Raw genomic sequence first — 72,089 nt, 5'->3', positions numbered from 1 at the left:
GTTAAAGGGAGGCTATGCCACTCATCTCCAAAATCCTGCACTTGTTTTGGAGTTGGCCATGTCCCTGTAGTTATGTGGGAATGAAATGGATGATCCGGGTGAACTTTTGCTTTGTCTACATACCACTGCTTGGTCTCATTAAATTTTGAAGAGAGGACTAAATAAGCCAGGTCACTGGCCAAGGCATTTGCATAGTCTTCATCAATATCTTTCGGCATATGGACCTGGTCTGACAAACTCCTCAACCCATCCAAATATTGGACAAAGGGGTGTCCCCAGTGTCTGAAGGAGCCAAAAATGGTGAGGACCAGATTCGGATTGTCCAGCTTGTGGATCAAATTGAAGATTGGTTCAAGAGGGATGCCGTGATTTTTCATGGCCGTGACCGACTGTTTAACATGACGGCTGAATTCAGGGAATTCAGGGATCAAGTGTCGGTACTCATGAGCCAGATCTGCCATTCTGAGAGAGGCAATAGGCTCAATCAACTTCAGAGCATCATATGCTTGATTCCCGACTAATCGTAGACATTTGTCACCCAATCTGTATATTTGATTGAGGGTTTCCCATTCAGATGCCGCGAACATTTTATCCACCCGGTTTACCATAGAGATTAAAGTCTGGAACCGAGCAACATATGTGTCTTTACACATAAGCAAAGTGTTACGGTCCATAATAATTTTATCATCAAGGAAGAAGACGAACCCATGATTGATCAAAATTCTTCCGAAGTTCTTGCTCCTATATACGATTTGATCCGGATGGTCCGGAGAAACACGTTTCGTCCCCGTAATCTTCAAGAGCTCCGTGATCTCTGTACTGTCTATGGCGTTTAAAAACAAGGTAACAATGTGGAGATCTAAAAAGTAAGCACCCCACTTGAGAATGGCAGGATGACATTTGGTCTTGTCTGGGTTACCTATGGTCTTATTTATCCAACCTCTAAAGAATGCCGACACTACAGGATAAGTCGTGTCACTATCAGCCTGGGAGAGACGCATCAAGTCTTTGATAAGTGAGAGGTCAAAATTGTCACTCAAGTTTTTTCTTCCAAACCATTCATGGAACTCGCGAGGGGTTGTAAATAAGCCAAGTTGGCATTTGAGTTTGTCTAAAACTCCCATACGCGATTTCCACAGCTTTAAATTCCAGCTTGGCCTGTAAGGCAGTCCTTTAGAGTACTTGAGAAATTCATTGATTTCATCTTCTATGAGGGGAGAGTTTAAAGAATAATCGACATTCGATAGATATTCCACTCCCGTTTTAGCACTCGGGGGGAGGGATTCAAACTCGTCCAGTTCTGGGGCAACATCCTCATAACTCATCGATGTCGCCAAATCGCATTCGTCATAAAATTCCATTTTGAGCAAGTAACGTTTAAGTACTTTCTGTTTGGCGCTTCCTGGTTCAGCTGGTCGCACTACTGTCGATTGGTTCACACTCTTCTATACTGCTAAAATCGGCGTATTTTATACCCGATTGATCGGCTGACGCAGTTTGTTATTGTCGCTTGTTTTTCACATTTCTGTAAAGCAGGTGGTGGTGACTCATCACCGATACAGTGCACCCGGTGCATGACACACTCGGTGCATCATGGTGCGACCTTGCCTCGTGCGCTTAATATTTCGCAATCCTCGAATATTCTTATGTTTTTAAGTTAATAAGTCCATCTTTTGAATTAATGGATTTTCCATTCGTGACAATATGCGGAGAAGGCTGATATGTGTGTTTTCCTATTGGTTTTCCCCTTCTTGTAAGAAAGATTTGTAGTGTATATAATGCTAATTTGGGATGACAACTAAATAACAGACAAAATTTTTAAAACACCATATCAAATTTATTTGATAAGCCTGGCCCTAATCGGAAGAAGCCCGAACATTTCTTTTTAATACCCTCTCAGGAGCCTTTGACAGAAATATAGATATTTGAATTTCTATGTCTTTTATGGTGACCCCCTCAGAATACAGATGCACTGCTTCTGAATTATAAAAAAATATGATATATATTAGAGTCCTCAATTTTAATTGATCATTAGATACGTACTATTGAGTACTTTTAAAAAAAGCTGGAAGTATGTATGAACTTTTGACAACTTACCAATTAATGCTTGAGCAATTTTTAACCCCTTTAGAGGTTTTTTCTTCTTGTGGCCCACGTAACTGTACATAGACATAAACTCATCCGTACATAATTTTTCCATTCCACGTTTAATTAGCTCCTTATAATTCCGCGATCCCAACATTTTTAGACGCTGTTTCTGAAATGTGTAATAAAAATCGTATATTTTATTAATATGCATGTAACCTACATGTTCGAAAAAGCTGTGTTTTGATACACTTCAAATACAAAAGATACATATAAGAAGCATGCATTTAAAATACTCCCATGCACATACACAATACATATTGTAAAGTTCTCTTTCTTCACTTCTATTAATTAGGAAAATAAAACACTTTGTTATAATATAACACCACTTCACTCTGCTTGGTCTGCTTTACTTCCCGAAACCACATTCAATAATAATCCCAACCAAGCAGTGTGTTTTCTCTGTTTATTTTGTGATTCATCATCATAATACATTCCTTGGGTACCAGTCAGTACGATCAATACATTACAGGTACTGCATAAATTTGATGAAATGGAAGGGACTTAAGTCTAGTTTATATAACAAAATGTAATTTTTGTAATAGTTTTAATATTAGCACCAAGAACAGAATCAATGCTTATGACCAAAGGAGTTTATAAAAAAAATAATTTAAATTTAGTATCAGTAATAATTGAATTCACTTAAAAACCAATTTTTTTTAGGGCTAATACCAAAATTAAATCTTCTTGCCTTTTTCACACCTGTTGTATGGTTAACCTGGCATTGACAGATGAATATTATCACAAAAATGACAGTTTTTAAGGACATGATTTTATTAACTTTTTCATTTTTGTTTTGGGTTCCGGCTTAAAGAAAAAGGATTGCAGCTACAAGCTACAACTTTTTATTTAATATTTACTATTTATGTACTGGCACTTGTCAGTCTATATGTCATGTAATAACCTCCATAAACTTATCATTTATAATCACCTTCAATTTTTACAGTGAGTACTAATACCTACTAATACTTAAACTAAATTTTAAAGTGGGCTTTACTTTTTGCAAAAACACTTGGAACCTTATTTTTATAGGAGGTTTTGGATTCTACAAACAATGCTTAACATATTTCATGGAACATACTCCATACTGATATTCAATTGTTTTCAAAATAATGTCAAATACACTTTTCAAAATTATAGGTCCTACAACTTTTACTTAGAAAAATTGAAAAAAATTAAAATCAGCTGTTCAAAATGAACTCTATGTACTGTTACAATAACCAAGACGGTTTATTATCATTTTACATTTTTTTCAAAAATGTCATCAATAATTTTTGGGGATGTTAATCTGATTTATTGAAAAATTATTGGTGTCAAATTATCAATATTTACAGGACAATTGTGGTACAAGTTGCATGGAACATATTTAGAATTGTTTGTTTCTAGAATCCAAATTATACAATAATAAAGAAGTGTTGCCATTTAAAAGATCAAAAATATTTTAAATACCCAGTTTTTGGGCCCTGTATAATTCCATTTCATATAACACAAGCAGAGGTTAATAAAATTAAAAACATGAGGGTTCAAAAATGTTTGTGAAAAGTTAGTCTTTTTAATTTTATTGAACTTGGGCAGCATGCATGTTACAAAAGCACTGTATGTAGTGTTATCTAAATGCATGTTTGAAGGAACAGTAATAATCTAATTCATATACGTGTCAATTCTTCAGATCAAATGATGTCTACGAAATTACTTAGATGATACAACATTTGCTTATCTAGTACCATGATTTTAAACCAAACATACAGGGTGTTACAAATTCGATGCATTAGCATTGCTATCTCAGAAAGTATAGTTGATAGAGCTTTAGTTAAATGCAGGCAAAGTTGCGCATTTTATTGATAAATAATTTGGTAAAAAAAAAATTCAAAAACGTTTCATTACATCCGGAGATATCCGACAAAAACCGGAAAAGTCAAATTTCTATTTTAATTTTTTTACCACTTTAATCAATGGCACCTTCTGGAGGCACATTTTCTTCAAGAAAATAGTTTTAGTTTTCAGCTCAAACATTACTTTTTTAGATACCAACGTCAACTTCAAATTTTCAAATAGCGACCTCAACTTTTTATTTCATTTTTTAGTAGCCACAGACCTTCTGAAACTAATGATGTGTCACTTGTCAAAAAATATACCTAGTGTACTCGTATTATGTACTTGGTATTTTAAGATTTTTTAAAAAAATAAGCAATTGAATTTGATATGTTGTCATAATTAGTAGATAATTTAGTTTTATATAATTTAATAAATAGGTTCATTGCTCCTTCGAAAAAGAGCGAGAGTTTCTTATGGTACTTTTCATTTATTTAAAAAAAATATGTTTTTCGATAGTTATTTATTTTTCAGATACTCACATGTTTGCATTTGCGGTTGAGTTTTGATGAATCAGCTTAATCATATCAAACTAAATTATTTACTCATTATGATAACATATGAATTTCAAATGCATATTTGAAAAAAACAAATACCTAAGTACACTAGGTATAATTTTTTGACAAGTGTGGCACATCATTATTTTCGGTAGGTTGGTAGCTACTAAAAAAACGAAATCGAAAGTCCCGGTCCGTATTTTAAAATATTAAGTGGATGATGGTATCTAAAAAACGAAACGTTGTAGCTAAATACAAACATTATTTTCTTAAATAGCATAAATTAAGGCCTCCAGAAGGTGCAATTGATTTTCCAAAATAATCAATAATAAAGTGGAAAAAAATAAAATAGAAATTTGATTAGTTGTTTTTGTTGGATATCTCCGGATGTAATAAAAATTAAAAAAAAAAATGTTACCGAATTATTTAGCAGTAAAATGCGCAACTTTGCCTCCATTTAACTAAAGCTCTATCAACTATACTTTCTGAGATAGCAATGCTAATGCATCTAATTTGTAACACCCTGTATTTGTGCAGCTGCAATGTTTTTTTTTAACAATCCAATACTTAAGTTCAATTTTTTTCAGTTCAAATTCTGCTGATTAAGCCATCTTCCATCTGTTGTCGCAAGAAGCCTAGTAATTAATGTTAATACTTCGCTATCCTAATCTATTCCCTATCTTGCACCGTTTCTTAGATATTTCATAAAAGTGGTGGATTTGTCAGCCAAATGGTAGTCTAAACATTTTTTAAATTTTAAAGTCCTGAAAGGTTTGCTGGTGTGATCTTTTGTCCTCAGTTAGACAATACCACATGGTTGAAAAGCCCAGTAATATTTAACTGCTGCTTTTAACTATGCGCAAATAACTATTTTCTACGACCTCTATAGAAAATAAAAGTTTTCTCTCTCATTTGAGAGATGAAAATATCACTTTCACTACCTAGGGAGTAATTAGAGAATTTTAAACTAAAGCCTGTCTGAATATTGTGGACTTTCTTTCGTTTTTTATCTGTTTAATGACTTTTTCAATTTTTTAATTTGCTTGAGCATCTCATCAAAAGGTTGGTGCAAGTGGGTATTCTCGCTCTACACATATTACCTTTAAAATTTTACATTTATTGTAAATTAATTTTGCAATGCGGAAAAGTAACTTTACCGCATCCGGTGCGGAAAAGTACTCTTTCCCGCACTCAAATAAGTGTGTAAAAGTGCATTTACCGCACCTGAGTAGGAAAGGTTTTTTTCATTATTCTTACTAGTCTGAAAACTATCTATTTTTTGGTGGATTCGTTTAAAAAAATGTACCTTTTCCGTGAGGACGCTGGAAAGTGCCAATTTCCCGTGCGCTGTTTTTAACTGGTGGGTTTTCTCGTGCGCTGACAAATACGTGTTTTGCATAAAAATATTTTTTTTTAAAGTCAGTGAATTTCTGACATAACACGTTAAGTTCTGTGCTAGATTACCATTCAATGTATTGTCACGTTTAAGTTGTAAAGCCCTTTTGGCCCAACAAGTTAAACGAGACGTGCGTTTATTACTTTAATAAACGCCTTTACCGATATCTTGTTTCAGAGGTAGAATCAAACCACTTGGTAGAAAAATATAATTTAATAACTAAATAACAGTTAAAACTAATTGACAAAATGGTTGGTTTATCAACTTAGTGAATCGGAATAAAACCTTCAACATAATTCCCAAAAGTAGCACTTTAAACAATACCTTTTACATGCACAAAATATTACAATAATAAATCTATACTTACATTTGTTAAACAATTATGAGGGCAGCTTTCTGGAGGGTTTGGCACTCGCGATTTATTATAGTTTAAGATATGGTTTACTATTTAATTAATTTGTAAACCCCCGGTGCGGGTTGCAGAATTCAGGACGACTACATTCTGTGGCGTGAGCGGAGTCTTCTGGCTAGGTACTGCCTTCTCCGACGTGGTGCACAGCAAAACTGGACTGACTGGAATGAACCCCTCTCTAGGGTACAACTTCCTTCTTATAGCATTCCAAACACTGGTTCCACCAATCAAAAACTCCCAGACCAGGTCTCCTGTAGCCGACAACTCGTGACGACCTTTCGACCCTCGGTACCTGGAAATATTTCGCATATTTCGCAACTCTTTCGCGTCCGGTCACACTCCGGTGCATAGTCTAGCTATTGCATCATAGGTGCAGTTGCACTCTGACCGCATTCCACAATTTTAATGTTTCCGCTCAAGTAATATAAATTCCACATTTTTTAATGTTTCCGATTAAGTGAAATAAATTTGATTTATTTCCTTCCTTAAAACACATTGACATTTCTTATATTCTCGTGGTAATATTATTTTTTTTTTGTTTCAGATATTCTCCCGGTGAAGCGAGAAGCAAAAAAAAAGTCATCCAGGTCAATCTTGGATTTTTTTTTTAATTTAATAATAAACTAAAAACTGGGGCGCGGGTGGTGTGTAATTTTATTTGCGATTTCGATTTGCTGTTATGCCATATGCAGCATTGTTCTATCCACAATATCTGGCCGAATAATTTTCCTTTAATTTCCAACTAAATGCTGATCTATTAGAAATATTGTCATTCCTTTAAATGTCAATAATCTATGCATGGCGAACTGAGTAACTGTGCAGAAGTTGACATTGGGAGTGAACAAGGACCAGCAATCAGTCATTCATATCTATCTAACGTACAATTTATTTTCCAACTGATTAACATCCCACAGCAAATTTAACTTTTTGTGTCTGCTCAGCTCCTATTTATATCGAAGAATTAATGCTAATCACGTGTGTTTTCTAAGAACTATCCATAATGCCCAAACGGCATTTGGACGTCGAGCCAACGTTCGATTACCCGACGCAACGTCAGGTACCGACGTTGGGGCGACGGCATTTCTACTCGTATTTGCACTATTTTGGGGAATACAAATTTGAGTCGATTGTACGTCGGGTCACCACTAATACGGTATATTAACCCTTTCAGTCATGACACTTCTGAAAACATTTTGAAAAAATTTGTCGTTTTGAGGTAAAAATATTAATTTTGACCGTGACGTCATGTCGTCGACGGACAATAGGTCTAAGTGGAAAATTCATATACATATACGTTGAGGACATTTTATTTATTAAAACTCTTATTTGTTATGAAACTAATATTATATAAAAACCCTTAAAGCAGCACAAATGTACTTCACATTTTACACAATAAACATGTGTTTTTGAATAACAGCCTGGCAACTTGCACCGTTTCTAGAATTCAAATATCGAATAAAAAGTTGGTCATTCTATTTAAAAAAACATAAGTTTGGTTCGTTACTCAAATTTGGGACACCCTGTATAATAACTGTTTAGCTAAAAATAAAGTAGACCTAAATATCTTCTAGTTTTGTATTTAACGTTTTTTGCTAAAATCAAAATTATGGAAGTTAAGGGGGTGGTCAAAATTCAATCAATCATCCTGTACATGGTACATACATACAAACATTATGAACCTTACATGTATGTTGCAGGAATGTGTCAGAGTTAATACACTGAACCAACATTTTCATATTCATTACATGTACACATGTATATTTATAGCATATACTGGAACCAAATGATGTACTTGCCAAGACATATACATATGATATACATGGTGGGTGGGTTTTGAATGTGACGTTTACTTCGTTGTTTCACTCATTCAAAACGATGTAACTGTGCTATTGTTGAGTCATATTTTTGTGTATTATTTTTTATTTTTTGTATTATTTTATTTTTTTTTTATTATTTATTTTTTTTTTAGATTATCTGTAAACAAAAATAAGAAAGTAAGTAATCAAAATGTAAACACAAAACCAAATTTACGGTTGTCTAAAGACCATATGGTTTAAAATGCACTCTACTTAAGTAGTGTAAACAACCTATACTCGGTTTATTTTGTCTTGGTAGCGGTTTTGAGGTAGGTCAGGGTAATGCTTGTGTCGTCATACCCATCCTACCTTTAATTAAACAAGAACAATGGTCAAATATCATTTGTTTTCTTTGTGCCACAATAGTCATTATTATATAGATAAAATCTAAATATACAATATATAGATACAAGGTGTCCAGAAAGGGTATCGGGTATTTGTAAGTTCAATAAAACAAGAGTTATTTGTATGCAATAAAAAAGTTTATTGTTTATTATTAGCATATGAATTGGAGAATTATTTGGAAAAGATGATGTTATCCAATAGATGACCGTTACGTTGCTGGCACTCTTCTAAACGGGAACGAAGATTGGCGATAACACGTTGACACATAGCTATCGATATTGCTGCCATTTTTGACCTGATGTTTTGCTTCAACTGGGTTAGATTCGTCGGATTATTTTGATAAACCTTACTTTTAAGGTATCCCCATGCAAAATAGTCGAGCGGGCTAAGGTGGGGGCTTCTGGGCCAGTTGAGGTTACCCCTTCGCGAAATGACTTTATTAGGGAATAATTCGTTAACAACTTCCATTGAGTCATTTGAGGTATGGCAAGTGGCCCCATCTTGCTGGAACCACGTTCTTGAGTTGAAACCTGTAAACTCCTGCAACTCTGGGACCAAAAAATTTCGCAACATATCGCAATAACGGTCACTATTCACATTAATTGCTCGGCCTCGTTGATCTTCATGAAAATAATGGCCAATTATGCCTTTAGCCCACATAGCGGCCCAAACAACGACCTTTGGGCTATGCAGGGGTCGTTCATGCATTCGTATCGGATTCTCCACTGCCCAGTACCGACAATTCTGCCTATTAACATGACCATTCAGTTGAAAATTTGCTTCGTCACTGAACAGTATGTTGTTAAATCGCTGCAGCATTTCGTTTGCAAAATTCAGTCGATTAGCATAGTCCGTATCCTTTAATTCTTGAACCAATTGTATTTTATAGGCTTTTAGATGTAAGTCTTTCTTTAAAATCGAATGTAAAGACGATTTTTTGATGATCAACGCTTGGCTTCGCTTTCGGATGAATAAAGACGGATTTTGACGAACCGACGCCTCAACTTCTTTAATTGTTTCTTCATCGCGAACTGAACGAGGACGACCAGAGTTTTGAATTTTAACTGTCGCAGTGTATTCTCGAACATCCTGATCCATTTCCTAATGCTATCGTCACTTGACGCGTGGCGTGTACGATATTCCACACGATAGAGACGTTGAGCAGTCACTATTGAATCACCATTACGATAATACGCTCGTACGCAAAATGCGCGATGCGTCCCCGAGTACTGTTCCATCGTGACTTCTTTCTTTTACGAGTCGTAGTTGAGCTCATATGTGAAGTAGTTGGAGTTGGAGACTGAATGTTTGATAAGTCTGTGTCGGAAAAATTATTGGGTTCTGTTAGCTCCATGTTTTCTTCAATGTCCTGAAATAAATTATAAGTTATTGTTTTTGTTTTAGTTTCCAAAGAGCGAAAAGGAATGGAAATCAATAGCAAACGATTTTATAGAAAAATGGAACTTTGATACATGTTGTGGTGCGATAGACGGTAAACACATTAATATAAAGAATCCTCATAATAGTAGATCATACTATTATAATTATAAAGGAAAATTTAGCATCGTATTGTTAGCAGTTGTTAATGCAAATTACGAGTTCATAATGGTTCATACAGGTATCAACGGTCGGATTTCCGATGGAGGAGTTTTGCAAGAAACTAAATTTTATGAAAAACTGATAAATGACAAATTACATTTTTCACGTCCTGAAACTCCCTGTGGAACGCAGTCTAGGTTGCCTTATACTTTTGTAGGAGACGAAGCATTTCCGTTACTTGAAAACCTAATGAAGCCATATGCTCAAAAAAACTTAAAAAAGGAAGAAAGGATATTTAAATATAGGTTAAGTCGATCACGTAGAATCGTAGAAAATGCTTTTGGCATAATGGCTAGCCGGTTTCGTATATTTCATACTGATATTGCTATTGACATTGAAAATGTTGATGCTATAGTATTAGCATGTTGTGCCCTTCATAACTTCCTTAGACGTAAAGCATCTACAACTTACTCGCCAAAATCTTCATATGACCAAGAAGATACTGAAACTGGAGAAGTAATACCTGGAGAATGGCGACAAGATCGAAATCCTTTGACATCACTGAAACGTTCTCCAAGAGCAGCTACTGCTTTAGCAAAAAAGATAAGAGATGAATACAAAACATACTTCAATACTAACGGAGCTGTGCCTTTCCAAGAAAAAAGATGTGGCTTGATCCAAACTTAGTGAACAATAGGGTGAAAAGGGGCCCCCCCTTTTATAAAAACAAAATATTAAACCAAACTTGTACATGATTATTTAACAATACATTATATTAATAAATAGCTACATGCTTCTTCTGCTTCTACCTCGTTTTGTGTTTTTTCGGGGCCACTCTCGTCATCTTCAATATTTGAAGTGCCTTTCCGAGGCATTTCAGAATCGGCTATGGCATATCATAATACCATAAGGATGGAACGTAAACTTCATCAGTGCCACTGCCAGACCTCACAGAGTTTATGACTGTTTTTAATTCTCGGCGAAAACTGCATCGCATAGTATGAATTTTTTTAACTACAAAGTCCTTATTTGCGTTTGGAAATTTTTCCTTGCATTTTTTTATCAGTTCTTCGTATGCTTGGTTTTTTATGTTTCTGTTTGAATACTCTTTACCTTTGTATTCCAAAGACAGGTATGCAGATGATAAATGTTTATAAACTCCTCCCAAAATATGCGATCACTTTCCATCATGGAATTTACAAACTCAACCAACAAAACTAACCTTAAAATAACGCGGGTGTATAAATGATAAAAAATTGAAATTTGCCAAAAAATTAAGTTCCTAAAATGATGATCTTTCTCTTGGAAACATAAATGAGCTGTTTAAGTTAGAGATAATGCTAACAAATCTTATTTTCTGATTAACCTAAATAGTTCAGCAATGTTGTATAATAATAACATTTTGTGCGGGGGTATCTTTTCTAGATACATTTTTAACTATGATTGACTTGCTCTAATGATCGTCCGAATTATCGTGTTTGACAAGTACTGTCAAATAATGGCATTTTATAAAACGGGCCATTAACACTCAAAGCCAATAACTAAAGTAAAAATAGTTTTTATTGAATTATTTTGTTATTTATCAAGCAAATCATAAGTTATTATACATCACTAAAACAGAATAAAACGTTCTATTTGGTGGGCTAAAAATCCAATATGGCGCCCATAAGAAAAAAGAAAGCTGATGATGACTGACAAAAAACGAAACGTCGTGTGGCAAATTTGAATCCATCCTCGAATAGCTAGGAAAAAGTGGCAATGAAAAGATGCTTTTAATTTTGGGATATCTCTTCAAATAAGGTTAGAAATAGATAAAAACAAAAGGAAGCACTCGGAAAATAGAAATTTTTAAAACGGCAATTGGTGGAGATTTAAATTGCGCAACTTTGCCCCAATTCAAACTTTCTCGTATTTCTTATGGTTTCTGGGATCCATACTGGGTTACTGGAATTACCCTTTATATTTGATCATCATACAAAGCATACAAATGATATTTACAGAAAGAAAGGGTATTTGTAAAATTAAAAGTATAAATGCTGTACAAAAGAGGTCCCAAGATGCTCCCCTGCGGCACTCTACTCAAAACTGTGTAAGTTTTCAGAGACCTTATCACCTATTTGAACTGTTTGATGTCTATCAACAAGAAAAGATGCGAGAAGAGACAATGCTCTTTCTCCAAACCCTATAAACTTTAAAATTGCAGCAATCATAGTTTTATGATCTATCATGTCGAATGCTCTAGTATAATCGAGCAGTATGAGAACAGTAGCTAAATTTGTATCCTGAGCATCAACAATGTCGTCCAGTATATCAGATAACGCGGTAGTACACGAGTAACTTTTACGAAAATCAGATTGCTTAGGTGGTATTACTTAGGGGTATTACACCACAAGTTGTCACAAACTCAGCTATTTGGTAATACATCGCTTTTTCAAGAATTTTTGAAAATACTGGTAGTATTGATATCGACCTCAAGTCACTCATTTCTGTTGGATTATTTTTCTTTGATAGAAGAATAACCTTGGCGTGTTTCCAATTTTTTGGAAAGTACGATTTCTTTAAACAAGAATTTATACTGTGTGTTAAGAAGGGTAATATTGTGGGACAACAGAAGTTTATAAGGGTGATATTCAAGTCATCTGTTCCAACCGATTTTGATTTAAGTGAAAACAAAACTCAAAGTCGATCTCAACAAAATATTTATTAAGTTCAAAAGGAAAGGAATGACACGCAGTCGTCTCCACAATACTTTATTTCGACCTTCAAAGGGTAAGGCCTACTCTACTAGTTTCGGACATATAAATGGCCATCTTCAGGTGCTAGAAGAATAACTTACTCTACTTATGTGTAACAGATGTTTAAGAAACGAGAAAACCTACCTTATCTAGACAATCAATGCGCCGGCTGTCTTTTTAGAAAGGGAGAGACAGTGACCCCCATATAAAGATTTTGTGAATTTAAAAAGTTGTTTAAAGGGGGGAATAAAGCTATAAAATTTAACACAAGTAATATGAATAAAATAGGTTTAAAATTGAATAATTACCTGATTATGGAGAAAAAAACCTGACACTACATATTTAATCACAAAACTAAAACCTTAAATTAGACCCATTTTTAAGGGCTGGGTTAGACCCTATGGGGAGAGAAAAGATAACTTTAGATTTAATTCACCATCAACGGCAGAGGCGATCAAACAGGAAACAAAATGGAGATGCTAAATTTTTTTGAAAAACCGCAATGATAAGCCGTTAATTCGAAGGCAGGGGGAGCGTTTAAGAGGGGATTACAATAAAATCAATAGCCTAAGTGACGACAGGTAGATAGTTCTACAACCCACAAATCAATCAAAGATTAACAATAAAAAGGTTAAAGCCGCAACCATTCATACAACAAGATTTAAAGTTAAAATTAGACAAACAATGCACCAAACTAGCAAACAGGTGGCAAGTGGACAACGCAATGAGCAAGATGAGGGTAGCTAAGGGCTCCAATAAGGTGGTAAACCCCAGAAAAAGTGCGAACACCGGCCAACACGCTGTTGAGGGAGGGGATGGTGGAAGAGGGGGTGCTGGGTTATTAACCTACCGAAGTACGATATCACGATTAAAGCTTTGGTTTTGTTATATAGCAACTAGCCTAATAATCTGTTAAAATAATTAACGCCGTGTACACGGTGATCATTTATAATGTCCCCCCCCTCTCAACTTTTTTATTTTTCACATTAGAAAAAAAAGAATAGACAAGTTGTACGAGATGATGCCAGCTATTTGCAGAATATATTGTTATTTATACAGGACGTTTCAGAAGGATTATATTTTCAATTTTCTAGAATTATCAAACAATTCTGAACATTTTTTTTATAATATGTCCTATACCGAAATGTAATAATAATAATAATAATAACACCAGTCTTTATTTCGAATTGTGATTAGGATAGAGTACAATGTACATTATCAACTAATACAAAGGAAATAGCGTCATGGTAAACTATGAACTATGTAGTACTTAAAGATACTTATATACATTTTCTGCGATTTTTCCCTAAATACAGATTTCAGAGAATAAGCAATATTTATTTAACAAAATAATCCTCTATAGTGTAGGGTTCTAATTCAATTAGTAAATTTTTTACTTCTTTTTTGAAACTTTTGTCCGTCAATGTTTGTTAAATAGGCGAATACACATATATTTTGCATTCTTCTCAGTGAGTGTTAATCTATGTTTTGGACAGTTTACATCTTTTTGTCTTGTGTTGTATGTATGATTGACTTTGATGTTAAATAGGTTTTGGTTCTTTTTAAGAAAGATGAGACACTCATATATATAAATTGCATAAACTGTCATTATTTTATTTTTTTACATTACATCATTACAACTAAACTCCGTGTGCTGCATATTTTCCAATATATCAGGGACCAACGACAAGAATTTGTCGTTAAATTTATTTGCCATAACACAAGGATCACCCGCTATATCAGTCTCAAGCCAACACTTACATTTATTTTTATTGTCAGAAGATTCTATTTGTTTTTTATAACTATCCGCTTTTGATTTTAATAAAATGTTGTCATATTCCTTTTTTTACAGTGATATACTGAGGTTTAAATCTTATATCATGTCTTAACAGCTGAAGTAGCAAATCTAGTTTTTTCTTGCACTCATTTAATTCATCCGATTTGTATAATGTTTTGCACTTATTTCTGCTTTTATTTGTTACTAATTTCTGAGGAAAACATTGATTAACCAGGATTGTAAATTCCGACAAAAATAAGTTCCAGTGCTCATCGATGGTTTGATAAAATGAACTGAAGACTATTCCCCAGTTTTCACTCTTAAGGAGGTTTACAAATTGTTGTTTGTTTTGTTCAGAAAAGATACGAGTGTAGTAGCTTGTATTAATAGCCTTAGTTGACATCTGGAACGTGACGCATTGGGTAGAATGATCTGATATGTTCGTGTTTATTACAGAACTTTCTATGTAAGGATAATTAACAAATATGTTATCTATGCAACTTTGACTTCGACTCGTTATTCTGGTATTTGCTGTAATTGTATGTTGAAGATTAAAACATTTCATAAGTGATAAAATTCTATGTTTGTTCTTGTTGTCCTTAAGAAATTCAATATTAAAATCAGCAGTGATTATTATCATTTTGTTTATATCAAATATAATGCTCAATGCGCGTTCAAGACAATCAAAAAAAGTTTCTATATTTTCTGCAGGGGGTCTATAAATGCAAATAACAACTACTTCCTTCCCATTAATGTCGCAATCAACTGCGGAGCATTAGAATATTTGAATTCGAATACACAAAACGTAAGAAACGAAATCACAATAAGTACAATGACTGCAACTAAAATATATAAATCTATATGCAGACCTCTACTTGATTATGGACATAATATACTGTGCAACTGACAAGACAAAAAAACACAGGTCACAGAACACATTTCTCTTAGACTCATAACAAAAATTAGACACCCCCAAAACTCGCTACACTACCCATCCCATGAATTTTTGTACGAACGAACAAAAATAATTACGCACAAATGAACAAAACATAAAAAGAACACAAATATTATATTAAGCAGTCTCCCCTAATAAATGATAGCAGCTTGGTAGGGCACGATTTTTTAATTTTGAATAAATGGGAGAATTTTGCCAAACTCTAGCACCATGTGCAGACCCTGGCCATCCTGTTTAGATGTCTATAAATTCCATTTGGGCATTGCATATTCCCTGAAAAGTATAAAGTTTATTTCAAATTCATAGTAACAAGCAAAAATTAAAATTTGCAAAATGTCCAACCTGCAAAATAACTGAATGTACTCCTTTTCGACTATAGAATGAATCAACTACTTGTGGAAAACTTCTTCACAATTCATCAAATTCCTTAACAGTTTTCTCAATATCGAGTCTTTTCGAGATGTTATAAACATTATGTTTTTAAAAATATGGTGTGAGCATGACCAGGGCTAAATTGGAAGCGATCAGCTACTGTTCTGAAACTCTCCTGGTTTGCCAGAAGCCACAATGTCAAAAGAAAACACTGCAGCGGTTTTACAGCAGATCTGCCCATGTTTTTAACTTCTACCAAACCATCCATTTTCTTTAAAAACTCCTAATAGCAAAACAAATTCCTAGTTTATGAATATAATAATAGCCTTTACCTCAACAAGGGTCCTTGTTAGGCAAAAATGAGCTTGAACATCGTCGCCGGAATACGCATCATCACCACTCCTAAATAACTATTAACTTTATCGTGGCGCTTCTGTATTTTATACACAATAATTATTATTTCATCCTCATCAGAGGAGCTTGAATCTTCTTCAAAAATTCATTATAATATTCTCTATAAATTTGGATTCAAACTAAAGGTGCGACAAGTTCACAAATCATAACAATAAAAATCACATGTAAGTAAATACTCAGCAAAAGAGCTATTTGTTTGGAGTAACCACAACATACCTATTTACGTCAATCGATAACCACGCGTATTTCTTTGCATTTGTAGTTATAACAATGACGTCACACGTGACCACAGCGGTAACTTGCTATTGAAGATAGTTAGCTGAATAGGTTACTGTAAATCTGTGATAATCAGATGTAACAATGCTTATTTTGAAATTAAAATACTAATCAAAAGCCAGTGACCTATAAAGCATATTGCAAATTCTGAGACGCTATGCAGGAATACCCAGTATTAATAAATAATGAAGAATTTGCAATAAATGATTCTTCTGAAATAATAGTCTTAACCCTTAAATGCATGATTTTTTTTATTTTTGTAAAATATTGAAAAAACAATATAATAGACATGAGAAAATCATACAAAAACCTAAATGTATTTTTTATTTTTATTTTTTTACATTATGCATTTACAACAAAAAAAACTAACAGTGAAAACTCTTAAAACAGTTATTTTTGTTATTCAGGCACAGCTCAACGCCGCATTTCTCACACTTCGTTCTTGTAAAGCCTTTCCAAATGGGATTCTTGCATCTCATTTTTGAATCCTGAAGAACAGGCCAATGACCGGTTTGATCTGTTCTCACTTCTTTGGGAGGAATATGTTTGGTTGGGCCTCTTTTTCGTTTTGCTGAAATCTCTAGTTCTAGGTTGCTTGGTCTGCCACGTTTGCATGACGATGACTTCAGGTGGCATAACTGATAAGCGATTTCGGCTCGGAACTCAGCTTGATTGAGGAGTTTATCAGATCGTCCTTTTTCACAATGAACTCGTTTATAAAGCAGCCGCGCATTTACCACGCTTGTCAGTTAGGTGGTAAAAAAGTCTCATATACCATTTTCTACTTTTTAGACTTATTTTGTATCTACCCATCAAACTGTCCAACAAATCTACGCCTCCCATGTGCCTGTTATATTCGGTTATAACGTACGGACACTCCACTTCAATATATTTCTTTTGCTTGCGATCAAACCTTTTGATGGACGAAACAGGATTTTTCCCAGCAAATGATGAAAGGAGAGTGACATACTTATTATCTTTCCATATTAGAGACGATATATCTACTCCATCAACTGTGGTTACATATTTATGACTTGTGCCACGAGGAGCTTTCTTGAGTGAGCATTCTGATGGCAGCTTACAGTTTGGCAACCTATTTCTGCGTATAGTACCCAATGAATATATTCCTTGCCTTGCAAGGTAAGTCATGATTGGTAAGGCTGTGTAATAATTGTCATGATATAATTTATAATTTTTTTGTCTTGGTATTATTCGAGCTAGTCGCAACACTATATTTGAGGTTGCACCAAAATTTGGTTCACCTTCATTTAGTTGCTCAAATTTTTCTTGGTCAGTATAAATCTCAAACTCATACGCAAATCCGGACACTCCAGATAAAACAAATAGTTTGAAACCCCACTTGTGAGGTTTCATCGGCATGTACTGTTTCATATAGTGTCGTACTTTGGTGGAGCACATCTGCTCGTCGATACTCAGATGCTCTTCCATAGCAACCGTTGAGAATTTTTTATTGAGATGATCAATGAGAGGCCTTATCTTGAAAAGACTATCATGTCCTGGTTGATCTCGAGGTATGAAAGTTTGATTATTGTTCAAATGTAAAAACTGCCTGATTTTTTCAAATTTGTTCACAGGCATACAGTCTGCTATGTTAGAAAATCTTAGATTTTTACTCCAAAAAGACCTAGTGTTAGGCGTATGAACTAGTGACATATATATCATGATTCCAAGATATTGTTTTATGCCCACTTTTGTAAAAACAGGGGGCCTCTCAGGTTTCTTCTGTACCGCAAGTTTTTCCTGTACAATTTTCTCTAGAAGATCATTTGAAAAAATATAAGCAAAAAAATCAAATGGTGCTTCCAATTCCCCTATATCGGCAGCAAGTCTTGGGTCTCCATTGAAGCGCAACTGGTCATCATTTAGTTGCAGAGATTTTTGTTTCCACAAAATATTCTTATTTGTAGGTATTTTATTTGTGAATTGTTTACCTTGTAAAACAGATAAAGGTAAATTGTCTTCTTCGTCGCTAACTTGCTCTTCTTCAGATTCCATTTCTGTGCGGAGCTTCTCTTCACTAGAATGTTCTTCATCATTCATTGGAAGGGCAAAGTCCGAAATACCAGAAGGACCCTCCCCTGCATCAATTTCATCATCTTCGCTATCATCCAATTCATCATCGCTTTCTAAACCTGTGAAGTTATCCCAGTATTCAATCAGGTCTCTTTCTGACAAGAGTTTATTATTTTTGCTCATCCTAAAATAAATAAAACAACACTTGTAATGTTCACCACCTAATTCATAATGTCGCCAATTGGCATCAAAACAAAATATTTTTTTTGTTCTAAAACGTAAGCACCAACCTAATTACTTATTATCATACCGTGAAATACAAACCTTATAAACTCTAGATTACAATTTTTCCAAGTGGCAAAACTCGCTACAAGAAAATTATAGCATAAATACTATGCCAACGATGGTTGAAAAAGTTTATACGCAACTGGCAATAAACGGTTTGCATATGCCTGACAGCGCCATCTCTATAAAACGAATGGATTTACATACTTATATTGAACGTAGCCAATTGGATACAGCATGCAATGAACCAAAATTTCTTGTCCAGTATGTTGTATGTATTTAATTAGAGGTATGCTGCCAAATGGCAACTAGATGCATTTAAGGGTTAAGTTTTCAGTCGTGTTCCTAATTCAAAATTACTAAATTATTTATTTATACTTCATGCTATTCACTTCACTTTAAAATTTATCAAGTAATTTATATATTGTAGGTACTTTATATTTATTTTTATTTACTTGCTTGGGTTTATAATTTATAACAAATTAAACAAAACGAAACGAAGATTGGTATGGGTTGCTGCAGCTCATTCTTCAGGACAAAATATTTGGCCATAAAGGATCAGCACGGAGAAGAAACTCTTGGCTTCAAAACCTCAGACAATGGTTTGCCTTAACCACTACTGAACTGTTCCGTGCAGCAGCCAATAAAGTCAGAATAGCCATGCTAGTCACCAGCATCCGAGCAATGACTAAGAGAAGGACCAAAAGTGAGCCCCCATGATATTAAAGGACATTTGAACATCCAAAGACTTATTTGTCAATGATGACACCATTCCGGATATTGCAAGATGGGTTCATTAATTAATAGATTTTTTCAAGTTTCAAAACAAGTTAAGAATTCATTATTGTGCTCGATGGAAGCACCCTTCTTTAAACATTTAGTTAGTGATTTAGTTAATTTTGCGGTATTGTTAATAAAACGCCGATAGTAACCCAAAAGTCCTAAGAAACCTTTTCGTTGTTTTGTTGTTTTAGGAATAGGAAAATTCTTTATTGCTTTAATTTTAGCCGGATTTGGTTTTACTCCCGATTGTGTTACCACATGACCTAAGTAAGCAACTTCACGTCTTAAAAACTCGCTTTTATCAAGTTGAATTTTGAAATTTGAGTCTCTTAATCTCTGGAAAACGAGCTTGAGATTTTCTATGTGTTCTTGCAAGGATGTTGAGAATACAATTATATCGTCAAGATACACAAGACACTTTTCATTTTGTATACCACGCAGTATGGTATCCATGATTTGCTGAAAGGTTGCGGGCGCGTTTTTTAACCCGAAGGGCTTTCTCCAAAACTCATAATGCCCATTTTCTTTATTGAACGCGGTTTTTTGAATATCACTTCCATCTCGATCTGATGGAAACCAGACGCAAGACCAATTGTTGAGAAATACTGACATTTGCCAAGCTTGTCTAAAATATCAGTAATTTGTGGTAAGGGATATTTTTTTTCAATCGTTTTTTCATTTAACTTAATCAATAACCACTCGCCATTTGAGCTTTCCGGTAGCATCCAACTTCTTTGGTACCACCCAAATTGGTGATGACCAAGGCGAATCCGAAGGCTTAATGATCTTTTGATCTAACATTTTCTTTATTTGGTTATTGACTTCCTGTCTGTGAGCAAAAGGGTATCGGTATGTTTTTGTGTAAACCGGTAACTCGTCCGTTGTTTTAATAGAGTGTTTAATCTTATAGGTTAGGTTAGGCATTGGGCTTTGCATAATTTTACAATGTGATATTTTTCTTCCGAATTTAGATGATCGAGTCGGAGTTTTGATGTGTCCAATTTAGGTTCTGATGCCATATTATCGTCGAAATTGTTTAAATCTATATTTTCAGTTTTTGAAATATCGAAACTTTCTACTTTAATAGGTTCAGAGAAATCAATTGTCGCTGGTGAAATGCCGCTGTTTAAAACTGTGGTTAACGCATAACCATCTTTTGCAACTGTCAACGATTCTGGAATTTCACAGCTGTTAATTTTTTGGTAAGGAACTATCACATTACCATTTGCAACCGTAGTTTTTATCTTAATTACTTGCTCCATGCGGGGACTTACAGTAATAAAACAATTTACAGAATTTGTTTGATGAAATTGAATTTGGATACTTGCAAAAGGGGTTTTTAAACGTTTTGTATTATAGTTAATGTTGGCTTGCAAATATTTTAAGTTATCTAATCCTAACAAACCGTCGGACGCATGATGAACTTTAAAAAGGACTAGTAGTAGAACTTTAAATCTTGGTAATTTGGTAAATTAAATATTTTTGAAGTCGGCAACAGTGCACTAAACTCGTGGTTTGATTTTTGGAAAACTGTACTTACTACAAACGGGTCGTAAGATATTCGATCAGGATAAATTGCCTTTACTACGTCAGGATTCATGAAAGATCTAGTTGATCCTGAGTCAATGAGTATCTTTAAGTTATGTTCAGGGAATATTATATATGATAACTCGCTGTTAGAATCTAGGTTAAAGGATATAATTTGGGGTTTAGTTGGTGGTGTTATTCAGTGTCGTTGTCGCTTTCGAAAAGTTGGTGAAAATTTCCTTCTTGCTGAAGGGACTGTTGAACAGATTCCTCAGGCATAGTTTATTGAAAAACTTCATTTTCGGTTTGTTCATTGACGGTTCCGTCAAGATAATATGTACTTGGATTTTCATATTGGTTATTAGATTTGTTGATAGATTAGATTGATCGTATGTATGGCATATTCCGGGGAAGGAAGTTTGAAGAGGAAGGACCTAGTCTTGAACCGTAATTAGATCTGTTTGCATTTGAACTAAATGAGTCAAAAAACAATGAGTTTATAAAAATTTCATCTACGTCACTGGAATCCATGCGAAAAAGTGTCCTAATAATGTAACAGTTATATTTAGCTACAATCCAAAATAACGAAATTAAAATGTTATTTTTAAATCAACAAAAATCTGTTTTTTGCACTTAACACAAAAACTAATTTTTCTTACAAAATTTTGAATACAGCATAAACATATCTCAAAAAAAGACATCGAGACTTGGATGTCAGTTTTCTTCTATCTCTTGTTTTTTCGAGATCTCCTATAGAAACATCGAAATTTGCCCACCCCGTACTGTAATCGCTCCGCAATATTTTAATTGAATCAAGAATCTGATAGGCCAGGACCATATAATCAACCCGAAACGCTTTTATGAAATACGATATAAAATCTAACGATCAAGTAGCAAAGTTTTCACATATTCGCCAGTGTTACAAATTTTACCAACAACGAAAAAGTCTATTTATATTTAAATGATCACAATCGACTCAAAATGAAAGTTTGTGTGGCTGCCCGAACATTAAGTCAAACTGTTGCCAGTGCCATTGAGTCCATGATAGCTTCTGGTAGTTCTGGTTGCTCAAGCGGCTTTTTGCCTCCGGAGGCCATGCACACTGCTCAATTTGTACACGACATGTATAACTTGTTTGATTCCCTTAATGAAAACAGTCCTAGAGGTGAAATGGGAAAATCTTATCGAAGATGTCTATCTAAATCTAGGGGTTATGGTACACTAATCTCAGGTTATGGGACGAATTGTTACCAAAAATTAATAGTTATAGCTATTTTATTTTATATACTTGGTAGCTGCACACAATCAAATTGCATGTGCAATCCAAATTATTCCGTGAAGGTCATACAGTTTTGAAAAGCCAAACAATTTATTGGTACGTTTAAAAGTCCCGCCTATTATCAAGCAAAGAAAAGTGGGATCTTTTTTACCGACACTATCGTTAACGCAGATTCAATTAGCCGCCAAGCTAGTCGCCACTGTCGAGTACTGCTAAACTCTGTAACAACCACATATCATGGGATTAACTTCTCTTCTTAGTTTTAGTTATTAGTTTCTCTATGGTTTATAGTAATAGTAAACGACCGGCGGATTACGCGCTCCCTGAGAGTGAAATTCCGGGTCTAACCCGAGGTTAAATAACTATAGTAAACTAAAAACAATGGTGAAGAGTGTAACATGGTGCAATTTTTTTAACTACTAACATTATAACATAACACAACATTATAAAAGCATGTTTTAAGCTAAGTTAACTGTTTTTATTCAAACTAACATTAATACTATAATTGCAATATTAACATTCACTGAAAAATAAAAATCATTGCAGTTTACAGTGTTCTTTTATTTTTAACACAATATAACGATATCATCATTAGCTGATTCAGTAAACTGCATTGCTGAACCTCTAGTGCTAATATGTCTTACGAGTATATGTAGCCTTCTCTAAAAGCATGCTAAGAAATAGTAGTCATATTTTTTAATAAAGTAGTTTGTTGTTAGTTTAAATATTCGTTCTAGAAACCTCTTATATGAGACAACATCTGCATATCAAGTACTATAATTAATTGATCAAACGAACTTACCTGTGTGAAGTTCGATCCTAATTATATCCAGGTCTCGACGAAGTAAATAGATTATTATGTAGTGCCCCCGCAGTACTGTCGACCACACACTGTACAGGCAAAAATCGATATTGACCTTGTACCCCTAACCACCCCGCACAAAGGACTTCATTTTTTTTGAAAGCTGAAAAAATTGTTGCTGAAAGAAAAAGTACTAGGAACTGAGTACTTGGTAGAATGGATTGTGGGTTGGGTGGGGTCTATTTACTTCGTCGAGACCTGGATATAATTAGGATCGAACTTCACACAGGTAAGTTCGTTTGATCCATTAATTATATTTCAGGTCTCTACTCGTAAATAGATTATTATGTAGATGTTTAAAGCAAAGGCAACAATTTTTAATATTAGGAGGGAAAACCAACTCGTGGAGTTAAATGAATGAACTAAACTGTTCGAACTAACTGAACATAACTTTATTTCAACATTGATTAAACTAATCTAGCATGAAAACATCGCTAACTCGCTTAAGATAACATAACCGTAATATGTAATATGAAGAAACCGGTAACGTAAACATAACATAAAAATAAGTACAACTAAGTGTAATTAAGAATAGCAGACGCAAAGTTGGTAGTGCACAAAGGCATGTTATAAAACTTGGCAAAAACTTCTGATTTCTTAGACCAACCCGCAGAGTTTTTAATTGTATCAATAGTTATACATCTGCGTGCTGCTGCTGAGGTAGCAGCATGCCGGGTACCATGCGCAGAAAATATGTCAGTGTTTATTCCATTTTTTCCCAAAACCGTTTTTAACCACCTAGCAATAGATTGGGATGACGCATTTTTATAAGGCTTCCTAAAGGTAATCAGCAAATTTGTTGCTTTAGCGTCCCTTAAGTTTTTTGTTTTTTCCAGGTATACATTTATGATATGAGCGACACAGAGCTCTTTATTTGGAAAATATGGAAATATAAAATTGTGTTGCTTAATGTTTCTTGCAGAGGTTTTAAGTCTTTTTGGAATTTTTATTGACAATTTATCTGCTGCTTTTTCGATGTTACAAGTTTCTATACTTGCAATTGTCTGGAGGCGCTGACCTGTTGCAAGCAATAGTAGCACAGCGAGTTCAGTTTTTGGTAACTTGTTAAGATAGTCTAAGACTACAGAGGGGTCCCAAATGTTCTCATATCTAGGTAAGTTAGGCCGCAGGTTGTAGACACCTTTAAAAAATCTTTTTATTCGAATGTCTGAAAGAACATCGTTCGAAATTATTTGATTTAAGGCCGCTCTGTATGAGTTTAGAGCTCCATAAGAATTGCCTTCCCTAAAACAGTAGGCAAAAAATTCTAAAATATGTTCAGGCGACTTTGTAAACACATTCACTGACTTTATATTGCAGTATCCCCATCACCTCTTCAAAGCAGAGTTGTACTGTTTTAGAGTTGACTCCGTGACAGACGCCATACATATATCCAAACATTCCGAAGGAACGTTTACTCTCAGGAGCGTTTCCCGGATAAAACTCCTGCAACCAGGGTAAGGTGTTGATGGAGAGGATGAGGCAATCTGTTTGGAAAAGAAAGTAGATTTTCACTTGGGGCAAAAGATATACAATTTTCTGTTAAGAGTGATACAAATTTTGGGAATCACGGCTGAGTTTCCCATTTAGGTACCACCACAATCCCTGTGGCCTGTGGATTTTATTCAGTACCCTTAAAATCTGAGAAAATGGAGCGAATGCATAAAACTTTAAAGATAACCAATTTAATGTGAAAGCGTCCACAGCCGCACTTTCATGGTCTTGATGCCATGAAACAAACATTTTACACTTTTTGTTCGTTCGGGAGGCGAATAAATCAATATCTGGCATACCAAACTTTTGGGTAATATCCAAAAAATATTCATCATTTAGTTCAAATTCATTGTCATCTTTAATTTTTCGCGACTCTTCGTCTGCTTCCTTATTCTCTAAGGACTGAAGAAGCCATGACAACTAACTGTTTATTTTCGCACCATTGCCACAGTTTCCTTGTTATGTAATTTAATTTTGCAGATTGAACACTGCCCGTGCGATTTATACAAGCAATGGCAGTTATATTGTCTATTCTGCAGAGAATTGTACAGTTACTGAGATCAGAGGCAAAACATTTAAGACCGAAAAACGCAGCTTCAATTTCGAGGTAATTTATATGAAAAGTGGCTCCTGTGGGGGACCAGTGTCCATGGGTCCTTTGACCTTTGCAGAAAACACCCCACCTGGTAAGTAAAGCAACTGAAAAAATTTCTAAAACAAAGCTTCGAGCTACTAAGGGTTTTCCCAATGACAAGTGGGTTTCCCACCATTGAAAATCCTCGTCTAACCAAGAGGTCAGACTTAGACTAGCATTATAATTCCCCTTATTTAGATGAAGTGCTTTTGTTTTTAAGCTCTCGAAGTTTTTCACGTATATCCAGCTATAAGGTAAAGCTGGACAGCAAGAAATTAGAGAACCAATGAACCTGGCAAACTCTCTGATTTTGCAACTCTTCTTTCTTCCCATAGATTTCAGTAACTGCAATATCTTGTACTGTTTCATTACGGGGAGGGAAATGGTTAATTCTCTTGAATCATAATAGAATCCCAAATAAGTAATAGTTTGTGAAACATTAAGGCAACTCTTCTGAATATTTCCATCATGTGTTAAATGTCCCATATGAGCAGTGCATTTTCACCAGAATGACAGCGATAATTGCATTCTAAAGTGATAATTGCATTTCGATAATTGCACTGTACATATCTATAACGACTGCATTGTTGTAGAGCCTATTGCTAGTACACTAATTGTTGTCCATGCGCATTTTTTTGACTTTTTATAACCAAAAAATGTCAAACGCGATGTCAACAAAAATTAATGAACGGTTTGGAACTTGCTCATTGAGCTCCATTGAGCAATCTATACCAAAACCAGCAGCAAAACCAAAACATTTTCTTTATTCGGGAAATATTCCCCAAAATTACATTCGTGCTTAAAAATGACCTGATAATTCTGCGTTCAAACTTGTTACCTTTGCAAACTGCATTCGGTCATTTTCATATTTTTTTCTAAAACAGCCCTCCACCTTCGGTGTCGGGCTCTTTCGCCAAAAGAATATGGAAATAAACTCATGCAGTTAAGAGATAACAAGTTTTCACGCAACATTATCGGTAATTTTTATGCACTATTTGATCACACCATATTTAAGAGCTCCACAAAGAGAGTATTCAACAAATGTAGATACAAAGGTACTGTTTGTAAAGGTTCTGATTATCCATTTTCTTATAGTATTTACTTTCTTTAAAACAGGTCCTTGTTACTCTACATTTTTATGCTAGTGGTAGTTACCAACTAACAGTTGGTTCCCATATGTACTCTGGAATCAGCCAGAGTGCAGTCAGTGTAGTAATTACTGAGGTGACTGAAGCATTAAACAATCCTAATCTTTTTAATGAATGGATCCGATTTCCTCAGAATTTAGAACAACTAAACACTATTCAACAAAGGTAAAATACTATTTGTGTACTATATTATACAGTGCGTTTTTTTTAACGCGCAACATAGGATTTCACGTGTTCAATTTTTAAGCACATGTCAGACCATGTTATTTTGAATTTACATGTATAAAAATTGACGGGAGGCTGTTTCGTACCCTGAAGCTTAAGTAAGTGTACCAATTCGGCCTAAAAAGTGATTAAAAACTTGCAAAAAATCATCATTATCATTTTTCGAAAAGATTTTATCTTTCCATACTCCCTATATGTACTCCTTTTGATACTGGCACGGCAGGTAGCAGGTAAAATTTGACGTAGAAAGTAAAACAGGATGATCAAAATGCCAATATTAACTTTATATCAAGAAAGTTTATAAATGCATTGTTCAAAGTGACCTCCGTATGAAGCCAAACAGTATCCCAAACAATCATAAAATGCCCTTTTGACGTTCAAAAGATGTCGGGTCGTGATGCACTCAAATATGTCACTCTACCTGCTACCTGCCCTGCCAGTATCAAAAACAACAAAGAACAACAATGCATACAGGGAGTATGAAACGATAAAATCTTTTCGAAAAAAAAAATTTTTTTGCCAGTTTTTAATTACTTTTTAGACCAAATTGGTAAACTTACTTAAGCTTCAGGGTACTAAAAACACAGCCGTCAAGTTTTAGACCTGTAGTTCCAAAATAACATGGTCTAACAGGGGCTTAAAAAGTTAACATGTAAAATCCTATGTTGCGCGTTAAAAAAAAACGCACTGTATACTATACATATGTTTAGGTACTATATTATATACCTATACTATTTATATCATATTTATTTATTTGCATTCATACTTATATACTTATATTTTTCAGATTTTTTAATAAGTATCAATTTCCTAACATCATAGGCTGCATTGATTGCACCCATGTTGCTATCGTCAGACCAGTAGAGAATGAACATATCTATGTCAATCGTAAAACGTATCATTCTATAAATGTTCAACTGGTGAGTTGTATTGGAAATATAAAATGAGCAATAAAAAGTTGGAAAATTTCTTTTAAAATTATTAAATTTTTAGAGAAAGATGCCCAATACATTTGGTTTTTTATATTTTCTTCCATATTTTCAATTAAAAAATTTTCAACTTTTTGGTAATTGTTGTGTAAATCCTTTAATATTATATTACATTACAAGATAAATATTAACCTTTTTGTGGTTTTTATGTGGCGTTAGATTTGTGATGACCAATTAAGGATTCTGAATGTAAACTCCCGCTATCCAGGAAGTGTTCATGATAGTAGAATTTGGCAAGAGTCTAATGTTTATCGCACAATACACGAATTGTATCAACACTTTCCAAATAGATTCTATCTACTCGGTGATTCCGGTTAGTGTTACAAAATAATGATTCATTAAGCACATTTTTTTTTCTCATTTGCTTCAGGTTATCCATTACGTCCTTGGCTTTTAACACCAGTGCAAAATCCAGCTCCAGGTTCACCACAGGAAAGATTTAATAATGCTCATACAAGTATAAGGAGCCTAATTGAAAGATGTAATGGTGTATTGAAGAATCGATTTAGATGCCTTATTAAACATAGAATTCTGCATTACAGGCCACAAAAAGCATCTCAGATTATAAATGCTTGTGTTGTATTACACAATATTTGTATTCAGAACAACATACAATTAATACTAGATGATAATGAAGAAAATATAGATAATAATATAGAATTAGGTGTAGGCTTAAATCAAGCAGTAGTCCAAGGTGATCAAGGAGTTCAAAATAGAGATTTAGCTGCAGGTGCAGCCCTAAGGCAGCACATAATTGACAATTATTTCACGTAGTTTTGTAATAAAATGTTTACTTTTTTGTTATAAAATGTTCTTCAATATATTGAAAATTCAAAGAAAACAACGTAGAATTCATTTGTAAGTTAATATATTATAAAACGAAACAAATACTTATTATAATCAGTACCTTCTTATTGTTCAAAAATATATAAATAATTAACAAAACGCGCAACAAAATAATAAAATTAACATCAACAAATAACAAGCAACACAAAACTACTAGGTGCTTTCTAACACCAATATGCTATATAAGGTCATTCTTTTTTTAACGTCATTTTTATTTCCCTCAATTCCTCGTGAATACCTTTTAAAACATTTAACAATTGTGTTCGATATTCTCTTGTTTCTTTGGCCTGTTCTTCAGCTTTATGTAGCAACTTTTCTGATTGTTTTTGCGCTTCATTAAGTCTACTTATTTTGGTAGAACCCGTTTTTCGAATTTTTCTTTTTATGCCTCTTCTTACTGAATAGTTATGATCTAAACATATGATTTATAATAAATAACAATATTTTAATTAAAATTATTTATATTCCTAAAGCTGCTATTTAGATTGCACCAATACATTGGAAGTTTAAAGGTTTACACAAAAATATGCCCACATCAGTATCCTACCAAATTTTCAAAACTCTCCTATTTATACTTTTTCCAATATCAATCGAGGTCTTTCGTCGTGGGACACCCTGTATAATTATATATTAAAATTTACAATACGTTATATATAACAACATATTGTAATGTGTTGCCTAATTATTTTAATTAACAGTTTTTGGTTTTCTTTTTAATTGTTGATTTTTGATGAAATTAAAATATAAATTTTGCATGACAATATGTATGCAAGATAATGAATAATTTAAAGAAAAATTTACCATTAATTGGAGCTGTTTCTATTCCTGCATCTTCTAATAGTTTTATATCCAGGATACTTTCTTCTTTCTTTTGAAGTAAAAAAGTGGATGGTCCAGGTTGCACTTCAATGATTTCCTCTACTACTTCATCATTAGTGTCTGGTTCCACCTGCATAAACATATTGAAGTTATACTAATTGATCGAGTAATTGATTTACTTATCAAAAGCTTTTTATAAAAATTGAATCTTACATTAGCCGGGTTAAACTGGAAGTCAACAGTGGATTCAGAGACTTCCTGCTGTCCTTCCACACATTCAATAGGCACCAGACCTAATATTTGTTCTTCTAAGTCACTAATTAATTCAATTCTTGGTGGTCCACCACCGGTTCCTGTCATTGCTCTCTTGTTTCGTCCTCTCTTGGAAATGGCATTTTTTTTAAGATCTTGCCAAGTCTACAAAAGAAGACAGCTAATATATTTTATGGCTATATAAGTTATACTTCATAACAATAATATAGATTCATAGCACTGGTAATATTATTATTAGTAGGCATATTGCTAGTGCTGTCTGTAAGTGCTACATTTTAATATTTAAATAAATTTATATTAAATAACTCAACCTTTCTCCATTTTTCCAGTCTTTTCTGGAACCACCTTGAATGTCATTTAAAGTGGCAGTGATTTGCTCCCATAAATTCTGTGATACTTGTCTGGTGAATGTGGCACTAAATAGTCCCTTTCGCAGATCTTCATGTTCCCTCATATATTCAATCAACACTCTTTTTTGTTGATCGGTAACAAAAAACCTATCAGCCATTTTCTTAGTAAAGCTAAAATAAAACACTATTTCTAACCATTTAACAATTCATAAGATTGACATATACATACAAACCAGGAAACACTTAACAAATCATAAAATCACAACATTTTCAAAGGAAAAGAGAATAATAAACTGAATGTTTTGTATATTTACATTTACAATTCTGTCTTCTGTCAGATTTTGCGCATGTCTCTAAGATTCTCACCGTTATATTTCACTTTCACCTAGTGGGGATCATGCGAGATGGATTCCTACCGATTTTTATGCAACCAACAGTACAGAAATTCTCACTTTCACTTTCACGCCTCCCTATAAAATAGCCGTCCAGCTAAAATAATTGTATTTTTGTTACAATAGTCTAATAATTGGTGAAGAAGATTATACACTAAATTCAAGTAAAGGTATATTTTTCAATGGTCATAATGCACACAACGCCTGCTAGCCCAGGTAAGATTACAATGACAATTAGGCAATTTCATACCTAACCTACATAATCTTTGCTGATGCATCACTTGTATACATTACTAAACATTTGTCTAGTCTGACAATTTTTTAAGGGTGGTTCAACTAACAAATTGGGCCTATTTTACAGATCTGTATCCTGTATACGCTGAATACTTCACTAATTTTCTATGTGGATGAGAAAATACAACTTTTATGAAGAAATTGACCTAAGCGAAGAGCAAATTACCCACTAAGAAGATTGCAACAACTTAATCAAGTTGAAGAATGAAATTGTGTGCAGGGGGCTATTTACATTAGAACAGTGAATAAAAAAGCATGTTTTAAGGTCAGTATATTGACTTTATTTAAATTAACATTCAAATGAAAACCAATGCAGTTTTCATTATTGTTTTATGTTTAACAATTATCATTATACACTGCATTGCTCAACTTTGAGTTAATATGTATTATACAGTGTCTTTGTACAGTAGGTACTGCATAAATTTGATGAAATTAAGTCCCTTAAGTCTCGTTTATATAACAAAATTTAATTTTAGTAATAGTATTAATATTAGCACTAAGAATAGAATCAATGCTTATGACCAAAGGAGTTTATAAAAAAAAATAATTCAAATTTAGTATCAGTAATAATTGAATTCACTTAAAAACCAAATTTTTTTAGGGCTTATACCAAAATTAAATCTTCTTGCTTTTTTCACACCTGTTGTATGGTTAACCTTGCATTGACAGATTAATATTATCACAAAAATGATAGTTTTTAAGGACATGATTTTATTAACTTTTTCATTTTTGTTTTGGGTTCCTGCTTAAAGAAAAAGGATTGCAGCTACAAGCTACAACTTTTTATGAAATATTTACTATTTATCTACTGGCACTTGTCAGTCTATATGTCATGTAATAACCTCCATAAACTTATCATTTATAATCACCTTCAATTTTTACAGTGAGTACTAATACCTACTAATACATAAACTAAATTTTAAAGTGGGCTTTACTTTTTGCAAAAACACTTGGAACCTTATTTTTATAGGAGGTTTTGGATTCTACAAACAATGCTTAACATATTTCATGCAACATACTCCATACTGATATTCAATTGTTTTCAAAATAATGTCAAATACACTTTTCAAAATTATAGGTCCTACAACTTTTACTTAGAAAAATTGAAAAAAATTAAAATCAGCTGTTCAAAATGAACTCTATGTACTGTTACAATAACCAAGACGGTTTATTATCTGTTTACATTTTTTTCCATAATGTTACCAATAATTTTTGGGGATGTTAATCTGATTTATTGGAAAATTATTGGTGTCAAATTATCAATATTTCCAATTTCCAGGACAATTGTGGTACAAGTTGTATGGAACATATTTAGAATTGTTTGTTTCTAGAATCCAAATTATACAATAATAAAGAAGTGTTGCCATTTAAAAGATCAAAAATATTTTAAATACCCAGTTTTTGGGCCCTGTATAATTCCATTTCATATTACACAAGCAGAGGTTAATAAAATTAAAAACATGAGGGTTCAAAAATTTGTGTGAAAAGTTAGTCTTTTTAATTTTATTGAACTTAGGCAGCATGCATGTTACAAAAGCACTGTATGTAGTGTTATCTAAATGCATGTTTGAAGGAACAGTAATAATCTAATAATCTAATTCATATACGTGTCAATTCTTCAGATCAAATGATGTCTACGAAATTACTTAGATGATACAACATTTGCTTATCTAGTACCATGATTTTAAACCAAACATACAGGGTGTTACAAATTTGATGCATTAGCATTGCTATCTCAGAAAGTATAGTTGATAGAGCTTTAGTTAAATGGAGGCAAAGTTGCGCATTTTATTGCTAAATAATTTGGTAAAAAAAAAAATTCAAAAAAGTTTCATTACATCCGGACATATCCGACAAAAACCGGAAAAGTCAAATTTCTATTTTATTTTTTTACCACTTTAATCAATGGCACCTTCTGGAGGCACGTTTTTTTCAAGAAAATAGTTGTAGTTTTCAGCTCAAACATTACTTTTTTAGATACCAACGTCAGCTTCAAATTTTCAAATACCGACCTCAACTTTAATTTCATTTTTTAGTAGCCACAGACCTTCTGAAACTAATGATGTATCACACTTGTCAAAAAATATACCTAGTGTACTCGTATTATGTACTTGGTATTTTAAGATTTTTTAAAAAAATAGGCAATTGAATTTGATATGTTGTCATAATGAGTAGATAGTTTTATATAATTTAATAAATAGGTTCATTGCTCCTTCGAAAAAGAGCGAGAGTTTCTTATGGTACTTTTCATTTATTTAAAAAAAAATATGTTTTTTGTTAGTTATTTATTTTTCAGATACTCACATGTTTGAATTCGCGGTTGAGTTTTGATGAATCAGCTTAATCATATCAAACTAAATTATTTACTCATTATGATAACATATGAATTTCAAATGCATATTTGAAAAAAACAAATACTTAAGTACACTAGGTATAATTTTTTGACAAGTGTGGCACATCATTATTTTCGGTAGGTTGGTAGCTACTAAAAAAACGAAATCGAAAGTCCTGGTCCGTATTTTAAAATATTAAGTGGATGATGGTATCTAAAAAACGAAACGTTGTAGCTAAATACAAACATTATTTTCTTAAATAGCATAAATTAATGCCTCCAGAAGGTGCAATTGATTTTCCAAAATAATCAATAATAAAGTGGAAAAAAATAAAATAGAAATTTGATTAGTTGTTTTTGTTGGATATCTCCGGATGTAATGAAAATTTAAACAAAAATTTTTTATTTAGCAGTAAAATGCGCAACTTTGCCTCCATTTAACTAAAGCTCTATCAACTATACTTTCTGAGATAGCAATGCTAATGCATCTAATTTGTAACACCCTGTATTTGTGCAGCTGCAATGTTTTTTTTAACAATCCAATACTTAAGTTCAATTTTTTTCAGTTCGAATTCTGCTGATTAAGCCATCTTCCATCTGTTGTTATGTCAAATAGATTCCCATGCAGCTAAAATAGTTATATTTGTAATTTTAATACAATATTTCAATAATAGTTGAAAATTAGACAATAAAATCAAGTAAATGTATATTTTTTGAAGGACATAGAGCCTGCTGGTCTAAGTAAGATTACAATACCAATTTCAAACTTAACCTAGGTATTTAACCCTGCTGATGCATCATTACTACACATTTTTCCCGTCTGGTATTTTTTAAGTTGTTGTGCTCGGAGTAGGGTGTATATGAATATCCTTGATTGCTTAATAACTCCATTTAATCACAACTTAATAACTAAAGAATTTGTAACAAAGTATTCAGTCAGTCCTTGTAAAAACATGCCAATTCGGAATCATTGCCCCGAAATTGAAATCTTTATTTTTCCCGGATGACATCCATCAATTCCCACACAAGTGCGTTCCGTAGGAACATAACATAAGTATAGTTCAAGTAGCAAATTAGGCCTATCTTACAGATCTGTATCTGGTATATGCTGAATACTTCACTACTTTTTCATATGGGTGAGAAAGCATAACTTTTATAAAGAAAATGACTTAAACAAGGCTCAAATTACCCACCAAGAAGTACTACATTAGAACAGTGCATAAAAGAGCAAGTTTTAATGTTAGTTAACTATTTTTACTGAAATTGACATTGCAGTTTTACGTTAACACAATCATCTTATCAATAATCATCATTATTTACTTTGCTAAATTGCATTATTGAACGTCAAATCAATATGTATTATATTTAGTGTTTCTAATCTAAAAGTATGTTTAAAGTATAGTAATAATGAGGTAGTTTGCAGTGAGTACAAATGATGAACTCAAGACACCGCTTGTATGAGACATCTTCTATCTTATGAGTACTATGATTATAAAGCTAACACCTTTGTGCAGTTGCAGTGTTTTTAAAACCAAGTAAATTCTTCTGAATTTTTAGATAATTTGATTATTCAAGCTATTCCCTTTCTATAAATAATATCTCAGATAGACAGGAATTAACATTAAGGTTGATTTGATTATTTTAAACAGAGCAAACTATTTGGGAAGCTACAAAAAGTATCTTGTAAAACTGTGACAGTCCAAATTTTCTATGTTTTATAATGTAACATCCTGTATATTATTGAATTTTTGAATTTATTGATTGATTGATCAGGAAGACTTGTTACATCTAGCGGGCACCGTTTTGTGATTTGTGTTTCTTATAAGCTATGTGATAATATATATCAGTTTTAATTTAGGCTGGGCAATTTTTTTTAAAACAATAATTAGAAATGTTTTCTTTTTGTTTTGACTATGCAGGGTGGAGCATAAATTTGTGGCAGATAAAATATGGGTATTTTTAAATAGAACCACATTTTTTAATACATTTTAAATTCTACACTTAATTCTTAAACTTTTACTTTATATACAGGGTGTTACAAATTCGATGCATTAGCATTGCTATCTCAGAAACTATTGTGGTAAGAGCTTTAGTTCAATGGAGAAGTTGCGCATTTTATTGCTAAATAATTTGGTAAAAAAAAATTCAAAACATTTTATTACATGCGGAGTAAATTCCAAAATAATCATTAATAAAGTGGTAAAAAACAAATAGAAATTTGACTTTTTCGGTTTTTGTCGGAAATCTCCGGATGTTATAAAAAGTTCATTTAAAATTTTTTTTAGGTATTCAGCTGAAATCGGTTAAAACACGTTGACGTTTTTTATGTTCTTGTCGTAATATTATTTTCTTTGTTTCATATATTCTCCCGGTGAAGCGAGATGCATAAAAAGTCGTACAGGGGAAGGCTGGAATTCTTATTCATTTTACTAATATATTAAAGATTGGGGCGCGGGTTGTGTGTAGTTTTATTTGCTATTTCTATTTGCTGTTATGTCATATGCAACATTTTCTTATCCACAATATGTGGCCGCATAATTTTTATTTAATGTCCGACTAAATGGGGATGTATTACAAGAATTATCATTCCTTTAAATGTCAATCTACGCATGGCGAACTGAGTAACTGTGCAGAAGTTGACATTGGAATTGAACCACACCAGCAATCAGTCATTAATATCTATCAAACGTACAATTTATTTTCCTGACTGATCAACATCCCACAGCAAAATTAACTTTTTGTGTCTGCTCAGCTTCGATTTACATCGAAGAATCAACCTTTTATCAAGTGGGTTTTCTAAGAACGAGCCAGAATGTTTATTATTAGAACTTCAAAAAAAACCGCGTCTTTTAATGTGTATACAAACTTAGAACGCGCTTGAAACACTTTTTTACACTCAAAAGTTTACACATTGTTTTATTTTGTACCTTCCTTGCGATTAATCTCTTTGAGTAAAACTTCTTTTTTTTGCTACTACGCCTTTTTATAAAATTTCAGTTTGAAGTTTATTAGATGTCAAATATTGTATGACGGATTTTTTGAAATCTGTGATCGAGATGGTTTCTTGTTCATTTTGTTTGTACAACATATATGTATGCGTTCGCCATAGAAGTGATCAAAAGTAACTCGAAGGCGACTATCTTATCAGATAGATTCGTTAGCCCTGATATAAATATAATCCCAAACAGCTTCAGGTTTTAGTTTTACCCCTATTGTGCCCCTCACCTCAATCATTTTGTCAGTATGTTTACTTGACAGCATAAAAACATTTATGTTGTCTTTCCAATTTATAAAAATTAGACCCTCCCTACTCTGCTGCGCAAATATTTGACCTTTTTGAAGTTTCTTTAATACAACTGCTTTTGGCAAACCACATCGTTTTTTCCATACCGTACCTACTAAGTGAGTATCTGAATCGATTAATCGCATAGCTAAAGGAATGTTGGTGTACAGGGTGTCCCATTTTCGACACTTTTGTAAGGTACTTATTTTGAAAAATACGGGGTTGCGGTTTTTACGACAGTCTGTTACTTTTTTGTGAAATTTAACATGGCGTCAGCAGAATTGTCATAACCCATTTCGTTGTTAAGATACACGGAAAAATTGAAAATGTTATCATTGTTGAGGTACCCGCCGTATCTCAGGTATCTTTAAACTTTTTGAAGAGGTGAAAACGGTTTCTTATAGATATTTTTGCGTAGAATCCAGTGACGTAGTTTATTTTTCACCTTGTATCACAGCGTAGTACCCTGCTGTGGTGGGTAATTTGATTAAGCACAACAAAAAGTTGTATTTGATTTTTATGGCTTTTTTAGAAAAATTATATAAATTTTTACTTGCTTTTCTCCAATCCTTCCATTCCTTACGTGGCACTGGGACAGAACTCAGAATATCTGTTATTTCACACCATAGTTTTGACACGTCTTTGTAAGACACTCCATTTGAAAGTTTTCCGGTTTGTAAAATTGGGGTTTTCTTTATAAATTCGATCATAATTCACTTTTGTTCTTCCGTCATCGGAGAACTTTTAGTTTTTAAATCTATAAACATAACACATTATAACAATAAATTAACGTAAAAGTAGATTTTCTTACCCATTTGTCAGACTTTAATTTGGTTACCCATCAATAAATTATTAATCACAGCTATACAGGAACAAATGTTACAATAATAATAAATTAAATAACACCGTTCAGGGGGGCAGCCGGCAGGGTCAAGTAAACCCAGCTGATTCCACTTTTTTATCAATATTTATTATTAGATTACCCACTAAACAAAATAACGTCGTTGTTTCAATACAATTTAGTTTCTATGTTTCTTTGTTTCGTTATTTATTTGACACATTTACATATTTTTTAAGTTTAAACGTTCGTTATATGTCCCGCAACTCAACATTCTCCCTGTTACGTTAAAAATGTTCCTTTTTAGTTTTGACTCGGTTACGAATCTGCAACAAACCTGTGTCAACTTACAAACGTACAACCGATTATGAATCGGTTATGTTTGATCTAGGACGTTTTCCTAACGTTTCTTTATAGAACATTTTCGTTTTGGCTACGACATTAAACCGAAACTGTGTCTAACCAGTATCGACACATGCTGGTGTAAAAATCGTTCCAGCATCGTTTCCATTTCTACAGGGTTAGTTTCTATATTGTGACAAGCTGAGGTTGTTTATTATTTATTTTTCAATTTAGAAAAAAAACTTATACAAAATATTTTATACGTGCTGTCAATAAAAAAATAAACGTAGATGGCAAATCAAGAAATTCGCCTGAATATACGTTTTTCCAAACGAACACTCTGCATATATTTTACATAAATAAATTGGCTGCAATTTGTCATTTCAAAAATACATAGGTAAAGCACTGACATTTTCGTCTTTGAAACGGAAGAAATGCAGGAAAGCGGTTTATTTATGTAATAACATTTTCCAGTGTCATTAAAAATGTAGATTTTGTTAATTTCATTGTTCTTGGTGTTTTTGTCAGACAGCATGTATACAAAATACCTATAACTTTCATATAAGAAATTTTATTCTAAACTCAAAAATAAAGGCACCACAGCTTGTCACATTATGAAAAGTAACTCTGCACATGAATAAATAAATCTCCTTTCTGCACTGGCATATACCTATAACAGATCTTAAAGTTTAAAAATAAGTCTTTTATGAAATACCAAACCAACCAAATAAAAGTTACTTTCAGGTAAATAACATTAAGTTAAACGTAAAGTAAAAAGTTTTGATTCATCAAAATCCTTGTCGAGAGCGGTCAACAAAATGGTTTTGCCTTACGAATACGACTTAGTGCCGTAGCAGTAAAGGTATAAAAAATATTATTAAACCACTAATGTTAAATTATTATTTATGGTATAATAAAACATATTCCTGTTAAAACAGATCTTTTAGTATTTCACATTATTTGCATATAAAATGCAGGGAAAAAAATATGTATTTAAAAAATACATCTAAAATAAATTAATGAACAGATTCTAAATAAAAACAAATCTTAACTTTTACTAACTACAAATATACAGGGTGTCCCGTGACTCGACAGACAAAGGGTTCTAAAGAGTTATTCTGATGAACAAAATTATAGCAACCATAGGTCAATTCGTTTTTGTATCAGAGGTATTCAAGAAAATATGAAAAGCCTAATAATGAATAGTAAAAGTTGTTTGTTCCATATCTAATTTTTCCAAAGCAAAAAAGAATTTACCTATATGTATAGTGGCTCTGACCTTTTGTCATCAGAATGACTCATAGAACACCTTGACATGGCAAAGGTATTGTCGGTCGAGTCACGGGACACCCTGTATACATATATTTTATTAATGTATTGCATTAAAAAATTGTGCATTTAAAAATATCAATTTGAAATTTCCATTTCTTATTTATGACTGCTCTGAACGCGATGACATTAATTTAAGTACCTTTTCAATCTCTGGTTCCCATGTCGGAACCAATCCATCATATACGTTTCAATCTCTTTATCAGTGGCTGACTTGAATACGTGCTGTACGGCTTCTGTGAAGTAGATACATAATAAATGTAAAACTTAATACACTTATACAAAAAAAAATTGCCTTTTAATATCCGAACAAATTCAGAGTTTTTTACTCTGAAATTATTTTGTTGGCCTGTCCAAGAACACTGAACCGCCAATTCATTGGTAAAAATTGTCGCTAATCCTCTTCTAGTGAAATCGGCTGCGTTTTTTCCCAATACTTGCAGGAACTTATGCATCTGAAATGTTTACAAGTGATAACATACTGCCACAAACTTTCATTGTAAATTCGATGTTACCTACCATTTGCTTTTTATTCTCTTCCGTTTTTATTATCTCATTTTCTGCTTCTAAAAGGAGAGTTATTGAAGATACAGGTAGTTTTATTGGCAGCGACAACTCCATTATGTTATTTTCTGGAACCTGCTTATTCGAAATTTCTAATGCGTTTAAACGCATTAATACGAATTTTAATGTGTTCTCAATGGTAATTAATTTGTCCATAATTTGAGTGTTGGAAACTTCTACATTTATGACTTCTATATTTTGGTTAACTTGTGAAGTTCCTAAAAAAACATTGAGGTTAAAAATAACCATTATTATAAATCCGTTTGGGTTTGACTTTACAATACATTGTGAAATAAATACTATATAGACAGTTTCATAACTAAGCTGTTAATAATTTTTGACTAAAAAACTTAAACTAACTTATTCTAGTCTTCATACAAAATCATTAAGAGTTTTTTCCTTTTTTCTTTTGCAACTTCTGGTGGCAAATTATTCAAAACAGCGCAGATGTGGTCAGTACATGATTTATTCTCGCTGTGCGGAACCTTCATCTGCTCCGATATAGTTCAGGCAACGGAGAGCAACTCTGTGGCCTCAACAATGGGTTGTTGACTAGATTTTTTCCTTTTTTTTTCTGAAAAAGGGTACAGATTAAGGTCGTCGTCGAAAATATTTAAAAAATACTAATCATTTATTACCAGATCGTGGTGTTTCTACAGGATCTATTATTGGATCATGTGTTGTAACTGTCTCTTCTTCTAAATGTTTGCTAGTGGAAGCCTCAGGCGACAACAGCACCTCCATAGTGTCCCATATGTACCCTGGCGACGATACTGAGGCAATTGATGACGCTGCCGAAAGCGGTCTTGTCATTGACGTAGTTGGGAGTGGGGTAGTCGTATGAGTTCTGTTTGAATGACATACCCATGTAGTGCCATGTACTTAGAGATGAACCAATGGACGTCTCTTCTAGTAATACCATCATAAACAAAGCCATAAATCAACAAAATCAAAATCGCAATTTTACGAGTCAAGAATTGTTTAATCAATCGGTTACAAGTCTAAAAGATCAAACCGAAGAAAATTTTGAACCTTTTGTTGAAAATTCATATCTTGAAGAAGGAAATGCTTATATTACAGTTAACAATCAATTTGATGAAGTAAATCAATCAAATGATGATTTTTATTGTCAAAATTATCAATTCGAACAACCAGGAAACTTTGATGAGTCAAATTTTCAGATTTCTCATTCCAACAATCCCCCAATATAGTAGTTAACGTGAACAACTATGTTAATCCTGATTTACCAACAATATTTTTACACGAAATTAATTCTTACTTTCTTATCGACACTGGAAGTGGAAAAAGTTTTATAAAACCCGAATTATCATATGAAATGTATCCACATTCAATATCAAATGAACCTTTTGCTGTTCGATCAGCTCACGCTAAGTCAATTCACAATAAAGTTGCTGAAATTCCAATTTTTCTATCTTTCAATTCCCCAGGAGATCATAAGTTTTATCTCTTTGATTTTTCGCCGGAATACGATGGCCTTTTAGGAATTGATTTTTTCAATCCGATAAAAATTCAAATTTTTTAACCTTTCGATGTATAAACCATTAATGAAACTGAAATAAATTTTTTCGAAAAAATGGAAACAGACACAGAAATTAACAGACACTTTGACAATGCACAAAAACAAAATTTAAAAAAATTGAGACTCTCACACTGTAAAAAAGAAGAATACAAAGCTATTAGAGATCTTTGTTATGAATTTAGACACATTTTCTATTGTGAAAAAATTCCATTAACATTTACAAATCAAATCAAACACAAAATTAATTTGACTGACGAAACTCCACTTTTTACAAAAACTTATCGTTATCCCGCCGTACATCAGCAGGAAGTCCGTTCTCATATAACTAAAATGTTAAATGATGGAATAATACAACATTCAAATTCACCATGGACTAGCCCCATTTGGGTAGTACCAAAGAAAATGGACGCATCTGGTAAAAGAAACTGGCGCATAGTTATCGATTATAGCAAATTGCTGGCCTTGATAGGGAACGGACGTGCTAGTGCGAGCGAATCAAAACAATTTTTTTTACTGACATCGGCTTAGCTATAGAAAGGAATTCTAACTATTTGAACACGGCACGTGCAAAAATAGCATGTACCCTGGGAGTTCGCAGTCCGAGTCGGATTTGTTCTCCTGGCTTTACAAAGCCGAAAACTAAAAAAAGGGGGAGGAAACCAAACTCTACCCCCTCATCGTCAAACCCTACAACCCCTACTCAGGACCTTAAAAGACCGGCTTTAGAAAAACCTGCAACACGAGCTACAACCAACAGGGAAAAAACCTCCACTCAAACTTCACCCTCTCCTTCATCAATTGTTACGACCAACCACCAATTTAGGAACCCAACATTTAAATTGACGTTTTACGTCACCTCACCACCAACTTTAACGAGAGTGCAACTTGCCGTCAAATGGGAAGAAATCAACCAATCTAACAAGGACATTATCATAAAACAAGAGTCGAATTTCCTTATTAAAACCAACGATGAGGAAACAACAACCAAATCTCTTGAGGTTCTCAAACAACGTGGCATGATAACATCGTTCAAAGTCCAAAAAAGCAACAATACGTCATCACCAACAACAACTACCAACCGGAACATCACACCATCGTATTCTGCGGTCGCCACGGGTGTCGATCTTGACATTACCGACGAGATGTTTTCTGACCACCTGAAGAGTATTTACCCTCAAATAAGATTCTGTAAAAGAATCATATCGAGACAAAGAAGGGCGCCCACGCTTATAATACGACTGATAACTGGAGACCATTCAACATACGAGCGTCTGATGGCAAACAGGTTTGTGCACTTTCTGGGGCGCATCTTCAGGATAATAGAAATCAAACCGCCACCACTTATTCCTGCTCCATGGAGCAAATGTAACGCTTACGACCACCGTTCGGAGGATTGCAGGAAGCCTTTGAAGTGCAACAGATGCCAGGGCACTCATTCAACGAGTGCGTGCACTTCTCCTCTACCAGTCAAGTGTGCAACCTGCAACTCGGACGATCATGCTGCCTGGAGCATGAAGTGTCCCAAACGACCCACTGCTCCCATTGAAGGTATTCCGAACGTGAAGGTGAAATGTCTTAATAAGAGGACAGCTGAAGTGTCCAATTCAGTTACGGCACACAGCCGAGTTCATACACCTATTACAACGCACGACCACATAATAAACAAATACAAACACCAACTAAACAAGAGAGAGAACAATAACAGAGAAGAACTAATCAAGAAACTGCGTAAGCGGTTTATTATACATTAGTATGTATACATACATTAGTACATTATTGTTAAGTTAGTTCAGTACCAGAATTTATTTATTTTTTTCTCTCGCATGTACCATGGGCAGAAAGGCCACGCGGCCGATAGCCCTTTTTACTGTACCTTGTACTGTGAGATAAATATTATATACAGGGTGTCCCACGACGAAAGACATCGATTGATGTTGGAAAAAGTATAAATGGGAGAGTTTTGAAAATTTGGCAGGATACTGATATGGGCATGCCCAATCCAACTAAAATATTTTCAAGATGGTTGCACTCCGTTTATACCGGAAGTTGATCACAACTTTCTTATTTTAAATTGAACACCCTATATATTATTACATATTTGGATTCCTCACAAAATTCTGACCAACTTTTGTATAGAATGCCCTATGCCTATCTCTAGCCGTTTTCGAAATATTTGATGTTTTTCCAAAAAAGTGACAGTTGCAACGCTCAACATATTTTTGTACTATGTTAAAACCGTATTTCATTTTGCAATGAAACTTTGGGTTATTGTAAATAAAGGATCGTTTTATTAAACTGAGGGTGCGTAATGACTCATTTGTATACAGGGTCGTCAAAAAAAAATCATAAACTTGCAACTAAAAAAAATGAAAAATCTCAAGTTTTTTAAATAGAAACCCACATTTTTTATGACGAAATCATTTTGAGCATTAAAAATTACTATAAGTTTCAATTTACTTGCCTATACCTAAATCCAACCCATTTCGTTTTATTTGAGAATAAACATTTTTTTATTAGGCTGCACGGTTGGGATTAGCTGGTACTCTAGTTGGTCATGCTTTTGACACACATGATTGGTTTTGTCCCGTATTCTTAAAATTTTCAATTATTTGCTTGACAGCTTTTGGTGATGGCTTTGGTTTTTCTGGATAACGAGCGGCAAATACCTCACATGTTCTACTCACAACTTTATCACATTCTCCGTAAATAATAAACAGATTTAAGTAATCTTGGTTGGAATAACGTAACCGCTACGGCAATTTGCAGTTGTCAAAACACTCAAAACTAGTGTTATTAACATGCCCTGCAGGTCTCCAATATCACCGTGTGTCAAAAGCATGACCAACTAGAACACCACATAATAAAAAAATGTTTATTCTCAAATAAAACGAAATGGGTTGGATTTAGGTATAGGCAAGTAAATTGAAACATATAGTAATTTTTAATGCTCAAAATGATTCCGTCATAAAAAATGTGGGTTTCTATTTAAAAAACTTGAGATTTTTCACTTTTTTTAGTGGCAAGTTTATGATTTTTTTTGACGACCCTGTATACAAATGAGTCATTACGCACCCTCAGTTTAATAAAACGATCCTTTATTTACAATAACCCAAAGTTTCATTTCAAAATGAAATACGGTTTTAACATAGTACAAAAATGTGTTGAACGTTGCAACTGTCACTTTTTTGGAAAAACATCAAATATTTCGAAAACGGCTAGAGATAGGCATAGGGCATTCTATACAAAAGTTGGTCAGAATTTTGTGAGGAATCCAAATATGTATTAATATATAGGGTGTTCTATTTAAAATAAGAAAGTTGTGATCGACTTCCGGTATAAACGGAAGTCGATCACAACCAAAGCAAGATCAAGCAAGACAACCATCTTGAAAATATTTTAGTTGGATTGGGCATGCCCACATCAGAATCCTGCAAAATTTTCAAAACTCTCCTATTTATACTTCTTCCAATATCAATCGATGTCTTTCGTCGTGGGACACCCTGTATATGTTGTACAAACAAAATGAACAAAAAACCATCTCGATCACAGATTTCAAAAAATCCGTCATACAATATTTGACATCTAATAAACTTCAAACTGAAATTTTATAAAAAGGCGTAGTAGCAAAGAAAAGAAGTTTTACTCAAAGAGATTAATAGCAAGGAAGGTACAAAATAAAACAAATGTACAATTTGCTGACATGTTATCTAGGTCAAGCTTAAAAGAAACTGAATTTGATAAGGATATGTTTGATATGGTACATTTAGTGTCAAAACATTTACCAATAAGTGAGGAAAGGAAATCTGAACTTCGACTAGAGACCAATAAAGACCCAACTCTGTCAAAAATAGTTGATTTTTATTTTAATGGTTGGCCAAACAAAACAAATAATATCATCTCTCAACAATGTAAGTCATTCTATAACCTTAAAGAGTCAATTTATGTAGAAGCCGGTATCGTGTTTCTTGATGAAAAAATTATTATTCCTGAGAGCCTTAAACAACCAATGATTAAACTTTTACATAAAGGACACATAGGCATAAGTAAAACTATCAATAAAGCTAGGAAACTGTTTTATTGGCCGGAAATGTCACAAGATGTAGAGAAAAAATGTAGAACTTGTGAAAAGTTTATGTCCAGTAATTATAGAGAACCTTTATTACCACACTCTATTCCAAAGTATAGGTTTAACAAAGTTGGCACTGACATTTTGGAATATGGAGCAAACCCATACTTAGTTGTCGTTGACTATTTTTCACACTGGATTGAACTGTACAAATTGAAAGACAAAACGTCTAAATCAGTTGTAGATGCTTTCCAAGATATTTTTACAAAATTTGGATATCCTTCTTATATTATAGCAGATAATTTACCATTTTTATCGAGGAAATGTCATAGTTATTACTCCAATAAAGACATTACTGTTTTAACATGTACTCCACATTATCATCAGAGTAATGGTCTGGCGGAGAAAGCAGTGAGTATTTGCAAACAAATCCTTAGAAAGTCATTTGAAGAATGTACTGACTATAGAGAATCAATTATGGAATACAATAACTCAATCTTAATATCTTTGGGTGCTTCACCAGCACAAATATTACAAAGTAGAAATTTGAAAACAGAACTTCCAATAATGGGTTCAAACTTAGAACCAAGAATAATCAGGGACATTTTTAACAAGTTATGTGTCAAAAAACAGAATATGACATTACAATATAACAAGACAGCTCGTAAAAAAACCACCATCTTTGAAAAAGGGGATAAAGTAGTGATTAAAAGTGCAAAAGACCGAATTTGGCATAAAGGTATCGTTATTGAAAAGTGTAAAGAGCCTAGGTCATATTGGATAAAAAAAGAGAGTAATGGAAAAATTGTTAAGCGAAACTCCTTTCAAATGAAACATTCACAAACAAGTAATAAGGAATTTTCATTGGACCCTCGATTGTATCCAATTGACGAAACTCAGTTCTCCCATACTCCTACGACTAGTGACTTTAATAACTTATCATTAAATAACGAACTAAATGGTAGCACATTAAATAACGACACTGAAACAGTATATAATTCAGATGGAAATGAATTGATGTCAACTCATAACAGAGTATCGCGTTCAAGGATACCAGTTCCAGATGGATCAAATTCATTTACTTTCATTAGTGCAACACGTTCTGGTAGGGTAGTTAGACAACCCCATAGACTTAATCTTTAAGGGGAAGGTGTTCGATGTTCAGAGTGTAATCCTGAACATACTATGACAGATGTCAATAAGGTTAGGTTAGTTTTATATTATTATTAGACATAAGACAAGTTGATGTTCACGCTCACCATAAAATGTTACATTGATGATTAAATTAATATACATTAAAAATATGTACTTTCATTTGAATTCAACATAAAACACTGACAAAATGATCGAGGTGAGGGGCACAATAGGGGTAAAACTAAAACCTGAAGCTGTTTGGGTTTATATCAGGGCTAACGAATCTGTCGATCTATCTGATAAGATAGTCGCCTTCGAGTTACTTTTGATCACATCTATGGCGAACGCATTGATATATGTTGTACAAACAAAATGAACAAGAAACCATCTCGATCACAGATTTCAAAAAATCCGTCATACAATATTTGACATCTAATAAACTTCAAACTGAAATTTTATAAAAACGCGTAGTAGCAAAGAAAATAAGTTTTACTCAAAGAGATTAATCGCAAAGAAGGTACAAAATAAAACAATGTGTAAACTTTTGAGTGTAAAAAAGTGTTTCAAGCGCGTTCTAAGTTTGTATACACATTAAAAGACGCGGTTTTTTTGAAGTTCTAATAATAAACATTCTGGCTCGTTCTTAGAAAACCCACTTGATAAAAGGTTGATTCTTCGATGTAAATCGAAGCTGAGCAGACACAAAAAGTTAATTTTGCTGTAGGATGTTGATCAGTCAGGAAAATAAATTGTACGTTTGATAGATATTATGGTGTGGTTCAATTCCAATGTCAACTTCTGCACAGTTACTCAGTTCGCCATGCGTAGATTGACATTTAAAGGAATGATAATTCTTGTAATACATCCCCATTTAGACGGCCAAATATTGTGGATTGGAAAATGTTGCATATGACATAACAGCAAATCGAAATAGCAAATAAAACTACACACAACCCGCGCCCCAATCTTTAGTATATTAGTAAAATAAATAAGAATTCCAGCGTTCCCCTGTACGACTTTTTATGCATCTCGCTTCACCGGGAGAATATCTGAAACAAAGAAAATAATATTACGACAAGAACATAAAAAACGTCAACGTGTTTTAACCGATTTCAGCTGAATACCTAAAAAAAATTTTAAATGAACTTTTTCTAACATCCGGAGATTTTCGACAAAAACCGAAAAAGTCAAATTTCTATTTGTTTTTTACCACTTTATTAATGATTATTTTGGAATTTACTCCGCATGTAATAAAATGTTTTGAATTTTTTTTTACCAAATTATTTAGCAATATAATGCGCAACTTCTCCATTGAACTAAAGCTCTTACCACAATAGTTTCTGAGATAGCAATGCTAATGCATCGAATTTGTAACACCCTGTATATAAAGTAAAAGTTTAAGAATTAAGTGTAGAATTTAAAATGTATTAAAAAATGTGGTTCTATTTAAAAATACCCATATTTTATCTGCCACAAAATTTATGCTCCACCCTGCATAATCAAAACAAAAAGAAAACATTTCTAATTTTTGTTATAAGAAAAATTGCCCAGCCTAAATTAAAACTGATATATATTATCACATAGCTTATAATAAACACAAATCACAAAACGGTGCACGCTAGATGTAACAAGTCTTCCTGATCAATCAATCAATGAGTAAATTCAAAAGTCAATAATATACAGGATGTTACATTATAAAATATAGAAAATTTGGACTGTCACAGTTTTACAAGATACTTTTTGTAGCTTCCGAAATAGTTTACTCTGAATAAAATAATCAAATCAACCTTAATGTTAATTCCTGTCTATCTGAGATATTATTTATAGAAAGGGAATATCTTGAATAATCAAATTATCTAAAAAATCAAAAGAATTTACTTGGTTTTATTGCCTAATTTTCAACTATTATTGAAATATTGTATTAAAATTACAAATATAACTATTTTAGCTGCATGGGAATCTATTTGACATAACATAAATAATAAAAAAAAAGCAAAATGACAAATTCGAACTTTAGTTGACATAACAACAAAATTGAACTTAAGTATTGGATTGTTAAAAAAAAACATTGCAGCTGCACAAATACAGGGTGTTACAAATTAGATGCATTAGAATTGCTATCTCAGAAAATTTTTGTGAAAAGTTAGTCTTTTTAATTTTATTGAACTTAGGCAGCATGCATGTTACAAAAGCACTGTATGTAGTGTTATCTAAATGCATGTTTGAAGGAACAGTAATAATCTAATTCATATACGTGTCAATTCTTCAGATCAAATGATGTCTACGAAATTACTTAGATGATACAACATTTGCTTATCTAGTACCATGATTTTACACCAAACATACAGGGTGTTACAAATTCGATGCATTAGCATTGCTATCTCAGAAAGTATAGTTGATAGAGCTTTAGTTAAATGGAGGCAAAGTTGCGCATTTTACTGCTAAATAATTCGGTAAAATTTTTATTTTTTTTATTTTCATTACATCCGGAGATATCCAACAAAAACAACTAATCAAATTTCTATTTTATTTTTTTCCACTTTATTATTGATTATTTTGGAAAATCAATTGCACCTTCTGGAGGCATTAATTTATGCTATTTAAGAAAATAATGTTTGTATTTAGCTACAACGTTTCGTTTTTTAGATACCATCATCCACTTAATATTTTAAAATACGGACCGGGACTTTCGATTTCATTTTTTTAGTAGCTACCAACCTATCGAAAATAATGATGTGCCACACTTGTCAAAAAATTATACCTAGTGTTCTTAGGTATTTGTTTTTTTCAAATATGCATTTGAAATTCATATGTTATCATAATGAGTAAAGAATTTAGTTTGATATGATTAAGCTGATTCATCAAAACTCAACCGCGAATTCAAACATGTGAGTATCTGAAAAATAAATAACTAACAAAAAACATATTTTTTTTAAATAAATGAAAAGTACCATAAGAAACTCTCGCTCTTTTTCGAAGGAGCAATGAACCTATTTATTAAATTATATAAAACTAAATTATCTACTCATTATGACAACATATCAAATTCAATTGCTTATTTTTTAAAAAAATCTTAAAATACCAAGTACATAATACAAGTACACTAGGTATATTTTTTGACAAGTGTGACACATCATTAGTTTCAGAAGGTCTGTGGCTACTAAAAAAATGAAATAAAAAGTTTAGGTCGGTATTTGAAAATTTGAAGTTGACGTTGGTATCTAAAAAAGTAATGTTTGAGCTGAAAACTAAAACTATTTTCTTGAAGAAAATGTGCCTCCAGAAGGTGCCATTGATTAAAGTGGTAAAAAAATAAAATAGAAATTTGGCTTTTCCGGTTTTTGTCGGATATCTCCGGATGTAATGAAACTTTTTTGAATTTTTTTTTTTACCAAATTATTTAGCAATAAAATGCGCAACTTTGCCTCCACTTAACTAAAGCTCTATCAACTATACTTTCGGAGATAGCAATGCTAATGCACCGAATTTGTAACACCCTGTATGTTTGGTTTAAAATCATGGTACTAGATAAGCAAATGTTGTATCATCTAAGTAATTTCGTAGACATCATTTGATCTGAAGAATTGACACGTATATGAATTAGATTATTACTGTTCCTTCAACCATGCATTTAGATAACACTACATACAGTGCTTTTGTAACATTCATGCTGCCTAAGTTCAATAAAATTAAAAAGACTAACTTTTCACAAAAATTCTCGAACCCCCTCATGTTTTTAATTTTATTAACCGCTGCTTGTGTTATATGAAATGGAATTATACAGGGCCCAAAACTGGGTATTTAAAATATTTTTGATCTTTTAAATGGCAACACTTCTTTATTATTGTATAATTTGGATTCTAGAAACAAACAATTCTAAATATGTTCCATGCAACTTGTACCACAATTGTCCTGTAAATATTGATAATTTGACACCAATAATTTTCCAATAAATCAAATTAACATCCCCAAAAATGATTGATGACATTTTTGAAAAAAATGTAAAAAGATAATAAACCGTCTTGGTTATTGTAACAGTACATAGAGTTCATTTTGAACAGCTGATTTTAATTTTTTTCAATTTTTTTAAGTAAAAGTTGTAGGACCTATAATTTTGAAAAGTGTATTTGACATTTGTTTGAAAACAATTGAATATCAATATGGAGTATGTTGCATGAAATATGTTAAGGATTGTTTGTAGAATCCAAAACCTCCTATAAAAATAAGGTTCCAAGTGTTTTTGCAAAAAGTAAAGCCCACTTTAAAATTTAGTTTAAGTATTAGTAGGTATTAGTACTCACTGTAAAAATTGAAGGTGATTATAAATGATAAGTTTATGGAGGTTATTACATGACATATAGACAGACAAGTGACAGTACATAAATAGTAAATATTTCATAAAAAGTTGTAGCTTGTAGCTGCAATTCTTTTTCTTTAAGCCGGAACCCAAAACAAAAATAAAAAAGATGATAAAATCATGTACCTAAAAACTATAACTTTTGTGATAATATTCATGTCAATGCCAGGTTAACCATACTGCAGGTGCAAAAAAGGCAAAAAGATTTAATTTTAGTATTAGCCATAAGAAAATTTTGGTTTTTAAGTGAATTCAGTTATAACTAATACTAAATTTAAATTATTTTTTTATGAACTACTTTGGTCATAAGCATTGATTCTATTCTTAGTCCTAATATTAATAATATAACTAAAATTTTGCTTTATAAACTAGGCTTAAGTCCCTTCCATTTCATCACATTCAAGACATTGTATAATACATATTAACTCAATGTTGAGCAATGCCGATTACTAAAGTGTACAATGATAATTATTAAACATAAAACAATAATGAAAAATGCATTAGTTTTCAATGTTTTCATTTTAATGTTAATTTAAGTAAAATCAATATACTGACCTTAAAACTTGCTTTTTTATTCACGGTTGTAATGTAAGTAGTTGATCCCATTGCACACCATTTCACTCTTCAACTTGATTGATATGTTGCAATCTTCTTAGTGGGTAATTTGATCTTCCCTTAGGTCAATTTCTTCATAAAAGTTATATTTTCTCATCCACATGGAAAAGTAGTGAAGTATTCAGCATATACAGGATTCAGATCTGTGAAATAGGCCCAATTTGTTAGTTGAACCACCCTTAAAAAATTGTCAGACTAGACAAATTTTTAGTCATTTATACAAGTGATGCATCAGCAAAGATTATATAGGTTAGGTATGAAATTGCCTAATTGTCATTGTAATCTTACCTGGGCTAGCAGGCGTTGTGTGCATTATGACCATTGAAAAATATACATTTACTTGAACTCAGTGTATAATCTTCACCAATTATTAAACTATTGTAATAAAAATACAATTATTTTAGCTGCATGTTAATTTTTTTGACACAACAAAACAAAAGCCAAGTGACAAGTTGGCATTTGACATCACAACAGATCCAAGTTGGCCTATCAGCAGAACTTGTTTTCTCAATGCGATACGCCGGGTGACGTCACAGTGGATGCTCGGGTGCACAATATGCACTTAATACCCAAGGGATTACAGGCGTTGTCCGTGGTTTGGTATTATTTGATAGTCCATCTTCACAGAGTGGAGACATTACATTCTTCTGAGATGGTATTTATAGGAAGGGGTAAGTTCGACTAAACGAAATATTTAAAAATGTATATTTATTAAGTATTGTAGCGAGGCAGTGGAGAGCTGGGGGTCGCTTAGGGGTGCGGAATCGTTCGTAGAGGGTTACTCACTTAGAAAAGCTCAAAAACTAAGGGCTGAACATAAAATAACATTTATTGTAGCCATAAACTAACACAAGTCATCTAGTCTCTTACTAATCTAAAATTCTTCAACCTAACCTAAGTCTTCTCTCTTTGTTTTCTTGGCGTTCGGCCTCTTCTACCGGCAACCAAGATAATAGAGATGTGGGGATTATTTTCGTTACAGTATTGGATTTATTGCTTTAAAAGAACATTGCAGCAGCACAAAGATGTTTTCTTTACAATTATAGACCTTGATAGGCAGATGTTCAGCCGTATGCCGTAAATCCATTGACTTAATATCAATATTGAAATAATTTCAATGAAAATTGACCACTATTTACATTTTTGGTCACATACAGTGCGTCTTTTTTAACGCGCAACATAAGATTTTACGTGTTAAATTTTTAAGCTCATGTTATACCATGTTGTTTTGGAACTACAAGTGTAAAACTTGACGGGTGTGTGTTTAGTACCCTGAGGCTTAAGTAAGTTTACCAATTCGGTCTAAAAAGTGTTTACAAACTAACGAGAAATCATCTTTTTTCGAAAAGATTTTATCTTTCCATGCTCCCTGTATGCATGGTAGGTGCTTGTTGTTTTTGATACTGGCAGAATAGGTAGCAGGTAGAGTGACATATTTATTAATAACGTCAAAAGGGCATTTTATGATCGTTTGGGGTACTGTTTGGTTTCAAACGGAGGTCACTTTGAACAATTTATTTTAAAAAATACTTCTTCTGTACTTAATTCTTGATATAAAGTTAATATTCGCATTTTGACCACCCTGTTTTACTTTCTACACCAAATTTTACCTGCTACCTGCTGTGCCAGTATCAAAAACAACAAGCATTTACCATGCATACAGGGAGCATAGAAAGATAAAATCTTTTCGAAAAAAGATCATTTTTCGTTAGTTTGTAAAAACTTTTTAGACCAAATTGGTAAACTTACTTAAGCTTCAAGGTACGGCTACCAAACGGCTTTTGGTGTTTTTCAGTTTTTTTCCCGGCAACGGTAAGTACTTATTTCAAAATTAGGATAAAGTACCAAACTTAATTTTTAAATCAATTTTAGGTATGTCGAAGAAAGCCTCAAGACAGCAATATATTCAACTTCTAACTGAGCTAGAAAGTTCTGACGTTTTAAAGTGGGGAAAAGGTACCCCAAATTTAAAAAGACAATCTTGGGAACAAGCTGCAAAGGCTATAAATTCTATTGGAGGTACCCAAAAAACTGGTGAACAATGGAAAAAGGTATACCAGGTGTCCAAGAGCACCCTGGACATAGGAGATTAACATGGGAAAATGGTTTTGAATTTTTTGCGCCTGTACGGTTCAATTAATGGAAAAACGCTTTAGATAAAAGTTGTAGAGCACATGTTCGGCTATCAACTCGTAATTTTTTCAATACCGTAGATTTGACCATTAAGACAAAAAACGGATCTAAAATTCGGAAATTTTAAATCTCCCGCCAAGCGGTCATTAAGGAAAGTTTATATCCGGCCGTGCTACCAACCTTTCAAAATCATAACAAATCGCTGTCAGTCATTCTGTAATCAAAACATTCAAAACAAGTTTATTTAGTAATAATTTTGAGTTACTACCCACATAATGCAAAGAAAATACAAATAAATCGTGATAAAAACACTTTATCAGTAGCCACAGTCCAAAAATTTATATATTATATTTGTTATATATTTATTATAACCTCATTTAATGTCTCTACTCAACTTATTTACTTTGTAGCAAAATTCTTTAAGAAAACACTGGTTTTGCTTGCAAATATTTAATGAGGACGACCGAATCACCTATCTCAAGCCTCTTCATAACACTACCACACGATTTAAAGTGATGAAGATGAAAACAGTGGGCAATGAAGCCAGATCTTTGAAGATAAGTTTCCTACTGTACAGGGACAACACCAAAGGGGCCAAATACTTCCTTCAAAAGTGGTGTGATTTAGCTTCAATGTGCTTAACTTCATGGACTATCATCAGCGAGGGTCTTCATCAGTGTTGCAACTAAAACTTAAAATGATTCAGTGTTGATACCTGACTTAAATCTCAAAATTTGATCTGACTGAAATGTGAAGAAACTTAAACTGGCTATAAAACCTCTGAGAAACCCCTTCTAGGAACAGAATATGGATTTACACAGTCAAATTATCAGTCAGGTGACAAAAGTTTTTGTATATGGGTAGGTATTATGAAAAAAACAACTTTTCAATTGAGCTATCTACATGAGCTGTTCTATTCTAGATTTAGGTATTAACATTATAATTGTGTTCTTTTTTCCACACACTCAATTGTTCCAAATAAAACTTTGTACACTGAACATTTGTATTAATTATTTATTCACAGTTCAAGGTACAGTATACATTTTCTTCAAGTGAAAAGCTTGGGTACAATAGGTGGCAAAGAAAACTGGTCTTACCACATAAACAGTGATTGTTCCACAGATTAAGTGTGAGTGTGTGAACCTGTCACCATACAAGCTATGCTAAAAACAACTTTGTCTTACTAACCTAATGTTTGTTTGGATAATAGTGGAGTTCCAAATTAGCAAAGGTAGGTGAAATGTAGTGATTGAAAGTTTCTAAAGAGAAACAATTTGCTTCTAATTCAATACACCATTTCACAGGACATACCTTTCTTTACTAATCAAACGTGAACTCGAGTTACACATTACTTGCAAATAAACTATGTTTGATTAGTAGACATTTTACAAGTATCCTTGTAGGTGAATGATATTCAAGTTAACTAATGGAGCTAATTAAATATCAGTACTTACCTTACCCTGTAGAGATGGGAAAAAACATTGACAATCAGTTATAAAAAATGCCTTTTTATTAACATCATACAATGTAAAACCACTTAAACACTATGGTGTGTTGATAACACTACAAAACAGAAGGATACAATAAAACTATCAGTCACATAGGTCACTAAATTCCACCACTTTTGAGGGAAGTATTTACCCTCTTTTGTGGTCCCTGTATAGTAAAGCAACTTATCTTCAAACATCTGCAGGCCTTCCTAGTCCATTGTTTTTATCACTTTAAATCGTTTGGTAGTGTTATGAAGAGGCTTGAGATAGGTGATTCGGTCATCCTCATTAAATATTTGCAAGCAAAACCAGTATTTTCTTAAAGAATTTTCCTACAAAGTAAATAAGTTTAATAGAGACATTGAATGAGGTTATGAACGCAACTTACCAAATTTTTGGACTGTGGCTACTGATAAAGTATTTTTATCACGATTTATTTGTATTTTCTTCGCATTATGTGGGTAGTAACTCAAAATTATTACTAAATAAACTTGTTTTGAATGTTTTGATTACAGAATGACTGACAACGATTTGTTATGATTTTGAAAGGTTGGTAGCACGACCGGATATAAACTTTCCTTAACGACCGCTTGGCGGGAGATTTAAAATTTCCGAATTTTAGATCCGTTTTTCGTCTTAATGGTCAAATCTACGGTATTGAAAAAATTACAAGTTGATAGCCCAAAATGTGCACTACAACTTTTATCTAAAGCGTTTTTCCATTAAATGAACCGTACAGGCGCAAAAAAATCATAACCGTTTTCCCATGTTAATCTCCTATGTCCAGGGTGCTCTTGGACACATGAGCCGCTTTCCAGACGACCATTTTATGCACATTACCGAGCATATGTGCACCAAACTTTTTCCGATGTGCGTTCCCAGTTCGCATTTTTAGACGTGAGCTTGGTACGCAAACGCCTTCTCCCTTTTCCCCTGGTGCACCACCCGCAATATTTGGGCTTCAAGCACAAGTCATTGTTGTTTGAGGTTAAACACGAAATAATTGTTTTGGTTTCTGCACTTCCGAGTTAAAACATTAAATAATATGGATTGTGGTAATTTGGAAAGTGCCAATAGCCGATTATAATCAGATTATCGCAGGAGGTTAGTTAAAAAGACTTTAATTTTTTTAATTCTCAACTTTTCTTCATCCATAGTTGATTCTTAAAAATCTACCTTAACATCTGTAAATAATTCCACTTAAACTTAAAAAACAGCACTGAAAATTTATAGTTAATTTAAATAGTTTAACGACAAAAGTGACACTGGCACGAATACTTGACGCAGAACCGCAAAAAGACAATTCCAGGCTGCGAGTTCCTGTTTCGAGAATTTGCGCTTTGTCCCAAATTCGCTGGGGACATTCATTTCCATTTTTTTTTGCATTGTATTCTAGTTATTTGCAAAAGTATCGATCAGGAACATCACTCCATTTGTATTTTTTAAATAAAATAATAGCCTATCACTGAAATTGAGGATAAAATCAAAAATATCTGCAAAATTTTTAACACTGTCTTTGTTAATACCAGACTGATATATGGATAATAATAGATTTTATTTGTATAGCATATGCGAGTGGTAGCAGAAGATCGAGCATCAGATCATGAAGATAACCTGAGTCGATCACTTAGTATCCATAACACCAATTCAGCTACAGGTAATCAGTCACTTTCTGTAACACCTAAAAGAAATCCTAAAAAAATATTTAAATTACGTTATTAAATTAATTGGAATTTTACTTATATGATTATAATTTTTAGTCATGAAGAAAAGGAAACGAAAAGTTTTGAACAAAAGTGCAGTGACCAAACAGGTTCATTTAACGTCATCGGCTAGAATATTGTATAAAAGAGCATTACAGCTAACTCGGCAGATGTCAGTTTTAAAATCCCGAAACAAGCAATATAAAAAAAGACTGCAACTAGCAATAAAAGCAAGAAACTCCCTTCCAATTGAAAAATTTTTAGGACAACTAAATACACCTACATATAATTTTCTTTTATCACAAATTAAAAATCAAAACAAGTCAAAAAACGGGAGGCGCTTTTCTACTGATGCGAAAATATTAGCATTGTCGATGATGAAGTCAAGTGGAAAAGGTTATAAATTCTTGTCTAAAATATTTTCTTTGCCCTCAAGAAAAACTCTAACAACTCTATTACGCAAATTTCCTTTGACCGAAGGACTAAATGAACATTTATTGAAACATCTGGAAGGGTCTATAAGAAAAATGAATAAACAACAAAGATGTTGTATTGTCATGTTTGACGAGATGTCGCTGTCAACTGAATTGCATTACGACCCCAAAGAAGACAGAATTTGTGGCCTAACTCAAAATTTTGGAATAGTAGATCATGCAAATGTATTTATGGTGCAGGGAATTTATACAAAATGGAAGCAACCATTATGTTTCACATTTAGCGATGGGCCCATAAAAACATTTGAATTGAAAAACATGATTGTAGATATAATCAAGAATTGTCAAAAAATCGGACTTCATGTGATTGCCACAGTATGTGACCAAGGCGGTTCTAATCAAGCTGCAATTCATAGCTTATTGAAAGATACGCAAGAAAAGTTTAGTCGTCAAAACAAAGAAAACAGACTATTTGGGTTTGAGATTATGGGACAAGAGATTGTTCCACTGTTTGACGTTCCACACATTTTTAAGGGAATCAGAAACAATTTACTTGAAAAAGAGTTACATTTTGAATATCAATCTCGCAAAATGATTGCTAAGTGGGAGCATATAAACTCACTATATGTTTTAGACGCAGGCGCAGATGAACAAATTTGTACAAAATTGACAGACTCGCACGTAAAAATAGGAAAGCTTAATAAAATGAAGGTGTCTTTATGTACTCAAGTATTCAATCACCAAGTTGGATCATTATTAAAAGGAATTGCAAGATGGGGTAAGTGGTTTAAAATATATTTAATATCCTTCTACTTTGAAGGTTATTGTGCTTCTAGGAAAAATACTTTATTGCTATAAATGTTTTTAGGAGACAAGGAGAAAACAGGACTACCGATGGAAGCTGAAGACACAGCACAGTTTTTGTTATTTAAAGGGGCAAGATTCAAAATTTTTAAAATTTTATCATGAATTTCCAGATAAATCTTTAATTGATCCCATTAAGATCAAAGCCTATAAAAAATGGCAGTCTAAACGCAAGTTTAGAAAAACTTAAATACATGTATCGCTCGTTATATTTCAAACATTCCTATTTTTTTTTAAATTACGTAAACAGCGAGTTTTACATATGAAACTAATAAGAAATATATAGCTGATTACTAATTTTTTTATTAATATTATTAACTGAGTGAAGAGAGATGTAGCGGGTAAGGGACAAAGGAATTATAAATGACGATTTACCTACTAACTTTTAAGTTATCGTCTAGCTTTCTAAGCAAATATTATTAAAAGTTTGACGTGTTTAATAATTGTATGTTTATAGTGTCTTCTTATTATTGTAAAGTACACAAGCTCACATCGTGCAGATAGTTTGCTATTGACAGCACCTCTTCAAAGTTCAAATGTACCTAGTATGTATCCATATTATTTATAAATAGCAAAAATAAAAATTTTATACGACTTTCTGAATGTGAGATATAATTTCTTGGTGATTTGTATAACTTTACCTACATTATTTTCCAGAATTTGCTGAGTGTGGAGTGTGCACAAGCGTTTTCAATATAGGGGGAGTTTACTTTCATTGGAACGATTAAGAATAATCGACCCATTATAACACATGTGGTTAAATGAGCCGACTTTCTTACGCTTGAAACGCATCTAATAATAAAGGGTGATTCTTTTAACCTATACGCCTAAATTTAGAGAATGATACCTTATGAAAAATAATGATTAATAATGTGAAAAAAGTTTAGTAAAAGTGAAGTTTTTTTATTTACAGAGACAAATTTGAAAAAAAATACATTACCGTGAATTCAAAATTATAATTGAAAATGCATTATTAACTAATATGATTGATACCAACTGTTCGAAGTTATTTCCATCATTTTCTATAAATTGCTGAATCGATGAGACCTACTCGCACGGCCTAAACCGGGCAAAAACATGTTTACGATAACTGTGAATTGCATTGCAAATTCACTGTATTATCGATTATCTTTATAAATAAAATACGTTTACTAAACTTTTTTCCATGATTACTCATTATTTTTTTATAAGGTATCATTCGCTAAATTTATCCGTATAGATTAAGAATCGCCCTGTATGTAATATTCTAAAAATAACAATACCTTTTTATAACTTCCCCTGTATCGAAATGTATGACAGCCGGTAATATAGAAAACTTTAGTACAAACACTTCAAAAAGTTAGGACCATACCCACTGACAGCTCGTACTAAGGCAGCCGTTAGCTAATCCCTCTGACGACCTGCATCATTAGTCGTGAGGATATAAGGAAGGAGTAATATCGATAGATTGGCTGTTGATTAAGAAGCCCTAGAAACCCACTAATTTAAGTTAAGTGTACGTCTAAGGGTTTAAGTTATATAGTACCCGTTGTTACGTGGACAACTACGTAAGTTGCTGTGATCTTGTAAAGGACTATAGGATAAGTAATTTTAGTTTCCGTGGTGAGTGTTAACTGTTTTTTAAATAACACCTAGCCAATACACTTATATATATTTATATTTACATTTAATAATCTTTTTAAATTAGAAACGTTACAACTGGCGCCCGAGCAGGGACATGAACCCTGGACCCTTGAATGAGGGCATTCGGTAGTATATTCATTTATTTTCGTCCAAAATATTTACAAGATAAAATTGTGCTAAAATATCTGAATAAATACAGGACTTGTTTTATACGCAACTATATACATATTATACATGGGATTCCTACTATTTACAAATTATACTATTTACAGATAGTTTACACATCTTTACATCTTTCTAGGTAGCTTGTGGTTCTTTGACTCGTCTTATGATATATTGGAGGTGGACACTGCTAGACTGCAGCTGATCTTGTTGGCTAGGATTTTTATGGCTTTTTGGGAGCATTTCAGCCGGTCCCTGAGCATGGTCTGGAAAATTTTGTACTCTTCGGTAGCCAAAATCTCCCCATACGCGCCCACCACGCATACAGCGAATCTCACACGGCATCTGTGCATTTCCGCCATCTCTGTTACGAGGTTACGGTCCCTTTCGAGATCGTTTAGCTGGTTGATGTCTGAAATATGATGTAAAGAATTTATTGTGTACCTGGCCTTTTTCAGCTTTTCCTGGCCCCTGATGTTTTGAAGGTGGGAAATGGCGACCTGAAAGACATAGATTTCGTCGGAATTGGTTAAGTGGACCACTATGTCTGGCTTGTTGTGGTACAACGGCTGTCCGGTTAAGATTTTCTTTCCAGCACTGATTTTGACGGTACGCTCGCCAGTCTGGAAAGTCTCGGAACACGTCGCCCTGCCAAACTGAAAATGTTTAAAGCACTTTTTAGGCACTCGCATTTCTTGCATTATGGTTTTCACAATCCAATGAACGACGTAGTCGTGCCTGGTGGTGTATGAGTTGTCCACACAGGCACTGGAAACGTGGTATGCGGTTTCCACGGCGTCACACCCTCGTCGGCATCGTTTTCTGTTTTGTGCCATTGCCAGGGCGTGGAGTTGCTCTTCTGCTGCACTATTCAGCATTCCCCTCCTCCAGGTGTCCAGATATGGAGAAGTGAAGGCCGGGATGGTGAGTTTGTTGCCTTCTTTCAATACTATTCGTCCATAGTGCATATTCCTGGACCACTCATTTCCCAATTTTTCTTGATAATTATTGGTCGCTTCTCTGACGGTTTTTTGACACCTTTCTTTGATGTTTTGGCCATCCTGCACTTCGATGTCATATTTGTCTAGGACCCAGGCCATGTCACTTAAAGGGTTCGTCCACCAACCTTTTTGCAAATCTAGGTACCTGCGTTTGCATTCAACCATATGTTCGTGCTGGTCAAGGTAGATTCCCTTTCTTATGTAACCCAGCTCGGTTTCGTGCTCTAATGATTTGAGGCCCAGTCCCCCTCTTTTTACAGGCATGTATACTGCGGCATTTGACGATGTTTTGCCCTTTACTTTGTGGTCTACCAGCATGGTACGTATCATTGTGTCCAGGTCCCTGCATCTCTTTAGGGTGGTTGCACGTTTTTCATCTGGAGCTATATTTGCTGTGACGTAAACCACTGCTGGAATTATGTTTGTGTTTATTAAATGCATATTTTGTCCGGTGGTCAGTCCTGACTCCAGAATTCGCCTCAGGCCATCCTGTGCCTTTTCTTAAATTTTTTTAAAATTGACTAGGCTATCCTGTTCCAGTTGTTCCAGCCCCAGATATTTGTAGCCGTCCCTTATTTGCGGTAGAAAAGGTGCCTGGTCTCCCGCGTCGTCGATCTGTGCTGTTCTCACGTATTGACCGCATTTGTCCCTATTTAGTACCAGTCCCAGCTCCCCCGCGGCGCTTGTGAGCTGTATTGTGAGTGTTTCCAGCCTTTGCCTGCTTGGTGCGTGACATTTAAAATCATCCATGTATGCTATTACGTGCTGCTTACCTCGGTTTATTTTTGTTACCTGTGAGACGGTTTTTAGGTGGTCAATGACGCCTGCTGTAACCAGTGTAAACAGCAATGGACTCATGGAGTCTCCTTGTAGCACACCTCTTCGGACTGGAACTGGATTAGTCATGGTTTTTCCGACTTGGATTCTCATGGACCACTGTTTTAAAGCTGTTTTGATCGCTATTCTGATGTTTTGGTGGAGGGGTAATACATCGATAAGTCGTTTTAGGTGTTTGTGGTGAACCGAGTCGTATGCTTTCCTGAAATCGTACCAGGCTGAAAAATTGGGTACTCGCCTGTATCTGGCTAAACTGCTTATGCTTTTATCCATTAAAAGTCCATGCGCCGTTCCCCACATTCCACTTTGCGCGAGCTGTTCGGGTGGTAGAGCCCATTTTGGTATTACCTGTTTTATTTTGCTGGCTATGACCGACGTCACTATTTTATAATCGGTATTGAGTAGTGAGATCGGTCTGTAGTTGGCTGGGTCGGTCTTGGTTCCTTTTTTGTATATCAGCGTCACTCTCTTGGCTCTAACGTCGGTCTCTGTAAACTTGATTTTGTTATTTACAATGTCAGTTACATACCTTGTTAGGTAGGTTTTTGCGGCCTTTAGGATCTTGTATATGTATGTGGGGATGCCGTCTTCTCCAGGTGCTTTCCAGGGCGCTGCTTTTTGTAACGCTTGCTCTATTTCTTGCTCAATGTTGTCTTGGTAGAGTGGTCGGGGTGTTGCTGTTTTTCTCGTGTGTTTCCGCAGTTTTTTCAGCCATTTGTTAAAGGTGGGTATTGGTATGTTGTCCTGTTGCTTCTTGTACAGGTTTCTATAATAGTTTTCTGCCTCCTGGTTGCAGTTCGACAGGTTCTCTATGTGTATTCAGGATATCTATTGATGGTCTGTCGTAGAATTTTTTCCTTAGCTGGTTCCTTTCTTCAGCTCTTTTCTGTTCCTCCAGTCTAGCTTCCAGAATGGTTTTTCTCTCCTGTGTCGACTCAATGTACTGTGGCAGGGTCATTTTAAGCTTTCTGATGGTTTGGATTTCCTTCATCAGTTTTTTGGTTGGTTTTTTGCTTCCCAGCTCCCTGATATTATTAGCGTTCTTTAGGTGTATGTCCAGTTTTTTTATTTTGTTCTGAGTGAAAACATATTTCGGTTTTGTTCCAATTTTTGGCATCAATATTTCCCGGATCGGTTTTCCTGCTGCGTATATGGCTGCTTTTATAGCTTTTCGTTTTTCTGCTTCTTTTTTGTTGGATTTTTGTATTTTTGTTATTTCCTCCTCAAGAATTGTATTGATTTTACTTAATTATGTTTTGTTGCTCGGCCTAACTAGGAATTTTTGAATTTTTTTCCTTTTGTCGCCAACTTGGATGAGCAACTTTTGGAAATGTGTTTTTATTTGTAAAAATTCTGCGTCTTGTTCGGTTGGTCGGTCAGATTGATATATTGGTGGTTGTACATTTCCTTCCTCAACCCTTCTTTCCGTTCCGCTCGAACCCGCTTCCGAGTCAGGGCCGGCTTCGCCCTGTTTGATTTCATCTGGTTGGTGCTTTAGATCTTGATTGGGCGTGTCTTCCTTATCCGTCATGTCTTCTTTATCTTGTGATGTTTCCTCTTGTGTGCTTTCTGAGCTGCTTTCGCTGGTACTGTAATTTTTGCGCATATAATATATATCGGGAAAGTTTTCTCTAAGTTTGGTGGCCATGGCTTTTATGGATCTGTTTGGGAAGTCTTGTTGGATGGATGCTAATCTGAGGGTTGATTTTGGCTCTGTTCTGCGGCTGTAGCTTCTTACTAGTCGTTTTGTTTCTTCATCTGCCCAGTTTCCTGTAGGTTTTGCTTTTTCTGCTGGTATTTCTTTTTGATCGCAGCTGCTGACCTTCCAGGTAGTAGTTGTTGAATTTCTAGAATTTCTTCACGGTCCAGTACGCCCCTGTGTTGTTCTATATGGTCAGTTAAGATATTTATTTCATTTGCCTTCCATGTTGCCATTGTGTTAGTATTTTATTGATAAAGTGGGTTTTTTCTTTATTTACAGAATTCGGTGGAATCCGATAAGGCGATGTATCGATGTGCAAAATTGTTCAAATTTGCGGGTTTAAGTTTTATTATTTTAATACATGGTATTTAGTTAACTCACTTTTCTTGGATTTTCCCATGCACTTTGGGGCTGAGACGTCGGTCTTTTGTCTTCTAGTTGGTGTTTTAGCCTTGTTGCGTGGTTTGCCGGTGATTTTCCTCAATTTTTCCGACGAAATTCACCAGGCGTCCACGTACCAACGGGTACTATATAACTTAAACCCTTAGACGTACACTTAACTTAAATTAGTGGGTTTCTAGGGCTTCTTAATCAACAGCCAATCTATCGATATTACTCCTTCCTTATATCCTCACGACTAATGATGCAGGTCGTCAGAGGGATTAGCTAACGGCTGCCTTAGTACGGGTGCTGGATTTTGCCAATCCGGCGTACCTCTTAGTAATGGCGATCGATATCAGGTCCTCTCAAGTATTTAGCCTTAACACCGGCTGGCTAAAATACCCACATCATTTCCCTACATACTTAAAATTAATTAATAAAGTAAATTCAACCTGAAACAGCGACAATGTCCTTTTGTTCAGCCTTCTAATATTCTGCGTAGAAATCACACTTTAAATTACACCCATTGTCGTTCAAACTTCTAGCTTACAAGATCGAATTCACACGTTTTCCGACAAGGCATTTCGGGTTTAGATTATTTTTTGCTTAACTCGTACCGCATACGAAAACATTAGGAAAAAAAATAAAAAAGATTGGTTGGCACCGAGAATCAAACCAGGGCATCATCGATCTGTTCATCAACTTCGGCGTATCCGCCCTGGTTGCTTGAACCTATCGACCACCAACACCTCTTGATAGAGTGTGCACTAAACTGTATCAAACGGCAATTATAGCCGTTGCAACGTTTTGGTTGACATTCGATTTTTGGATACCAGTTTCTCAAAAAAGCTGAACATTGGATGTGTTATTTACACAAACCTTTTTGATAAAATGCCTTGATTAGCTTTATATTTCCAAAAATTTATTTCAATCGGATAAAAACCACACAACAACCAACCGAAAGCTTCCAATGAAGTTCAAATGGAAGAAGGACCTGCATAGCTCAATTTAGTAACTCACCAGCTTCCTCATCCTTATAAATATTACCAGTTGAAGACTGCTTTAAGGCGGAATGATAATCAAAATTAATATTTGGCGGTCGTTTTAAGCAGTAATCATTGTCATCATCAGAACTATCTGAACAACACTGTTTTCTTTTTTGTATCCTTCGTGCATCAGTTAATTCACTATCTGATGCCAAATCTGACGAAATTTCCGCTACTTTTAATTTTCGATTGGCAATCGCATTAGTCATCTGAAAAGTATATTGTATCACTATGTTTCAAGACTACCCTGCTTCAAGACTGATACACTATTAAAACGTATTCAACTTTTTATTATCTGAGCTTATTTAGTATTTTGCAAGCGAGAATTATGTTATTGTGTAAAAATAATGCAAAAAAGTTTTGCCAAAAGACACTTTAGTCACGAGGTTTATAAACTATTTTATGCACTTTAGAATGTGGGAAACTAAAAATAAAAAATCACAAAACTCAGAGTAGATCACTTATCACTTAACGGTACTCTAGTTTTAAGATTGACAGCTCGTATTATTGGTAGTTGTCATTGAATGTTGTTGGCAGGGTGGATTCACTCAAAATTTATTGTGCCCTGTAAGTGTTGCTATTGCACAAATATCTTACTCTCTCTAAAGTGCATAAAATAAATTTTGTACCTACGGTTTTATCGAAAAACTAAATTTCGGGACAAATACTTTCACTTAAAAATCATATTCAAAAATAAGTTTTTTTTATAAATAGCTATTTCAAAAATTAAAACAAATACCATATTTTCGAAAACGCCACGCCCGCGATTTAGAACCATATAGGAAATCTTTCCTAATTTATACGGTTTCGGAAATTCCTTTGCAGTGCAGCCTTATATTGGATAAAAATTTGGAACTAAAAATGTACCTGTTTCATATAAGCATCTACGAACGGAATAAGTTTTCCAGTTCTTTGTATCTGGACTCCTATTGTCAAGTAAAAGTTCGTCAAAGACACTCTGCTGTTTTACCGGCGGCCAATAAACTTCCTTTTTTCGAGGGGTTAACCATCTACCTCTACCTATAGCCAACTCTCCAATACCTTCACCGTCAAATTCTACTAAAACGTACATCTAGATGAAAAAGGGAGTAGTATCAAAAATTTTGGTTCAATTTCAATATTTGCAATTCATATCAATTTACCTCACCTACCACATATTACAAAATAAACATATTCACATTTTAAACTCAAACCAGGTATTAACAGATGTAATTGAATAAACTTGAAGCAGAAAAAAACTGAAAAATAGGCACACCAGCACACCTAACATTAAACTATGATGAAACCATGAAAAAACAACGCCCTAACCAATGATTTCAAAATGGCGTAGTGCAGCGTTTGGCTTGGTCTTTTTAAGATTCATTTCTAGTTTTGTCATGTAAAAACTCCGGGCAAATAAACAGAATTATTTGAATTCATTAAACAGATAAGCATATTTTGTTTGTATTTACCTTGAAGAAAAATATCGAGGAAAAACAAATCACCTAGCATACACCGTACAAACTACAAAGGGAAACGTACGAACAACGAAACAAATTAACAACTCGAATCGCGTGCCACGTAGCACTCTCAGTCTTGCACCGACGCACCGTCGCAGTGGCCCAGGGTTGCCAGATTGGTCGACTCGATTTCCCCAGTCGAAATTATAAAAATCCCCTAAATACTGGCATTTTGAAAAAACATGCCCAGAAACTTTTTTTCCGTATTTTCATAAATGATAATTTGTCATTCCTGCATTTTAATACATATCCGTTACAAAAACATTTTCCGCATATATCTCAAATACTTCAAAACGAGATGCGTTACAAGTAAATCTCCAAGAACTACTAAATATTTAATGCAAATAAAATTTATTTATTTTAGTTTAGGAAAAAATTTTTTCCCACGAAAAATTTCCAAAAAATGCCCCAAACAATGCAAAAAATTCTTTATTTTCCGGCAAACATTCCCTAATCTGACATCCCTGCAGGGGCCCCCGCCCCGTGAACACATAAACAAATTAAATTAACCTTGTAGTCGTTGCATTACTGCCAAATATATTTTCAATTCAGATAAAGTGATCAAAATATTGATACATTTATTTATCAGTTTGTTTGAAGGTGTAACCCTTTATATCTGTATATTGCTTAAACATTGAGATGTGCTTGTAATTTCATAAAATAATCACAAGATCCATACAAAGGCAGAATTTTCGTTAAAACTCTTCGTATCGAAGAAATTTCTCTAACACTGGCAACGTAGTCGTGTGCCGTCAACCTAGACGACAGTGCCGATACCAGCGCCCACTGTCGTTCTCTTTGCGGTTTAAAATTCAACATGCTTTGAACCACTAAAGACGTCCCAAAGACGTCTTTCTTTGACCGCCCTGGGCCGTCTCAAGAAGATCTGCACTAGTCCAGAGACGTCGCTGATAAAAAAATGACCAAAATGAGACGTCCATTGGACGTCTGCTGTTACTTAGGAGATGATGAACTTCGCATGAATTGAGAATACTTGTATACGGCGACTTATTATGTGGTTTACTTTGAAATTGCAATTGGTAACCTCGAATCCATGACCGAAGAGTAAAATTGGAGGTTACATAGCGCCAATTATCGTAAAAAAGTGACAAGCGACCAGCAAAAGGAGCATTGCAACTTACAGAGATAGGTTTTAAGGTCGTCTCCTCTTGAACCTTTGCCTCGATTGAGTTTTTTGGCAATTGAGTACGCTGGGAGGAACCTCGGCGAAATGTACTGGGTCCGGGTTCTTTATTTGTCTACGGCCGTAACTCGAGGCTAGCCTTCCTTACCGACTGAATAGATTTAACTTTCTCAGTTAAGTCTTCCCCAAACAGTAACTTTCCCACTGGGGTGTTCTCTACAGCCTTCCTAGTATGAGCATTTAGTTTTGAAAGGAGTAAATACCTTCGATAGAGGGACAATGAATAGTGGACATTCAATAGAACCATAGCAGAGTAAACTAAGGGTTCCAACAATATATTGGACTCTGTTGTTGGGTTAGAAAACATGGAATTCAATGGAATGGCCATTGCACCTAGTCCCACTACCACTTGCTCTTGTAGTTTACTAAGAAAGTTATCATTTTTAAGACTGGCTTCATCCAGAAGAACCCGTCCCTAATAGCACTCCACGTCACAAAGACGTTTTATTTACGTCTGGTCCCGACTATTGCAACGTCTTAGAAACGTCCCTTATTGGAACGCCAAGGTTTTATGGACGTCTTTAAAACGTGCAAATGTCACAGCTTGAGTGATACCGTTGGACGTTTTTTTTGTACGTACTTCAGACGTCCTGCTGGTCCGGACGTCGTATGTTTCTATACACAGGGTGTCCCATTTAAAAGGGTACACATGGTGTACATTTGGGATAGTTGGAAACTATTAGGCGTACAGATTGGTTAAATGGAAAAAAAAATTGCGTACTAGTCTGTTTAAAAATAATCCGGGTAATAAATGTTTTAAATCGGTACTGATCCGTTAATGAAAAAAAAATTTTCATCAAGGGAACAGTATCAAATTAAAACAACAACAAGCAGACTAATATGCAAATTTTCGTCCCTTTAACCAACCTTATTATTGTAGCTCCAACTGTCCCCAAAAATCCCATACATACACCACATATGTAAAAACTTTTTTAAATGGGACACCTTATATACTTGACCTTTTTTTCGAAAGTATGCCTTCACATACATTATTAACTAGATCTAACCGAACTTAATTTATTTATATTTATTTGTATTATACCGCATAACGCTTGCTAACTTCTTATAATCAGAACAATACTTAATTTATTCTAGGATTAGATATAAAAGGAGGTATATTTTTTTATGTATTAAAAATTATTAAGTTGATACAAAAAAAATTCAGTCAAATATTTATTTACAAAATAAATAACATAGCATAATTAACATATTGTTTCATTATTAAATATTTTTTTATTCGTTCGGGTGCCCTTTTTAAATACGTCTTAAAGGCGTCTTCAATCTTCATTTCAGAGTGGTTTCCAATCACTTTGCATGTAGTAACTGGAAAAAAAGGAATGAAGTGTAGTTGAAATACTATACAGTGACTTAAATAAACTCGACGTCAGAAACCCTTTTTAAAAAGAATAATTTTATTAAGAGTTTACAATTAGTGCGACTTAACTATACGAAGTTACAGTAGAGAGTAATCTACGAATATAATAAAATACATTAAGCAACCTAAAACGTAGAATAAGCATAATAGCAATAGCATCTTCCTGGGAACCGTTGTGTCAGCATAGTCCCATGGGATTTACGGAAATAGGCATATATAACTCCTCCCTCCTTAAGCTTCGAAAAGCACGGACTGTGTTTTCGAAGGATCGATTGATTGATCGTTTGATTTCTTCTTCGATTTCGTAAGGATCCTGAGTATCTTCTCCTTCTGAGTGATGATCAAAACCATAGCAACTAGAATGCAGAGGACTATCGGTACCCAAAATGTAGGCTGGTCAAAACTGGATGGCTCACTGGCGTCGTCTATTGATTTGAGTTGATTGGCCATTCGTTTTAGATCATTGATTTCATCAAATTGGATTTTTGATAAATGTGGTGTCTCAAAAATCTGTGATGTTCCATCGGAGAAAGTGGGTAACTGCATTGCTGGTAAAATCAACGGTTTACCCTTTTGTACCCTCGCGTCATTGACGAACAATTTGTTATTGATGAGTGCCTCACAGGTTTCTGGTATTGACAGCAACGTTGATTGATAGACTTTAAGATGTTGATCGGTCTGGCATTTCGTTTTAATTCCAACAGGTTTGGTTGGCAGAACAAGATTCAATCCTCGGTTGATTTCCTCGATTATTGGTTCGTCAACGTGTATTTTAGCAATTACGCAGCTATCGATCGGCAGGTTGTCAAGAATGTTCTCCAGGCACTGGTCACGCGAATGAAATTTCTCCAGGCAGTAGAATGTATCTTCGATTGCTGGACATGGTTTGGCCACGAATTGACGGACGGTGCCTTCTTGTACCATATAAGGGTAATTTGGGAGCAAAATTGATTGATTTTGGACTGTTGGGAACAACTGATAAAAGGACAAGGTGTTTGGGTTTAAAATTGGTGCATGAATTGCAAAAATTATTTTATCCCTACTAAAGGTGACTTGTATTTCCAAATATTGATAGTAAGATAGAATGTTCTTGAAATTTGGAAACTTTTCCTTACCATAAAGGCTTGTTAAGTAGCTTAGCATTGATTTGAGTTCCGAATTCGAAACGACACTATTATGTAGGGCATTAACCTTACTAAAAGTGATTGCATCCTCTAAGTTATCAAGAAACATTATCATATTTTGGCAGTCCAAATTTAATTGCAACAAAATGCCTTGAAAGTTAAGGTAGTCATGCATATTATTGATATTTTCACTAATTGCTAATTGTAGTGCTCTTAAACTCTTTTGAAGCGTTTGTTGATTAGCACTTAGATCCGGCGGATCAGATCTTGTTTCATTTCGTTTATTAATGACTTTTTCCTTTATTTCTTGATTTTTCTCCCTAATCTGATCATACAGTTTATTTGATGTTTCCTTATGTTGTTGCACATATGTAGATATAATTGCATTGTCGTTTAAATCAAACGGATTTACTGCCTTTATATGACCACTAACAACTTCAAAAGGCGTATATTTAGTTACACTATGAACCGAATTGTTATATCCTAAAACACCTCTTTTCATTAACTGTTCAGTGGACAGTCCGTTGTTTTCATCCTTTAGACACCTGTAAGCTTCAATAATTGAAGAATGAATTCTTTCAACTGGTGAATTTGAATTACTGTTTTTCGCTGTTGTGTAGTGTAATTCAATCTTGTAAAGTTTACAGAAATCTTCAAGATCTTTATTCTTAAATTCAGTTCCTTGATCAGCCGTAATTTTTAGGGGTAGTCCATGATGAGTAATAAATGTCATCAAATTTTCCACAACCTCTGTTCCAGTTATACTCTTAAGAGGGTATGCTTGTCCGTAACGAGAAAATGAATCAATTATCGTTACAAATGCATCGAAATTCATCCTAAACGTGTCTACGTGAATGTGCTCAAACGGTCTTGATGCAGTGGGTGTTAGATTAAATTTCACTACCGGTGGATCTCGGTCGTACTTATTTCGTTGGCAGTTTTCGCAATTATTAACGTAATTTTCCACGTCTTCTATTAGTTTTGGCCAATAAAACCGTTTTAATAATGCTGTTCGCATTTCATTAATTCCTCGATGACAAGTCTTCGTTGTGTGGTACAATGTAAGCTTTTTTCTTTGATCATTTTCGCTTTCAATATCCTCTAAGAATGTAGAGCATTGAACAAACTTATAAGATGAATTTTTAAAGTACTTCTGGACGGTTATGGTAAACAATCTTGCGATTTCAGCACTTTTAAAATGAATGGCATATAAAGTGCGCGGGTTTAAATACTCCTTAAGAATTTTAATCACGTGTTGTTCGTAATTTCTGATTGATATTGTTATGTAAAATCGCATATTGTTAAACACATTAGTTTGCTTTATTTTTGGTACTTCAATGTCTCTGTTTGTCATTATTACTTGATTTTTATACTGGTTTATTGGTCTTTCCGTAAGAGGTATTCCAAAGAGTGGATTTTCGGCTGCTGAGTGAACTGTTTCGAGGTCACTAGGAGGTATTGATTCCACCCTTGGAGGTTTAATTTGCACATTGGAAATTATATTAACTCTAGGATCTTGGTGATTGGAAGTTTCCAACATAATTTCATCAATATCTAAGTTAGGTAAATTGTCGAGTCCTGGAATTATGAAATTATCGATTACGTTATCAATATCACCTGGGTTATTACATATGGATTCAGTTTCTAAGGCGTTAAGATCTACTGGATTCCTAGAAAGTGCATCCGCTGCTTTATTTTGTTTGCCTCGTTTGTACTGAATTTGGTAATCAAACTCTTCCAACTTCAGGCGCCATCGAACAAGACGAGAAGCAGGTTCCTTTAAGGAAAATAACCACTGTAATGGTTGATAATCTGTCAGGATAGTAAACTTATGACCAAACAAGTAAGGTCGAAAGTACTGACAACTCCACACAATAGCTAGAAGTTCCTTTTCTATCGTAGAATAGTGAATTTCCGCTGGATTGAGTGTCCTTGATGCGTAACAAATGGGGTGGTTATCTTGTGAAAGTATTGCTCCTATTGCATACATGGAAGCATCCGTAGTGAGGTAGGATCCGTAGGTTTATTAAAGTCTGGGTAGGTTAAGACAGGTTCTGAACTTAATAGATTCTTACATGTATTAAAACAATCGACAAACTCTTTAGTGTGTTCTACTTTGCAATTTTTCTTGAGACATTCTGTCATGGGCTTTGTAATTTTGGCAAAGTTCTTAATAAATTTACGATAATACCCAAGTAATCCTAGAAAAGATTTAATATCTCTTGGAGTTTTTGGTATCGGGTATTTCTGGATTGCCTCAATCTTTTTCTTATTCGGTTTTATGCC

General features: G+C 33.9%; 2 protein-coding genes and 2 long non-coding RNA genes across 4 annotated transcripts in view; 2 read left to right on the top strand and 2 right to left on the bottom strand.

Annotated features, from left to right (window-relative positions):
* The window catches only part of LOC145738283 (uncharacterized), a 15,213-nt gene extending 8,249 nt beyond the window's left edge, over positions 1–6,964 (top strand). Inside the window, exon 2 of the long non-coding RNA XR_014180682.1 lies at positions 6,867–6,964. This is a non-coding gene — a long non-coding RNA (uncharacterized LOC145738283). The remainder of the gene's footprint in view (positions 1–6,866) is intronic.
* Positions 6,965–28,702: 21,738 nt separating this feature from the next.
* Positions 28,703–30,629, bottom strand: LOC145738233 (uncharacterized). The gene is made up of 4 exons (XM_081993078.1): positions 30,369–30,629; positions 29,730–30,310; positions 29,499–29,646; positions 28,703–29,109 (listed from the first exon to the last, which is right to left on the bottom strand). Exons 2-4 carry the CDS (start codon positions 29,874–29,876, stop codon positions 28,886–28,888), a joined length of 519 nt encoding a protein of 172 aa, XP_081849204.1. The 5' UTR covers positions 29,877–30,310; positions 30,369–30,629; the 3' UTR covers positions 28,703–28,885.
* Positions 30,630–39,732: 9,103 nt separating this feature from the next.
* LOC145738278 (uncharacterized) lies at positions 39,733–40,487 on the bottom strand. The gene is made up of 2 exons (XR_014180679.1): positions 40,152–40,487; positions 39,733–40,087 (listed from the first exon to the last, which is right to left on the bottom strand). It is a non-coding gene; the product is annotated as an uncharacterized LOC145738278 (long non-coding RNA).
* A 968-nt stretch (positions 40,488–41,455) lies between these two features.
* On the top strand, positions 41,456–42,846 carry LOC145738383 (uncharacterized). The gene is made up of 2 exons (XM_081993204.1): positions 41,456–41,537; positions 41,582–42,846. Exons 1-2 carry the CDS (start codon positions 41,456–41,458, stop codon positions 42,802–42,804), a joined length of 1,305 nt encoding a protein of 434 aa, XP_081849330.1. The 3' UTR covers positions 42,805–42,846.
* The last annotated feature ends 29,243 nt before the right edge of the window (positions 42,847–72,089 follow it).

This window comes from Ips typographus, linkage group LG15, assembly GCF_016097725.1.
Source record: "Ips typographus isolate SLU linkage group LG15, UJ_Ityp_2.0, whole genome shotgun sequence".
Taxonomy (NCBI): Eukaryota; Metazoa; Arthropoda; class Insecta; order Coleoptera; family Curculionidae; genus Ips; species Ips typographus.
This window is presented reverse-complemented; position numbering and strand designations above follow the sequence as displayed.

Excerpts from the sequence above, each read along its gene's own strand:
- LOC145738233 (XM_081993078.1), bottom strand. The coding sequence starts at position 29,876 with ATGACAGGAACCGGTGGTGGACCACCAAGAATTGAATTAATTAGTGAC. Across the intron at positions 29,647-29,729 it reads TCCAGTTTAACCCGGCTAAT|GTGGAACCAGACACTAATGA; the intron begins GTAAGATTCAAT and ends ATGTTTATGCAG. Across the intron at positions 29,110-29,498 it reads AGAAACAGCTCCAATTAATG|ATCATAACTATTCAGTAAGA; the intron begins GTAAATTTTTCT and ends TCATATGTTTAG.
- LOC145738383 (XM_081993204.1), top strand. The coding sequence starts at position 41,456 with ATGGACGCATCTGGTAAAAGAAACTGGCGCATAGTTATCGATTATAGC. Across the intron at positions 41,538-41,581 it reads GATAGGGAACGGACGTGCTA|CTATAGAAAGGAATTCTAAC; the intron begins GTGCGAGCGAAT and ends ACATCGGCTTAG.